This window comes from Prionailurus bengalensis, chromosome D1, assembly GCF_016509475.1.
Source record: "Prionailurus bengalensis isolate Pbe53 chromosome D1, Fcat_Pben_1.1_paternal_pri, whole genome shotgun sequence".
Taxonomy (NCBI): domain Eukaryota; kingdom Metazoa; phylum Chordata; class Mammalia; order Carnivora; family Felidae; genus Prionailurus; species Prionailurus bengalensis.
This window is the reverse complement of record NC_057346.1, coordinates 101,614,358-101,686,446: the sequence shown is the minus strand read 5'-3', so window position 1 is coordinate 101,686,446 and position 72,089 is coordinate 101,614,358. Positions and strand designations below refer to the sequence as shown.

General features: G+C 36.5%; 6 protein-coding genes across 6 annotated transcripts; 5 read left to right on the top strand and 1 right to left on the bottom strand.

Moving 5' to 3' along the window:
- Positions 1-9,981: 9,981 nt before the first annotated feature.
- On the top strand, positions 9,982-10,822 carry LOC122482767 (olfactory receptor 5F1-like). The gene is given in 2 exon segments (XM_043579064.1): positions 9,982-10,785; positions 10,787-10,822. Coding segments are annotated over 2 exon segments (840 nt in total).
- A 12,201-nt stretch (positions 10,823-23,023) lies between these two features.
- Positions 23,024-23,980, top strand: LOC122482766 (olfactory receptor 10AG1-like). The gene has a single exon (XM_043579062.1). It carries the CDS (start codon positions 23,024-23,026, stop codon positions 23,978-23,980), a length of 957 nt encoding a protein of 318 aa, XP_043434997.1.
- A 5,070-nt stretch (positions 23,981-29,050) lies between these two features.
- On the bottom strand, positions 29,051-31,432 carry LOC122484332 (olfactory receptor 1102-like). The gene is made up of 2 exons (XM_043582293.1): positions 30,486-31,432; positions 29,051-29,153 (listed from the first exon to the last, which is right to left on the bottom strand). The coding sequence occupies exons 1-2, from the start codon at positions 31,430-31,432 to the stop codon at positions 29,051-29,053; spliced, it is 1,050 nt and encodes a 349-aa protein (XP_043438228.1).
- Positions 31,433-46,265: 14,833 nt separating this feature from the next.
- On the top strand, positions 46,266-47,207 carry LOC122482765 (olfactory receptor 10AG1-like). Its single transcript, XM_043579061.1, has one exon. It carries the CDS (start codon positions 46,275-46,277, stop codon positions 47,205-47,207), a length of 933 nt encoding a protein of 310 aa, XP_043434996.1. The 5' UTR covers positions 46,266-46,274.
- An 8,354-nt stretch (positions 47,208-55,561) lies between these two features.
- On the top strand, positions 55,562-56,530 carry LOC122482764 (olfactory receptor 10AG1-like). Its single transcript, XM_043579060.1, has one exon. The coding sequence runs from the start codon at positions 55,580-55,582 to the stop codon at positions 56,528-56,530; it is 951 nt and encodes a 316-aa protein (XP_043434995.1). The 5' UTR covers positions 55,562-55,579.
- A 13,927-nt stretch (positions 56,531-70,457) lies between these two features.
- On the top strand, positions 70,458-71,466 carry LOC122482762 (olfactory receptor 10AG1-like). Its single transcript, XM_043579059.1, has one exon. It carries the CDS (start codon positions 70,476-70,478, stop codon positions 71,424-71,426), a length of 951 nt encoding a protein of 316 aa, XP_043434994.1. The 5' UTR covers positions 70,458-70,475; the 3' UTR covers positions 71,427-71,466.
- Positions 71,467-72,089: the final 623 nt, after the last annotated feature.

The window sequence follows — 72,089 nt, the reverse complement described above, 5'->3', positions numbered from 1 at the left end:
TTCTGATTGGCAAGACTTCATACCAGTCATCAGACAACATTTGCTGGGAAAACCAAGTGCAGTCTGTGTGACATCACCGAGAGTGGACAAGAGGAGGCTATGCCTGGTTTCCTCTGGACACTGCCTCGCACACTTTTTCCTTTGCCAATTTTAATCCCAATCTGTAGCTACAATGAACCATAACCATAATTGTGATCCTGAATTTTTGGGGTCCTTCTAGTAAATCACCAAGCCCGATGGCCATCTTGGGCACCTCTGACCTAAGTACTATACTCAAAAAAATTTCCTCAAGTGGTTTTCTTTTTCTTTTTTTTTTCTTTTAATTAAGATTTTAAACTTCATTGTTCTTTCACACGTAAAAGATGAAACTTGATCGACTTCAAAAATATAAAACAAATATTAGAAAACAAAAATAAATGAATACATATACACTCACCTCCCGAGTTAAATAAAGAAGACAAGGAACTTTGATAATTGCCCAGATTGGAAGGTCTCTGTGATCACCCCTATAATCCTGCTTCTGTGACAGTGACAACCACCCTCCTGTATTTTTCATTCCCTAGCTTTCAGTTTTAAAAATCGATTCATCCATATTCTTTAAAGATATTTTCAACAAATCTACTTTTTTTTTATTTTGAATATTATGAACGTGCTGGCATCCAGTTTGTCTGCTAGATTGCTTGTGCTTTTCTTCAATATTATGTTTCTAGTGTTCTTATGTATTCCTGCCTTATTTATTTGCTTGTTTGTTTGTTTATTTTTATTTATTTATTTTGAGAGAGAGAGAGAGAGAGAGAGAGAGAGAGAGCAAGCCAGAGAAAGGCAGAAAGAGAAGAGAAAGAATCCCAAGCAGGCTCCACACTGTCAGCACAGAGCCCGACACGGGGCTTAATCCCCCCGAACCATGAGATTTTGACCTGAGCAGAAATCAAGAGTCAGTGGCTTAACCGACCAAGCCACCCAGGCATCCCGCTGCACTCTTTAATTTTACAGCTTTGTAGTATTATTTTTCCTTAACTTGTCACATTAAATTGTCACTGACGTGCTATCACAACTAATGCTGCTATGAATGTTGCTTTATATGTCACTGGGTGCACAGTATGAGTTTTATCCAGGTGCATCCCTAGATGTGGCATTGATTAGATACAGAGTATATATATGTTCAACTTTAAAATATAACAAAATGTTTTCTAAATTTCTTGCTCATATTTTTACTCCCCAAAACAGCACAAAATACCTCAGGTTCCATATACTTCCTAACACTTGTTATAGTCAAGCATTTAACATTGTTTTTGCCAACATAGTGGGGGAGTCAGATATTTAAATCTTTAGCACATATCTGGAATTATTATTATTATTATTATTATTATTATTATTTGCCTATTATATTAAGTAGGAATCTTTTCTTTTTTGAATGAAGGCAATATATTTTCCTCACTGCTTTTTAAAAAATATATGTTTTCCATTCATTTGCAGTGATATCCTGGACTGTATTAAAGTTTTATTTACGTGTAGATCTGTTTCTTCTAATTATCACATGTGGATCTGACTCTTCTAATCATCGGCCTATATTAAACTTTCTTCATTGGTAAGTTTTTCTTCATGTAATAGCATTGCTCTCTGTTAGATTCTTCTTTAGGAATCTAAAGAATAGATTCTAAAGAATAAAACCCCCCTTTATTCTAAAGAATAAAAACCCCCCTTTTTTGGGGGGGTTATTCAACATATTTTTAAATTAACTTGTTACTTTCAGAATATTTTTGAAATTTTGTTTGGAATCAGGCTGTGTTTAAGATCAACTTTGTAACACATGTATCTTTAAAATATGAAGCCATCTTTATAAACATGGTGTCACAATTCATAATTATTTAAAATCTTTTAATAATGTTTTATAATTTTCTTTACAAATGTTTTGAGTATCCATTGCTCGATTATTTTTTTAAGGACATTTAATATTACAAATGTTAACCTTCAAAAAATTACATCCAAGTATTTTCTGAAGTTGTCAGAAAATACAACTAAGTTTTTGATCAGATATGCATCCTAAATTCAACAACTCAGACAAATGTTTTTATTTATTCTCATAAATTTCTATTTTACCTTTTCCAAGAATATATTCCATATACATTTTAAAATTTTGTTTTGTTTTTGTTTTTGTTTTTTTCTGCTACCTGCACCTTCCATTGAATTGTTACTTAGAATTGACAACATTGAATGTCAGTTTTGTATTTAATTTTAAAGTGAATATAACTAACTTTGTTTATTAGTTTTGATAACAGTATGTCAATTTAATTTTAAATCTTAATCAAAATTATGTTTGAGCCTCCAAATGCAATTTATCTGGCTTGTCTTGTACCATTGTTACAATAAAGGAAGATACAAAAAAAAAAAGGAAAGAAAAAAAAAACCTTTTCAATGATAAATCTTTTGGAACAAAACTTCAAGGAACTAATCATACACTTTTAGCCATTAAATTGCAAAGGAAGACATGCCATTAAAGGTGGTTGTCCACTATTTTCAAAAGCATTATCATTTCACCTTTTTAAGCCACAAATTTGCAGCGCTGATGTTATTACCTTTTGAGAAAGATCAACCTTTCAAAATTAATGCCCAATGGATCTCATCAACAATAACCTTTGGTGCATTTTTTAGCTTAAATTTAAGGAGCATACAGTTCAATTACTACTGAAGGGATAAGTACCATGGTGGTGAATACCGTGAGAGAAAAATAATTACTATAGGATAAGAAAATGAAGACTCCTTACTAACGGTTTTTACTATAATGTAATAAATCCCTTTGAAAATTGTGAATTACTACCTTTTGCATTGGGAAAAATATAAGGCTCAACATCAGAATGCTTCCTAATTATGTTATTTCTTATTGAATCTCAAGAGAAATTAATAGACATCACAGTTACTTAACGAATCAACATATTTTTCATTCTTCTAAGTATAAAAAAATCCACTCATGAATTTCAGCAACAGAAATGACTAAATTAATAACCAATTTCCCTACAATATTAATGCACAATTTATTACGTGTATTTGCTTTATTAATTTGAATAAAACTATTATAATAAAATATTAACATTTTGATCCTTAAATTGCACAGATAAACATGTTTACAATCTAGGTAGTGATGAATTACGATTCTAATTATGTATAAAATGACTTAAAGATTTATAATTTTACAGTTTAAAATATAATCAAGTCTATTCATACTTTTTTTTTTATTTCTCTAAAATACTTGTTGAATGTCTACTATATGACAGACACTGTTCTATTAACCTGTCAATATTATAAAGCTTTGTGCTCCAAAAAAAATGTTAGAAAAGTAAAAAAGAAAAAATACATAAACCAGTAACTGAAAATGATAAATTTTGTTATTAATATGTCCTGAGACTATAATTGAATGAACTTTAATAATTAAGGGCTTTATTCTACCTTCGATGTTGAAGTTTTAAAAACTATATAAATATCACAACAATCTTATGTAATAACATCAAGATATATAGAAATCTGAATCAACATAAATGAATATCCTCTTCATCATGTAACTCAATGAATAACAAAAATATTTAGCTTACTTAAAATTATCCTTTCAAGCTCCATTTTTATGTCAACGTTTTTGTTTGGTCATAACTGAGTAAACGACATGTGAAAACACAGGACTTACCCTACATCTCATAAACTATAATGGCCCTTTGATGAGTCCAATGTATACCGAGTCAAGAGACTGCAATTATCAAAACACTAGAGTTTATTTCCTAGACACTTTCTGTGAAAGTCTGTAAGAGAATCAGAAGGAATCACATACAAGTGAATATATCCACACACTGAAAGTTTTCACAGATGTGTAGAATTCTTCAGAGACATTATTAAGTTAAAAAGTAAAAAAAATCCATTGGATGTAGCAAAAAGCAAGTCACTGATGGCATTGAAAAGAAGGCCACAGTAGCAAAGATACAATATGCAATGTAAGGGTCTCAAACTCTATGACGTCTCTGCTCAAGGATATATTACCCAATCCTCCCTACTTATGGGAAGTAATTCCAACAAACTCAATATTTTAGCCCTTAATTATTTATGTGTATGTAATGGAAATGAGTACATTATAAAAGAAATAACCAAGAACATCATCAGGATTCTAAGCCTGCCTGAGCAGCTCTAGTGTTTTCTGTTTTTCCTGTATTATTACAAGAGGAGTCATCTGTGGCAGGACAGAAAAGTTTCAACATTAAACCCTGTTAAGAAAATGATGCCATGAGATGTTCCCTTTAGGTCTGACCAGGTCATAAAAGTCATGGCTACTTTGACTAGTTACTGTGCAAAAGCAGGCGAATGCAAGCACCACACCACTTACATCAGATTAAAGATCAGGATTTTGGCAAAGTTTATAACACAGAGGTCTTCAGAAAGTAGACCAGACCTATCCCTATCATCTCCTTATTATTCTATAGGGACATGGAAAGCCTGCTAGATATATAGTGAGCTTGACTTCGGGAAGACAGCCCTATCCCTGTGGCTTCCTCTTTGTACGGATTCAGTGTGTGTGTGTGTGTGTGTGTGTGGCCTTACCCCTGAGTGACAAATATTATCAACTCAGGTGCCAAAGCCTGGATTTGAGTCAGCTGTTCAGAGGAGTGTTGAGAAACACCAGTTTCCCAGAACTTGATGAACTTGGAACCCAGGGAAAGATTCAACCCACTGGTTGATCAACTGGACATTAATTCACAGAAAAAAAAATACAAAAAGAAAAGAAAAAGAAAAAGCAATAAAAGAAGGAGAGGAAATGAGAGAGAGAAGGAAGGAAGAAAGGAGGGAGGGAGAAAGGAAAATTATGTCAAACCATATACCCAAGTCAAGGGAAAAGTGATAGACCTGAAGTAAAATTTAATTTAAAAATTCTGGAATAAAACACAGGAGGAAATAATTTCACCTTGAGTTAGGAACATTTCTCTTAAATATTGCACAAAAAGCACAAACACATAAATAAAATTAATAAGCGCTACTTAAAAGCATAATTTGTTTTCAAAAAGACACTATAAAATATAATTTATTTTAATAAAAAATATATATTATACACTATGTAAAAATAATATATATAATATATTTTAAGTGACATTTTATATTTTTATAAAAATATAAAGAGTCAAGCTACAAACTAGAAAACAAGTATTGGCAAGTGCATATCCGTTTAAAGACTTGTATCCAGAATATATAAGGAATTATTATAACTCAGTAGCAATAAAACAAGCAACCAAATAACAGACTAAGCAAGAGATTTTCACAGATTTTTCACCAAAGTAAAATAAAGGTAGAAATATGCCCATGAAAATGTTCAAGATGATTAGTCATTAAGGAAACAAATTAAAATCACAATAAGAAACACATTTATAACTATTAAAATGGCTAAAACTTTAAAAAAGAAAAGAAAAAAGAAAAGAAAAGAAAGAACATGCCAGGTGCTGGAGATTATTTAAAGCAAAAGAACTTCTCAGACGTTGTTGGTGGCAATAAAAAGCAACACGATAATTTTGTTAAATTTGTCAGTCTTTTAAACAGCTTACACTTACTATGGATTCTAGCAATTTTATTATTTACTCAGGATAAAAACATAGGTCCACAGGAAGAGGAGCTTTATACATAATTGCTCTAAACTGGAAACAGACTCAATTGCCATCAATGGATGATGCATATATAGAAGGGACTAGCTTAGTAATATAAGGGGGAACATGGATAAAAGTAACAACATTGTTGAATCTCAAAAGTTACAATGAAGGACAGAAGCCACACTCAAAAGGCTACATTGCTATGGTTGGTTTGCAAATTGGCCCCAAGCATGGATGGCAAAGAGAAACCTAAGAAAGAGGTAGACCACTCCAGATTGGTGGCAGGTTTAATAAGCAAGACAAGTAGGTTGCTACACCTGCTCACCGGAAATTTAAAAGTTTATACAGAGGCCTTACCTGGATTTAGTCATGTTTTCAGTCCAGAAGATCTCAACATCACCTTAACTCTCTCAAGGCTACGTCCTTGTCATGGCTGCTAACATTGGAATAATGGGTAGAACATGCATTTCAAGGACAGGAGAGGAGTAAGGAGCCTCTGATTGCCTAGGTTCAGATCACAACTCAACTAAAGGTCACATCCTCTCAATGACCTCCTCCAGCATGATTCCATTTAGATCATAGCCTGCAGAGGACAAAAAGCATGAGATAAATCACATCAATGGTTTCCCCTTGGTTGTCAGAGATTGGAGAAAGGGATGGAATTGTCTATAAAGGGGTATAATGGAATTTGTTAGGCTAGCAGCAATATTCTGTCTTGATTTTGCTGGTGTTTGCAAGACTTTCTTGGTCAAAAATCATGAAACTGTGTACTTAAACATGGTGATAATTTCCTGTAGGAAAACTGTGGTACAGTAAACCTGACTTTAAAAATCTGACAGCTTCCAGAGACGTCTGGGTGGTTCAGCCGGTTAAGCATCTGACTTCAGCTCAGGTCATGATCTCACGGTTCATGGGTTTAAGCCTCACACTGGGCTCTATGCTGAGAGTTCAGAGCCTGGATCCTGCTTTGGATTCTGTGTCTCCCTCTCTCTCTGGCCCTTCCCCCTTCACACTCTGTCTCTCTCGCGCGCGCGCTCTCTCAAAAATAAATAAAACACTAAAAAACAAATTTAAAAGGTCACAGCTTCCAACTCATTATTTTACCATTTTTAACCGTGTTTTAAATGGAAACATTTTTTAAATTTATTGTCCTTTCTGCTATTTCTCCAATGAAACTCAAGATTTTCTGTTATGATCTCTTGTTCAATAAATGTAATATATTTTTTTAATTTTTTTAACATTTATTCATTTTTGACAAACAGAGGGAGACAGAGTGTGAGCGGGGAAGGGGCAGAGAGAGAGGGAGACACAGAATCCAAAGCAGGCTCCAGGCTCCTAGCTGTCAGCACAGAACCCGATGCAGGACTGGAGCTCACAAACCGTGAGGTCATGACCTGAGCTGAAGTCGAACTTTTAACTGACTGAGCCACCCTGGTGCCCCATTTTAATATTGGTTTTTGGTCTTTGTTTTAAGTTTGGTTTAATAATATTGATCTCTTCTTTGTTCATAACATTATCTCCTTCCCTTGCTCCCATGATAACTCATATACATTTTAAATAAATATTATGGCCTCACCTGGGTGGTTCAGTTGATTAAGCATCTGACTTTAGCTAGGTTAATGATCTCATGTTTCAAGCCCTACATCGGGCTTTCTGCTTTCAGCATGGAGACTGCTTCAGATCCTCTGTCTCCTTCTCTCTCTTCCCCTGCCCTGTTCTCTCTCTCTCAAAAATAAATAAACATTACATATATATATACATATATATATACATATATACATATACATACATATATACATATATATACATATACACACATATATATACATATATACACATATATACATACATATATACACATATATACATACATATATACACATATATATGTATATATACACATATACACATATACACATACATATGTATATATATGTATATATATCCATATACATATATACATATATACATATATATACTACTTTTATATATACTATATATATACATATATACATATATACTATATATGTATACATATATATATACATATATACATATATATACTACTTTTGTATATACTATATATATATACATATATACATATATATACTACTTTTAGAAGTAGTCTCCCTGGTCTAATGATTGGAAGATTCTATATACTGGAAGATACATGCAACATATGTGTGCAGTATATATGTGTGTGTATGTGTACATATATGTGCATTTATTTATTTATTTATTTATTTATTTATAATGTTCTAAGTGACTATGATAAAAAGGAACAAGATAAGAAGGTTAGGTAGCTGAATATTCTTTCTGTTGAAAATTGTGATCAAATTGATCCCCCCACTTTCTAACCATTTGTCTACTGAAAAGTCATTTAATAGCTTGAAACCTCAGCTACAAAATGTGTAAAATAATAAAATGAACCTCAAAGACTGGTGTGGAGGATTAATTGGGAATTTAAGTGGACAAATGTAATATATTTCAAGTTCTATATGCAAATAGACTCTGTGCATACGGATGCCCCATGTATTTGTTGGCCATCTTGTTTTCTTTATACTTAGATATGGAAAGTTGTTTTTTTAACCCCCATCTAGGGACAGAATCACAGACAATAATTGCAAAAAGCCAACACAACTCTAAAATCATAAAAAAGAAGTTAAGTTTTCTCATCTACTGCCTCATTTGCTCAGGGCGTAGTAATTCTTTAAATATGGTACAATGGATTTAGTTTCTCATTGTTATGAAATTCACTCAGGACTCGGGTTGGGTTGAAGGATAAAACTTGCCCAAAGGGAAAAAGTGTGTGTGCTTGTACACATGCACACACACGTACACACACATCACAAACATGTACACACAAAGAGAAAGGAAAAGAATAATTCTTTCAATTTTTAAAAAGACAAAGGGAGAATAATAAATTGGCGGTTGACCATGTACCCATTTGGGATAAACTACCAATACATAGAGAGAGGAAACAAATAACCAATTAATTTTTTTTTTTTTGGCAAATGGCAATTTTTCAATTTCTTTAAATTCCAGTGTAGTCAACATACAGTGTATAATACAGTGATTCATCAATTATTTTGGCAAGCCCTTAAAGTAACATAGAGATCAAGAAGTACTCTGTGGTGAAGGGTCCCACATAATGTTTGAGCCCATAGATCTGCATGTGATCATATTGTGTTCTCCTTTGAGACGGGAGTTTCTGCCTTTAGGGGATTGACTAACAATGAAAACTCATAAATTGGTTCCAATGGTTCCATTTCTCTTTATGAAAAACAAAATAAAAGCATGGAAATGTGTATTTTTCCAGGTGTCTTAAATTTTAACAAAGAGTTAATTCAAATTTGGATTGCATTGCATTGCATTTTAAAAATGAAAATGTTCTTCTTTTCATTCGGAGCTTCAGCTGAGAACTCCTAATAAAAAAGAAAATACTACACTACACAGGTAAGACATGAGGAAGGAATTTATCAGGCTTTGGCACCGTAATGCACTGAGGTGGACAAACAGCATGCCTGCTACTAGAAGATGCTAACGGAGAGTGTACTTTGTCACAAGAACAATTGTTTGATTCACTTTTATTTTTTCTTTTATTTTTTAAGGTTTATTTATTTTTGAGCGAGCGAGAGAGAGAGAGAGAGAGAGAGAGCAGGGGAGGGGCAGAGAGAGCTGAAGACACAGAATCGGAAGCAGGCTCCAGGCTCTAAGGTGTCAGCACAGCCCTATGAAGGGCTCAAACCCACAAACCATGAAATCACGACCTGAGCCAAAGTAGGAAGGACACTTAACTGACTGAGCCACCCAGACGTCCCTCGATTCACTTTGAAAACACCACAAAATCGTTCTTAAACTTTTATGAGAGGTGACAACCTATTGGTTGTTTGAAATGGTCAATATAGTTGCTCCTCGGGTAGACAAGAATGATTTCTGGCAGGCAATGAATGAATTTTGGTATTGAAGAATATCCAGAGTGAGCCTGAGTGAGAAAAAATACATCTGAGTTAAACTCCCATAAACGTTCACAAATTTAGAGAGTTTTCAGCAAGGATATATTTATCAATTGAATTCAGCTATTAGCTGGAATGAAAGAATAGACAAACACAGATGGCTTTTACAGAAATTGAGTGACATGTCTGTGGCCTTGCACTAGTGACATCACACAGACAATTGCTTATAAAGCTCACCTCTTTGTCCCCCAATTTTCCACTTCCTGTGTCACTCTATTTACTGTGTTGTACTACCCTAGGTTGTTTTTTCCTTTCTGATGCATGAATAACCCCATTCACATTTCTATTTCCCATAAGCAATATTGGCAATATTGACACCTAATGCAAGTTTCAGCAAAGTGTATTTGTAACACATGAGGGGCAAGAACGACACTTCGCTGGAGGGGTTCATCCTGTTGGGATTAGCAGACACCATGGAGCTACAGATCATCCTCTTTCTGCTTTTCTTTGGGATTTACGCCCTTACAGTTTTGGGGAATGTTGGGATGATCCTCTTAATCGGCACTGATTCCCGACTTCACACACCCATGTATTTCTTCCTGGCTAACCTGTCCTTTGTGGATGTTTGTTATTCCTCCGCCATCACCCCAAAGATGCTGGCAGACTTACTGTCAGAGACGAAAACCATCTCCTTCGCAGGCTGCTTCCTGCAATTGTACTTCTTTATCGCCTTGGCCACAACCGAAGCCATCCTCTTTGGCTTAATGGCCTATGACCGTTACGTGGCCATATGCAACCCCCTCCTTTACTCCTTGATCATGTCCAGGACAGTCTGCCTCAAAATGGCAGCAGGGGCTTTCACGGCAGGATTGTTGAACTCCATAGTTAACACGAGTTATGTAGGCAGCTTGCCATTCTGTGGTTCCAATGTCATTCACCACTTCTTCTGTGACAGCCCTCCACTCTTTAGACTCTCCTGTGCTGACACACACGTGAATGAAAGTATCTTTTCCGCATTTGCTGGTGCGAATCTGGCCGGGACTCTGCTGATCATCCTCACCTCCTACTCCTACATTCTCTTCTCTGTCTTCCACATGCATTCAGGGCAGGGGAGGCACAAAGCCGTCTCCACGTGTGCCTCTCACTTGACAGCGATAACTCTGTTCTATGCCACCGCCATCTATACCTATCTGAGACCTAGTTCCAGCTACTCCTTGGGTCAGGACAAAGTGGCTTCTGTGTTCTACACAGTAGTGATCCCCATGTTAAATCCTCTGATCTATAGCCTCAGGAATGAGGAAGTAAAGAAGGCTTTATGGAATTTCACTACCAGGAGGAGGATCCCTCCATTTGTCTGATATGCTTTGTAAATTTTTTGAACTAATTTTTCTGCGGGTTGATTGAAGTCTACACTTTTCATGAAGATATTTCTAAGTAATTGCTTTCTGTTAATACTGAAATACATGTCCCCAAATTGGCATAATGTAAATAGTCCATCTTCTCTCTGGACTCAGGACTTTGATCTAATTATTCTCTAATTTTGCTGGGTCCTCAAACATAGGTCTTATTTCTGATAAAATCTTTGTTACAGAAGAAAGAGATTCAGTATTTAGAGTCAAAAGTTACCAAAGTTACAATATCACATGAAATTAGCCACATACAATATTTGTAATTGTTCTCTTGTTTTTTTCCTATGCATTTTTATTCCACCATTTGTGATTTTTAAGATATCTTTTATATCACTTGTTTAAGATGCTTTAAATTTTAAGTAGATTTTCATTGTAATTTATTGGATTATCTTCCAGTAAGATGTTTAAATCAAATTTCAAGGCTACAATTTTAATTCCAGTATAAACTCTCCACCTCTTTGTGTTCTGTATCCATCTCCGTGTGCACATATGCATTCACAAATAAAATAAAGTGAGCTTGAGCAACAGCACGCTATCAGAAAAGTGCCATGTCATTAGACTGCACCAGTTACAGCTCTCATATTCCATTCTCTTGTCTTCCAAATTTCTAACCATCCTCTCCTTTTCTGTCTCTTGGACTGCCACATACCAGAAAGTCACACACACACGTCCACATGTTGCAGAGTGTAACCAGTGCATCGTTCCAAAGGAGGTGGATCAGTTGTTCAGCACGTGAATCTCACATATACTCTTTATGATATGCTCATGAATTTCCTGCTTCTAGGTATTTAGAGGTATCTATCATTTGTTCAGTAAAAATCAATGGCAATTACTCTAGAGCTAAGCTTTGCTGATATGGAGGTAAACGGGGAGTTGGCTTAGTAGAACTCAGCGGAGACTGAGTGGGGGCTAGCATTTTCTAAAGAATCAACCACACTTAGAGTTTTGGGGGAGAAATTGCCCATGGGCCTTGCTCTTGCAGCTGACTTTGCTCCTAATAGAAGCGATGTCCGTGTCATCTGAGATACATCTTCATACATTGTGTCCTGTCACAAAGAAGTCATCCAGCTGGTACATTTAATGTCTCCAGTGGTGTCTGTAGATTACCCCACCCAGACAGGTGTTCATGAAGTGATTGGTGCTGTGTATGCACCTGTGGGTTGTATCCTCACTCCCCTGGTCCCACGATGGTTACCTGGCCTAGATCCCTTACAGCAAAATGATGGTTTGTTCTCTGAGATAGTTTATTCTTTCACTGAGTGCCTTGCCTACCGGCCCACTGGTTGTATCCTTTTTCCTTTCTTTGTCCCTACTATTCAGCGGAATCATATATGGGACCATGATATTTCACAGCGAAATTGTAATAATGTGTCCCGTCCATTAAAAGTTTTATTTCCTAGTAAAATTTAGCAAAAATGTTTGGGAGATGAGTCCAGTTATTCTGAGATTTGGGTTTGAGATGTATCTTATTTGAGGCCATGTTCTCTGCACCCTAATCAACCTTCCTACATTTACTTAATCTTGTTTACAGGGACTACAAATACTTCCAACTTTGGGAGTGATTATCATCTAATTATCTTGTGCACTTTTTTAATTCCTTAAATGTGTATTTCCTATATAAATTTTGATTCTTTCTTTAACCTATGAACTTGTAAAAAACATTTTTTAAATTATCATAATTTCTTGTTTAATATACAATTCACTTATGTGAAAAATGTCCCAGAAATTATTTATCTTCTTTAACTCAAAATAAATTTTATCTGTGAAGCCATTTATGTTTCTAATTATTATATTGAGTGAACAAACAAGTTGGAAATAATGAATCAATATTCAAGAATCACAGAGCTCCAAATAAACAACAAAAATATTAATATTGAAATTCTGAATTTAGGGAGAAATAAATTGATATTATACATTAAAATAATTTTGGGGGGCACCTGGGTGGCGCAGTCGGTTGAGCGTCCGGCTTCAGCCAGGTCACGATCTTGCGGTCCGTGAGTTCGAGCCCCGCGTCAGGCTCTGGGCTGATGGCTCAGAGCCTGGAGCCTGTTTCCAATTCTGTGTCTCCCTCTCTCTCTGCCCCTCCCCCATTCATGCTCTGTCTCTCTCTGTCCCAAAAATAAATAAACGTTAAAAAAAATTTTAAATAATTTTGGATTTAGTTTGTTAAGTGGAAGTTTAACAACAGAAACATGTAATTTCCATTGGTCTATTAAAAATGGCAGGTATACCTTTATCAACAATAATTAAGTAAAGACTAGGTGCTGAGAGTACATGAAGTTATCATCACTCTTAGTTTCACACTGCTCAAATGAAAGAAAAGATAGTATGTTAACTCATAATAAGCATCTTTCAAAGAATATAGACAAGCAAAATTTTGTCAAGAAGATGATACCCAAGTGGTTGGCTGTATGGGAAAAAAAGGAGATACACATTAGTTGAGTTGATGTGAAAATGTGTAATCTGTAGAAAAGGAATGTACAAAGAACTGTATGGAATGAAAATATAGCTTTATTAAAATATATAGCTTTATAGAAAGAATCTTAAATAGCTCTATGGAAAAATATGTAACACACGTTAAATAGGATTGGTGGCAACACAAAGCAGAAATTGCATTGTTGCTAAACTTAGATATAATTTACTACTTTGGCTGGGAAATTGGTGCATATTGTCTTTAAGGTTCTCTTTAAATTTTGTGATTTGAATATTAACGCGAAAACATTGCATGCGTTCCTGTACCATTCCAAAGTATCAGAAGAATTTTTGGTATATTCTCAGCCACTTAATCAAAATTTTTACCCTCAGATCTGCTACTAAAAAGGAAGTTGCTGAATATTGGCTAAGTAATTTTGAGGTTTTGAAAACGGGAGATCAACCAGATGAATATCTATGTCAAAAACCGAGTTCCTGAATTGTGCTCTGAACCCTCAACCTCCTGACATCTTATGATCATTTTAACCATGTGTTGTAACCAGATAAAATCAATAAAATATACTGTATTTGTTAAGTTTGTGTTGAAGGTGTGTCAGATTCACTTATACACTGATGAGAGAAACAGAAAGATGAAAAGAAGGTACAGACTTGGAAAGGGTATGGAAACAGAAGTTTTATTTAGCTGGGAAAAAATAAGCAGTGTTAAAACCATGTGAAATAAAGGTTGAGGTTTGATCTTCCAAGTCATAAAATTATCATGCCCAAATTGTGCGTTACAGAAGTGAACTGTGTTAGAATGACCTGAAATGCTAGATTCGGTGAAAGTGGTCAACGGGAACCACACATTTAAGGAGCACATGCTAATGATATTATCTATGGCTGATTGCAGGGACATAGTTTTATTCTCCAATGGCCGGGGTCAATACAGATGACAAACAGAGTTAAGACTGTGGCAACAGAGATCAGAAGCAGAGTGACAAGAAACAAGTTTTATCTTTAAATGGCTACTGCCAGTAACTTTTTTTCTAAAATGTAAACAAAATTGCAAAATATACTGTTTTCTTATTTCTTAATTTTTTTTAAATTTTTCCCCTTTAAAAATTGCATGTGTTTTAAATTATCCCATGAGGATTGGCTGATAACCTCATATGAGACCCATATGAAGTCGATATCTACTATTGATCTGTTTAGGTGAACAGATCGTGACAGATTTGAAGTGAAAAAAATCCCTAATTCCTACCGTGATTCTTCAATGGAAAAAAATTAATATTTCACCACTTAAAAAGCAATGTTTTAAACCATCACCAAATAAACGAATAGAAAATCTTACATCCCAATAATACAAATATTGAGACACTTTTAGGGATGATTACTGAGTTGTCCATGGCTTCAAAGCTATAAGGATCTATGTGATAATGAATGATATTAGTAAGGAATCAGGGGTGTCTGGGTGGCCCAGTCAGTTAAGCATCCAGCTCTTGATTGCAGCTCAGGCCATGATCTAATGGTTTGTGAGTGTGATCCCTGTGTTGGGCTTTGTGGTGAGTGTGGAGCCTGTTTGGGATTTTCTCTCTCCATCTCTCTCTGTAATAAATAAACATTTAAAACTGTTTATTAAACACAAAAAAAAGTCCTTCCCTCCCCCACTTGAGCTCTCTCTCTCTCTCTCTGTCTCAAAATAAACAAACACTTTAAAAAAATAAGTAATCAGGATATGTTTTAATGAAAAAAAATGAGAAATGGAAGAAATGTGAAGGACTTCTGTAATGGGAGGACCTCTATGAATCTGTCTTCAATAAATCAAGGTAAATACTTTGAAATGATTAAATCAACTTTTTTCAGAGCTCAGGATATCAACCAAAGGTTTGATACAATGCGAAGAGCATTTACCCAATAAGAATTGATGAATTTTGGTAAGAAAAACAGAATTTATGGTGTTGTAACTTGACCTAATCCCATCACAGTTCCCACAGCTATGCAGTAGCCATGAAAACCAGCAGCTTGACAACAATGTCAACAGTTGTGTAGACACTGTATTGTGTAGAGTGAATTTGGACTCCTAAGGATGTCCCAACCTCAGATCAATCAATACATCCTATGAAGCATAAGGAAATACAGGCTTTTATATTGCATTATAATTAGGTGAAAAGACATTACTAACAATGAAAAATCCCATCTATGTGGATATTAGAAAGTTATCAAAATAATGAACCCCCAATGACAAATTAAACTGTAAATACTGGATCATGCAACCTAAAAAATAAATAGATAAGAGAAATAAATAAACAAATATATAAATAAATATTAAAAGTGATCTAATGGCTGCAAAAGTCTTCATTCCTCTCCCGAAACCATTATTCCACTGTATAACTAACTTGGATTTAAATTTTAGTCCCTGCAAACAATTGGAGAGAACACTATCTATGGTTAGTGACTTGGGAAGGTTAAATGATACAGGTGTGAAATGCTGAGTCCCTAAAAAGCCCCAGAGGGTTATATGCAGCTGGCTCCATACTTGGAGCTGGAGGTGTACCAGTGAGCAACACTAATGTCCTGAATCAAGGAGCTACCGATAAGAAGAGAAGGTCAAATTATGGAATAAAAATTAAAGCATAACATCATAAGGGGTGAGCTAGAAGTTTATGGAGGAGGGATGTGAGAGCCTTACAGTAGAAATAGTTAGCTTCACCTGCAGGAATAATGGGTCACTTGTCATGGGATGTGAAACACCAGCTCAGTTCAACAGAGAAACCAATATATGCAGAACAATCTATAGAGTACAAAGTTTTCTGTGCCTCCTGTAGTATATAGCACAACACCTTATATAGTTAGATGCTTGTTGAATGCCTTAATAGAGAAAAGATGAATGCATTAATTAATTAATTATTTTGCAGAATTTACCAAAGATTTACAGCCGCAATAAAAATTCACTCTACCTTCCTCTCCTAATAGTGTTAAAGCCCTCATAATGTCATTTTCCCATCTTCAACTTCACAATGCAGAAAACTTGAAATTCAGTGTACTCTATCTTCTTGTCCAAATTCTTTTTTGTTCCTTATGTAAGTGTGTGTAACTACAAAAACCCCAGATGATGATGCATGAGCTCTAGACAGTTTCAAAATTGCATTGTTTGAGGCTAAGAAATGGTGTTTTAATACTTTCAAATTTGGTATCCTCCGCTTTCAGACATACATACAGAGCAAATTTAACACTGTGAATGTCCTAGCAGGGGAATTGTTCTATTCTCCAAAGATGGACAGAATGGGGAGAAAGGTAAAGAGGGGTATCCAGAAGGCTCCTGTTCCTCGGACCATACTCCACAGGGAGAGAATCTTCAAGGCAGCGCTGATCCAACCAGAGACAGCCTTAGTTAGTTTCTTAGTTACCACCCGGTAAACAGATTATTGAGTTTAAAAACGCAACATCACAGAGAGAAGATGCCCCTGCAACGAATAAGGGGCTCTTTTTCAACCAAAGGCGCACTGATCAATATAAGTAAAGTACAAGTTTCACAGAAAAATAAGAATGGCTGGAATCTGTGCCTTGAGTAATTCAAAACCAAAATTTATATTACATAAGACCACAGTCTTTATAAAAGAGTGACCCACAGCGCTTTCTCCATAATATAAAAAGGTAAGCAGTAATTATTTTACCCTGCTTATTTTATTGTACTGTATTTGTGTAATTTAAGATTCAAAAGTCATTGGGGCGCCTGGGTGGCTCGGTTGGTTAAGTGTCTGACTTTGGCTCAGGTCACGATCTAACGGTTGGTGGGTTCAAGCCCTGCATCAGGCTCTGTGCAGACAGCTCTGAGCCAGGAGGCTGATTCAGATTTTGTGTGTCTTTCCCTTTGTCTTACCCTACTCATGCTCTGTCTTTCTCTTTCTCAAAAATAAATAAACATTAAAAAAATTTTAAATAAAAAGAATCAAAAGTCATAAAGCAAAACACTTTCTTCTAATCAGATCCCTTTATGAGATAAATCTTCTGAATTTGAAATACAATGACAAGAAGAAGAGTTCTAATTATGGAATAAAAATTAAAGCATAGTATCATAAGCGTCAAATTAGTTTATGTAGGAACTATACAATCTATAACTACAAGTAATCAATCCTTCATTTTCATAACAGAAAGTGAGATATAAAATGGACACAAAATCCTCTCACCACTGTAAAAAGTTTTCTATTTCTTAGTTGTATTTATATTATTAGAATATTAAATTCAAAACTGTTTCCTAAAGAATGTTGTATGAATCCCATTGAGGGCTTTTTTTCTTTTTTTGAGTATAGTTGCCATACAAATGTACAATGTTGCATTAGTTTCAAGTGTACAACATAGTGATTCAACAACTCTATACCTTATGCTCTGCTCACCACAAGTGTAGCCACCATCTGTCACAAGACAATGCTGCAAAGCCCATTCGTTTTGATTAAGAGAATGGACTCTGGCATTATATGGGTGAATTTGAAGTCTGGTTGCATCCTACCTTCCTGATATTGGGCAAGTTACTTAACCCCTCTATGCCTCTGCCTCTTTAAGCAACATGTGAACAGTAACAGTTCCTATTTCATTTAGAATGCAATAAAATGAGAGGCACCTGGGTGGCTCAGTCAGTTAAGCATCCCACTTTGACTTAGATCTCACCATTGGCAAGTTCGAGCCCCACCTCAGGATCTCTTCTGTCAGCTCAGAGTCTGCTTTGGATCCTCTGTCTCCCTCTCTCTCTGCACCTCCCCCCCCCAGCATTCTCATGCACTCGCTTGCTCTCTCTCTCTCTCTTGCAAAAATAATCGTTAAAAAATTTATAGAATGCAATAAAATGAAATTACGTGGGGAAAGCCATTAACAGGGTGGTTCGCACATAGTAAATGTTCCAAACTTGTTAACAGTAAATATACTTTCAAATAATCAGGACTCTCCACTCTGCATAGCTATGCTCATTCCTGCTAAAATAGAAACGTTGGTAAAGGAAGAACTGAACTTCCCATAATAAGATTGCAAAATACCATTACTTGTGTTTTTTTTTAATTTTTTGCTTTATTTATTTTTCAGAAGAGGGAGAGAGAGAGAGCATGAGCTGGAGTGGGTGGGGGCAGTGCAGAGAAAGAGGGAGGCACGGAATTGGAAGCAGGCTCCAGGCTCTGAGCCATCAGCACAGAGTCCGACCAGGGCCTGAACTCACGAACTATAAGATCATGACCTGAGCTGAAGTCGGACACTTAACTGACTGAGCTACCCAGGCGCCCCTACCATTAATTGTTAATAGAGAGAACATATCAGTTTCAGAAAGGAAAATAATCAAAGGAAGTTATCTCTGAGGATGCTTTCATATATTAAATAGAATTTGAGTTAGGCTTTCACATTTAATTTTTCTCCTGTATTTACATACACAAGTCTACTTCTCTTATTTGCTTAAAGTACAGAACGCTGGCACAGATGGGGGAAAAAACTAAAAATGAAAGCCCATTAAATTAGAATGTTTTTAAAAAATTTTTTCCATAGGTTTTGCTGCTGGTTTAGATCTATACAGCAGGAAGAGTTCACTAATTTCAAACTCAGTTTTTCTGCCAGAACACTACCTTGTACATTCATTCTCTCCCCCATTAGATTAAGAAAAGATTATTTCAGGGCAGGACAGAAGATGAGCAAAGTTCAAAAGAAAGAAAAAAGATGTATGTTAAAATCATGATAATGAATACAATAAGTATGATCATTATCATAAAAATGCTTAATCAAACTATCACTTATTTTAAGTACAGTGATTAAACTATGTTACTTACTCCACAAACAACCCTTCAAACTACATGATATCATTACAGCCTATATTTCCAACCAAGGAAAGTTGAGCTCTGATCCTTTAAATAAAGACATATCACCAGACTATATCAAATTTGAATTGTAGGGCACTCAATATCAAGTTCTGTTTTCAGTGCACTTGAATCTAGTTGATTACAGCTTGCTGAAATCAATGGGAAATCATTTTTGCCATTACCTGTGAGGAAGTATTTAAAAACCGTTCACCCATGTAAGCCCTTGACTAGCTACTGGAATATGAAACTGAATAAGTACACGAGGGCATTTTGTTCCTAGAGTGTTTTATTTATTTTTTTCTTAAAAGTGAAAATAATGCAATGATTCTATGATACCTTAAAATCTGATGAGCTCTCAAATTGGATGTCGCTTCCTTAAGAAATTGTTGGGGCACCTGGGTGCCTCGGTCGGTTAAGCATCCTACTTCGGCTCAGGTCATGATCTCACGGTTCGTGAGATCGAGCCCCTCATCAGGCTCTGTGCTGACAGCTCAGAGCCTGGAGCCTGCTTTGGATTCTGTGTCTCCCTCCCTCTCTGCCCCTCCCCTGCTCATGCTCTGTCTCTCTCTGTCTCAAAAATAAAAACATGGGCACCTGGGTGTCTCAGTCGGCTGAGCGTCCAACTTTGGCTCAGGTCATGATCTCACAGTTCGTGAGATCAAGCCCTGCATCAGGCTCTGGTGCTGACAGCTTGGGGCCTGGAGCCTGCTTCAGATTCTGTGTCTCCCTTTCTCTCTGCCCCACCCCTGCTTGTGCTCTGTCTCTGTCTTTCAAAAATGAATAAACATAATTTTTTTTATTTAAAAAATATAAATAAACAAAAACATTAAAACCATTTTTAAGAAATTGTCTTACACTCTCCTAACACCTCGTACTTCTGTCTACATAGATTGCACATTCCCAGGAACACCTGACTGCTGACTTCTGTAGGCTCTGTACAGACGGAAACTGAGCTCATGTTATTTACCATTAGTATCCTCAGTATACTTTGTATTGAATACACTCAGGATTTATTCATAATAAACCACACACACACACACACACACACACACTATATATATGTGTATATATATATATATATATATATATATATATTTGTTCCTGTATATATTTGTTCCTGTATATATCTGTTCCTATATAATGTATGTTCATCAAACATATCTGGGTCACTGAAAATTCAATTCTTTTTCCATTGCAATTTTTTCTGAGGAACTTCTGAAGAAAGAAATATATAGGAAAGATGATATAAAATCATGAAACTTTTGACAAGATATAAAACGGGGGAGATAACTGCCAAAGTGTGAAAAGAGGAGAAAACAAAGAAAGAGAGATCAGCAGAACAAAGGTAGAGATGATGGCAAGAGAGGATGTGGGGAGCATGCGCGCAGTCCCAGTTTATAGAACATATTATTTGAACCTGAAACGTCCAGGTCCTTGTCCCTCCTCTTGACCGCTCTGAGCCATAAACAGAGAGGAACCAGGAGAGGGCTTTTATCTTCAGGGTATGCTGTGAAAATTAAAGTCAGAATAGAGGATTCACTGAACTAAGGAGGGAGGCACTGAGGATGTGTGAAAAGTCAGATAGGCCAAGTATAAATTGTAAATTGCTTCAGTCTTGTGGGATCTGTCCGAGGTGGGAGGAGCCGGGTCTTAAAAGAAGAAAGGGGGGTTGTATTGGAGGAAAAGGAAGGCAAATTTGGAGTCTGAGAAACTGAGAAAGAGACTCAAAACTCATGGCAATATGGGTCTCGGAGTCTGTGACCATCTACATAAAAGGTCACAGTTTGGCATTAATGAAGGCTAGCTGAAAATCACAAAAAGTGATGCGGTGTCTCTGGATGCAGGGTGGTGGCAGAGAGAGCAAACTTAGGTGGTCTAAAAATGCTTACTTACTGAAGAAGCGGGGTAGAATCCATCTACAGCGCATTTAGTGCTGTGCTTCCCGGTGGTTAGTCAGCTGTAGATATTTAGAAGACAGCTGACCCTTGAAAAACAGTTTGAACCGCATGGGTCCACTCGTTCACTGTATGTGGGGTTTTTTGGCAGTAGATGCTATAAATGTGTTTTCTTTTTCTTCTGATTTTATTTCTCTAGCTTACCTTATTTTTTAAAATATTTATTTATTTTTGAGAGACAGACAGAGAGTATGCACGAGGGGGAGAGGCAGAGTTACAGGATGACATAGACTATGATGCAGGCTCCAGGATCTGAGATGTCAGCACAGAGCCCGACGCAGGGCTTGAACTCACAAACATGAAACCATGGCCTGAGCCAAAGTCAGACGCTCAACCAACTGAGCCACCCAGGCGTCCCTCTCTAGCTTACTGTATTGTATGACTACCTATAAGTATATAATACCTATAACATACAAAACATGAGCTAATTGACTGTTTATGTTAGTAACTAAGTTTTGAGGGAGTCAAAAGTTATACCCAGATTTTTGGCTGCCTGGGATGGGCTTGGTGCATTTTTCAAGGGTCAACTGTATATATTCATAATACACAGTATTTATTCAAAGTAAGCTATAATATATATTAAAAATATGTATCGATTGATATGTTTATAATTTATATGAAAAGTATATCGTGTATTAATTATATATTCAGAAACGCATACTTAGAGGTAAAAGTAAGGTATACAAAAACAGATTTCACATTTTGTCTGGCATCAGATGTGTCAACCCTAAGATCAAATTCCCTCACACCTTTTATTTCCCATTTTCCTTGTTTAATTACTCCATAAAAGCCCTAAACTTATCTGATTATTCCTAAAGTCCTAACATTTGGAATATAAACAGAATTATTAAGATTTTGGAGAGAGGCATGGTAGGGTTAAGGACGTATTACATCAAAATCTTATATAATTTATTTTACATTCCGAACATATGACAGTTACTATGTATGGTACATGATTTCTAACACAACAGTATATGGTATGTTAAATGAAGTCTTTTTCTCTGATGGAATCTGGGCAATATACCCTATTTTCCTGATCAGATTCTAAGTCTCTTTCCCAGTTAGCGAGCAGCCAAGACTGACCTGAGGCAGGGCCTGGCTATGCAGTCCTACTGACCACCTTGCCCTGTGGTTATCTGAGATGGAGTTCACAGAGGAAACGTCAAACCAAACATGAAAAAATCATACAAATTGATTGGAAATTAGGAGGTGCTAGGCAGGGACACCTGGGTGGCTCAGTTGGTTAAGCATCCAACTACAGCTCAGGTCATGATCTCGTGGTTTGCAGGTTCTAGCCCCACATTGGGCCCTCTGCTTTCAACATGGAGACCACTTCAGATTTTCTGTCCCCCTTGCTCTCTGCCCCTCCCCCGTTTATGTGTGTTCTCTCTCTCTCACTCTCTCTCTCTCAATAATAAACATTAAAAAAAGGTGTTACGCAGAAAAAAAACAAATAAAGTACTGTAGATACCAGATCAATCAGGAAAGAGACACATTCCTCATTAGAGAACGTCCTGTATTAATTAGTGCAGTTCTTATCCTAAGAATAGGCTACCTGATGCGTTTTGTTTTTATTTTATTGTTGTTTGTTTTGCTGTGTTATCCATTTATATATGTTATTAATAGCAGCAGGAAGATTAGTGTTTAAGATTACTTTCTGTTTTTGTGTACTGGAATTTGGAGATGTTGGATTTGAAATATATCACCAACAATAGAAAACAAAAAACAGAAAAACTGGATATCTATCCTGTGTCAGTGGATTTGAAATCATCTATTTAATATGTCCCATTCCGCAATGGGCCCAGCAGTTGAAGAGAATTCTAAGCCTTGAAATCATTTTCTTTGTAGATGGAATCTAAAGGACAATATCCTCCACGAGGGAATCACACTACATTAATGGATTTCATCCTGCTTGGCTTTTCTGATGTTCCTGACCTCCAAGAGTTTCTTTTTGGGGTGTTTTTGATAATTTATGTGATTATTCTGATGGGAAATAGCCTCATTATCATAATAACCCAGATTGATCCCTCCCTCCGGACTCCCATGTATTTTTTCCTTGGGAACTTTTCTTCCTTGGAAATATGTTATGTGTCAGTCACAGTCCCCAGATTATTAACAGATCTTTGTAGACAAAGTAGAAGTATTTCCTTTCTGGCCTGTGCTACACAAATGTATTTCTTTCTGGTCTTTGGAGCCACCGAGTGCTTTATTTTGACTGCAATGGCTTACGACAGGTATGTCGCCATTTGCAACCCCTTACTCTACCCTCTCATCATGAACAGTAGGCTGTGTATCCAATTGGCAGCTGGCTGTTGGATCACTGGAATTCCAGTACACATAGGGTTCACCTACCTAATCTTCTCTCTGCCCTTCTGTGGATCCAATCAGTTGAATCACTTTTTCTGTGACATACCTCCAATACTTAAGCTTGCCTGTGGGGATACTTTTACGATTGAGATAGTGGTTTATACAGTTGCTGTTCTAGTTGTCACTATTCCTTTTATGTTGATTCTTGGATCTTATGTGAAAATAATCTCAACCATCCTGAAGCTGCCATCAGCCGCTGGGCGAGCCAAGGCATTCTCTACATGTTCTTCCCACCTTGTGGTTGTGGCTTTATTCTTTGGATCAGGCATCATTTCGTATTTGAGACCAAAGTCCAGCCATTCAACAGGAATGGACAAATTTCTTTCTCTCTTTTACAGTGTTGTGACACCAATGTTTAATCCCATAATATATTGTCTGAGAAACAAAGATGTTTTGGTGGCACTCAAAAAATTCTTACCAAAATGGATTGTAATATGACTCAAAAACATAGCTTTGTAAAAGCTATTTTCTTATTTATCACAGTCTCCATCCATTCATGTTGGTTCGTCTCCAATTTTTTAAGGACTCTTATTTATTCTATTGAAGTGTTGCCATATTCTTATCTCATATTAAATAAACTCAGCAGTTATTTTTTAATGTTTATTTATTTATTTTGAGAGATAGAGAGAGAGACAGCATGAGTGGTGGACAGGCAGAGAGAGAGAGGGAAAGAGAGAATCCCAAACAGGCTCTGTGCTGTCAGTCCCAGAACCTGATGCTGGGTTCAAACTCATGAACCATGAGATCATGACTTGACCCAAAATCGAGAGTCTGACACTTAACCTACTGAGCCAACTAGGTGCCCCACAGTTGTTATTTTTAAACAGTATATTAATCCCACATTTAATCCAAAGTATTGAAATATTTAAAACAACACATAGGAGTTATTAAAGGTGCTGTTACTGCTGCTTTTTGGTAAGATTCCAGAATATGGCCAACATTTTCTGTTTCACAGAAAGATTATTCATTTTTCTATCTCCAGTCCCAACATATTATATGAAAAATATTAGACATCTAGTTAACTTTGTTACATGGAAAGGATGACAAATAATAAAAGTTGAACTACTGATATTTTATCTGCTCTTGATTAGTAATCACCTTCTAATCAGGTGAGGTCATGTAAAGAAAGGAAGGATTTGAATCCAATGGTACTAAGTACAGTTGACATGTTACAGATAATTCACATTCAATCTGTTTTTTATTGGTGAGTCATCAGCTATTCCCTAAAGCTGAATTCACATATGGAAAAGGGGGCCACATTATCTCCTTTCCAGGATCCAGTCTTCCTCCAGAATGTTACCTAATCTACTTTACTTTTGTCATGTTAATTAGAAGACTTGATGGTAATTTGGACATATAGATTTTAAATGTATAGAAATGATGCAAATGTGGGGAGAAAGAGATAACAGTTTTGGGTAATTGAAATGAGTTTTATATAAAACTATCAAAATGTTAGCTCTGGTGGGGCACCTGGGTGGCTCAGTTGGTTAAGCATTCAACTGCAGCTCTTGTCATGATCTCATGGCTCCAGAGTTCGACCCCCACGTTGGGCTCTGTGCTGACAGCTCAGAGCCTGGACCCTGCTTTGGATTCTGTGTCTCCCTCTCTCTCTCTGCCCCTCCCCCACTCGTGCTCTGTCTCTGTCTCTCAAAAATAAATAAACGTTAAAAAAAATGTTAGTTCTGGGCTGTGTGAGTTACATTTCTTATCTCTTCCTCCCTTCTTGAAGTAGAAATCAGCAATTTCCCTTCTTTCTTTTTTTAAAAGAAACTTTCCAGTGTCTTAATGACAAAGAAATAGCTGTGTAGGAAGACAGGAAAGAGTAAATCTGCACATTAAAGAAGCAAAATTTGATAAAACTCCTATTAGTCAATACTGTTCTTCCCATATCTGTTTCCTCCACACCATTCCAGATTCTGTAAACCTCTGGGCACCAACCATTCCAGGCCCTTGGGTATTCCCAGCAGGCCTCCCCTAATATTCCTTTGAAAATAAAGAATACCTTCACTCCCCCCTTCACCTTCTCCATTACCATACTGCATTTATCACCAGAGTTCTTTAGAAGGAATAAAAGAGTATATATAACACAACTTCCCTATGATTCCTCCCTGGCATAAAACTTCAACTTAAAGGAAAAAAAGAAAAGAAAAGAAAGAAAAACAAATGCTAAGAAACAATTATCAAGGTCATCATCGTATAATTTTAACAAAGCTGGGTCACATTTTGGTAACTCTCACAATATTTCAACCTTTTTCATTATTATTACACTTGTTATGGTGATCTGTGGTCAGCGATCTTTGATGTCTTGGGGTTCCATGACTGCACTCATGTAAGAAGGCAAGTTTAACCAATGAATGTACTGTGTGTTCTGAAAGCTCCACCGACTGGTCGTTCACCTGTCTCTCTTCCTCTCCTCAGGCCTCCCTATTCCCTGAGACACAAGAATAGTGAAATTAAGCCAGTTGATAATCCTACAATGACCTCTAAGTGTTCAAGTGAAAAAAAAAATCACACTTTAAATAGAAAGCTTAGAAATGATTCAGCTTAGTGAGGAAGGTGTGCTTAATGCCAAAAATAGGCTGGCAGGTAGGCCTCTTGTACCAAACAGCCAAGTTTGTAAATGCAAAAGAGAAGTTCTTAAAGGAAATTAAAAGTGTTTCTCCATTGAACCCAGAAATGATAAGAAAGTGAAACAGCCTTATTGTTGATGTGGAGAAAGTTTTAGTTGTCTGGATAGAAGATCAAACCAGCCACGACATTCCCTTATCCCAAAGCTTATCCGAGAGCAAGGCTCTGACTCTCTCCAGTTCTATGAAGGCTGAGAGAGGTAAAACTAGAAGAAAAGTCCGAAGCTAGCAGAGGTTGGTTCATGAGGTTAAAGGAAAGAAAATATCTCCATAACATCAAAGGGCAAGATAAAGCAACAGAAGCTATACAGAAGCTTCAGCAAGTTACCAACAAGATCCAGCTAAGATACTAATGAAGGTGGCCTCACTCAACAACAGATTTTTCACCAGAGATGAAACAGCCTTCTACTGGAAGAAGATGCCATATAGGACTTTCACAGCGGGAGAGGAGAAGTCAATACCTGACTTCAAATCTTCAAAGGACAGGCTGACTCTATCTCATTTGGGGCTAGTGCAGCTGCTCGCTTTAAGTTGAAACCAGTCCTCATTTACCATTCTGAAAGTCCTAAGGTCCTTAGGAATTATGCTAATTATGCTAAATCTACTCTGCCTGTGCCTTAGAAATGGGACAACACAGTCTGGATGACAGCACATCTGTTTCCAACGTGGTTTACTGACTATTTTACGCCTACAGTTGAGACCTACCACTCAAAAAAAAAAAAAAAGATTTCGTTCAAGCTACTACTGCCCATTGACCATGCATCTGATCATCTGAGAGTTTTGATGGAGATGGACAAGATTAGTGTGGTTTCCATGCCTGCTAAGACAATTTAGCAGCTCATGGATCAATTAATAATTATAACTTTCAAGTTTTATTATCTAAGAAATGCATTTTGTGAAGTGATAGCTGCCGTAGATAGGGATCTCTTTGATGGACCTGGGAAAAGTAAACTGAAAAACCTTCTGGAAAGGACTCACCATTCTGCCTTTAGTGGAGGAAGTAGTGGGATTCAAGACTTTAGTGTAGGGGCCCACCCAGATGGTTCAGTCGGTTGAGCGTCCAATTTCAGCTCAGGTCATGATCTCATGGTTCATGAGTTCGAGTCTTGATTCAGGCCCTCTGCTGTGAGTGCAGAACCCACTTTGGACCCTCTGTCCCCTCTCTCTCTGCCCCTACTCCATTCATACATGTTGCATGCTCTCTCTTCTTCTCTCTCTCTCTTGCTCTCTCTCTCTAAAATAAATAAACACTTTAAAAATAAAAATTTAGGGGCGCCTGGGTGGCGCAGTTGGTTAAGCATCCGACTTCAGCTCAGGTCATGACCTCGCGGTCCGTGAGTTTGAGCCCCGCGTCGGGCTCTGGGTTGATGGCTCAGAGCCTGGAGCCTGTTTCCGATTCTGTGTCTCCCTCTCTCTCTGCCCCTCCCCTGTTCATGCTCTGTCTCTCTCTGTCTCAAAAATAAATAAACGTTAAAAAAAAAAAAGAAAGAAAAATGTAGGGGCACCTGGGTGGCTCAGTCTGTTAAGCATCTGACTTCAGCTCAGGTCATGATCTCGTGGTTTGTGAGTTCTGGCCCCGTATGGGACTCTGTGCTGACAACTCAGAGCCTGGAGCCTACTTTGCATTCTGTGTCTCCCTCTCTTTCTGCTCCTCCCCCGCTCATGTTCTGTCTCTCAAAAATAAATAAACTTTAAAAAAAATTTAAAAGAAGACTTTGATGAAGGAAGTAACTGCAGATGTGGAGGGAATAGCAAGAGAGCCAGAGTGAGAGGAGGGGCCTGAACAGGTGACTAAATTGCTGCCATCTCATGATCAAACTAACGAATGGGATATGTTCTTCATGGATGAATAAAGAATGTGTTTTGCTTTGTTTTGTTTGAAATGGAAGCTACTCCTGGTGAAGCTTTAAACATTGTTTGATTGACAGCAAAAGATTTAGAACAGTACATAAACATAGGTGATAAAGCTGCAGCAGGTTTTGTGAAGATTGATTCCAATTTGGAAAGTTCTACTGTGGGTAAATGCTAACGAACAGCATCACGTGTGACAGGGAGATCTTTACTGAAAGAAAGAGTCTATCGATGCAGCAAATGTCATTGTTGTCTTAATTTAAGAAATTGCCACAGCCACCCCAGCCTTCAGCCCAGCACCCTGATCAGTCAGAAGCCATGAACACTGAGATAAGAATCCACAAGCAAAAAGATTATGACTTGTTGAAAGTTGAGATGATGGTTAGCATTTTTTAGCAATAAAGTGTTTTTATTATTACTTTTTAATATTCAGTTTATTTTGCTTTATTGCAATATTCAATTCATTACTGTGGTCTGGAACTGCACCCACAATGTCTCTGAGGTGTCCCTATAACTAACTTTGAAGGAGATCTATCCTTGCAATGCAAATAAAGCCTGCTGAAAGCAGGGCTAAACTGGTGCATGGTAGAGACTCTCTTCTGTACCTTGGATCTTGGGCCCGGGCACTGAGAGGTGGCGGCATCTTCAAAGCCATCACAAGGTGGTAGGAAAACAGAGCCAAAGCTGAGTCTGAACCAAGCCTCTAGGGAAACCTATTAGGATGGGTTGAGGCTTAGTGGTGTAAACAGCCAAATCTGCCAGCTGGCTGTATCTTATCCTGAATGGTGCCTGTCTTTTGTCATTCTTGAGTTTAGGTATAATTTTGATTAATGCTAGTGTCTGCTCTCCGTGTTCCATAAGGAAGCAAAAGTAGATTTATGTCCATGCTCTGCATGATGTACTAAAAGGGGGAGAAATACATCCTCACACACAGCATGGTAGTGCCACCAGGGATTTGAACACATTAGCTGTGGTCCTGGAATCATAGTCTGGGATTAGATTGCCGCCAATGGACAGATTTAAGGTTAGATCAGTGTGCTTGCTCTGGACTCAGATGCAAATGAATCCTTGAAAAGCAGATTGGGATTACGCGAGCCATGGTTTTGCTATGAATGAGGCGGCATTTTCTCAAGCTTGTCAGACAGAAGTATGATGTTTGCTTATAACTGAAACTATGACAGATTATCCAATTTGCATTATAGGGAGAAGGAAGATAATATTATACAATTTAGTGTAAAGATACACATACATGGGATTCCATGAGTGTGCACGCATATGTATGTGTGTAAATAAATCCAATATTTGTATGTTGAAATCTTATCTCCTCTAATACTTCAGAAGGTAACTGTACGTGGAGACAGGATCTTTGAGGAGGTAATTAACTTAAAATGACGTTGTATTGCCTATGACTGTTAATCTTACAGAAATAGATTAAGACACTGACATGAGAAAAAAAAATCACGGAGACAATGAATGAATGAAAACTGTCCACCTACAAATGTAGGAGGGAGGCTTCAGGAGAAGTCAACCCTGGCATCACCTTGACCTTAGGCTTCTCATGTCTGGAGCTGTGAGAAAATAATATATATACATTTTTTGTTTAAGCAACCTGTCTGTGGTACTTTGCTATGGCATCCCTAGCAAAACAATACAACCAATATGGCATATATACATGTGTTTACATGCACGTATGTGTTTTCCTGTGGATATATATGTTTAAACATAGTGTAATATATATATATATATATATATATGTATGTATGTATAATTTTATTAAGAAGTGCTAAACTTAAAAATAAAACAGTCAATTATTTTAGTTGCAAAATGGGTTTATTCAATGTAGCAGAGAATTGTACTTTGGGCCATGCAAGCTATGGTAAAAAAACATTAGCAAGTCCAGAGAAAGAGGAGAAGGACAGCTCTTTTATAAAAGACAGAGAGAGTTGGGAAGGGCTCTTGTAAACAAAAGTCTTTAGGAGTAAGTTGAGAGTTCAAGTATAGTGGTTTTGCATTGCGTGGGTTGTGACAGTCCTTGGCTGGCTGGGCTGTAGTCAGGGGAGAAGGAAACCTTTCTTCCTCTTGCTGGGGTAGTAAAGTCTAGAATTCATCCTTTTGGGAATACAAGATACATCTCTTCCTTTTGGTTCTGTTGACCACAAGTGGAAGGACGCAAGTGCTCTCCCTGCTGGCCCCTTGATTCCCATCTTAAATGAGTTTCCCTTTATTCAATTTCACAGAAGCAAATGGATGACAGTTTCTGCTTGTGTAAAAACTGCTTTGGTGGTGAGTTGACTATGATCTTTATTTAAAAATTCCCCAAAATAACAGAAATACACCAATTAATGAAAACAAATCACTTGAATCATAGCTTTTTGTCTGAAGACAGTTCCATTAATTTTCATTTCTTTCAATTTAACGTTTAGTGTGAAAAGTATACTTTATTGGCAAACCAGCTTTTACCAAACACTCTTTTCATTGCATCTTTCACATCTTTGTTCCTCAAACTATAGATGATGGGATTCAGCATAGGAATCACAATCGTGTAAAATACTGACACTATCATATCATGATCCAAAGCATAGCTGGAATTAGGTCTCACATACATGAAAAGAACCGTACCGTGAAAAATCGATACTCCAGTTAGGTGAGAGCCACACGTGGAAAAGACCTTCCGCCTCCCTTCAGCGGAATGCATCCTCAGAATGGCCAACAGAATGAAACCATAGGAGACCAGGACTATGAGGATAGTGGATATCTCAATAGATCCCGCAAAGTAGAAGACTAGCAGTTGGTTTATGTGAGTGTCAGAACAAGAAATAGCGAGAAGAGGAGGGATGTCACAAAAGACATGTTTAATTTCATTGGATGCACAGAAGGATAGACGAAAAGTAGCCACGGTGTGTAAAGTAGCATGCAGAAAGCCACCAACATAGCAGGAAATTATGAGCGGCACGTAGACTCTGGGTGACATTCTAACTGAATACAGGAGAGGGTTGTAGATTGCTACATAACGATCATAAGCCATTGCAGCTAAGATAAAACATTCCGTGGTTCCGAAAGTAACAAAGAGAAACATCTGTGCTGCACATCCAAGGAATGAAATGGCTTTATTCTCTGACAAGAAATTGACTAACATTTTTGGGGTGACAGCTGAAGAGTAGCAGGCGTCCAGGAATGATAAGACACTCAGAAAATAGTACATAGGGTTGTGGAGCCGAGAATCCCCAATGACCAATAAAACCATTCCCAAGTTTCCCATCATCGTAAAAAGATAGATTGCTAGAAATAGGAAAAATAGGAAAACTTGCAGCTTAAAATCATTTGTGAAGCCCATCAATATAAATGTTGTGACTTCAGTCACATTTTCCATCTGAATCCTGTATAAATCTAAATCTGATGGCACTGCTGACATTTCAGATTTTATTTATAGGTTTTAAAGACAATACGTCTTTTTTTTTTTCTTCTTGGAAAATGCAATCTACTCAATCACGGCCTCATGTCTATTTCTTAGAAGGACATATTGATACCTTTGGCAGTCAAGGAATAGGCAGCAATGAAGAAGTTGAGTCCAAGTGGATGCATCACCCTGTTCAAACAAATTAAATAAATTATTTCATTTCATTGTTGGCTACACTTGCCATGTGAAAAATAGTGGCACTTCTTGTGCTTCGATTCCTAGTTTATTTTCTGCTAAATTTAATGCCCCTTAGTTTCATATTACATCATCTTAAAATTCAGAAAGATAAATAAATATAGGAATTTTGAATACAAAAAATATTATAAGACGAAGCACAGAGCTGAGTACTCTGAGTACTGATCCCAGATATTCTACGACATGCATGGAATGCCTTTCCTTAACGTGCACATCTTGTGATGTAAGTGTATTTGCTCCCATTTTACCAACAGTGCACGTTAAGGAAAGGCATTCCATGCATGTCGTAGAATGACAAAACCAATGACAAAATGTTTCCAGATTACCAGAAAATAGAATAAGTTGGACTTATCCAATTTGTTAGATGAGGCAGCCTTTTCCAAATAACTATTTGATGTTCTGTTTTCTAATTGTTATCCATTTCATTAGTATTTCTAGAATAGTAGTGAACAGAATGGAAGATCTAATGGAGCTACATGCACTTTGTTTGCAAACAAAACCAGAGTCATGTTGTTGTTGTTGTTTCCTTGTTTGTTTACAGTTTTGTTTCTTGAAACACCTGACAGGAAGTTGCCCAGGTTTGGCTTCCATAGTTTATTTTACTGTTATTGTTTTTCAAATTTTAACTTAATATCAATTCAAGACTTTTCTCGACACGTATAGTTATTATCCCTGCAAAGTCCTGGAGTTGTGTTTTGAGACACATTCCTATGAAAACTAATTCATGACCATTCCTTTACCATGACCAGTTGCTTACCTGGAGTCTCTATATTTACTCTAAAATAAATATCAACTGATAATAGATAATAAAATTGTTTATTGAAGCTATTGCTGAAAGAATACAATCACTATGTAAGCCAAAATCTTGTGTTTTATTCCTGCTCTACTTTTCTATGCTGTCAAACTGTTTCTCATTCAGTGAAGTATGAAGAAAGGAAAGTGTAGAACAAACAAAATGTTGAAGAGTCATCAGTATCTGGACTGAAAACCTCCATCTCTGAAGCAAAATGAAATAGTGCATCTACCATATTTAGGAGCAAGATTTTAGGATGGTGACTGTTGTTTTTCCTCAGCAAAATTGATAAAGGAGTGAAAAATCTGTAGTGCAAAGGACTAGGTTGAATTCAGTGACCTACAAATGATCTATATTTCTAACATAAAACACACTATATTTTTGTTATGTTGAGACTATATTATATATTATTATATATTATATCAAGAATATATACTGTATAGTATATACAATATACTATATTATATCAAGTAGAGAATGATAAAATTAAAAGTATCATCAGAAGGTAAAGAAATCTAGATTTCTTTATTTTCCCTAAAGAAATTCCTCCCAGATTCATGTGGAAAAATTGCTTAGTACATAGAGTGAACAGCTTTTTAAGTGTGGAATTACCAGGGCTGCCTGGGCAGTTCAGTTGATTAAGTATCCGACTTCGGCTCAGGTCATGATCTCATGGTTCATGGGTTCAAGCCCCACATCAGGTTCTGTGCTGACAGCTCAGAGTCTGGAGCCTGCTTCTCTCTCTGCCCCTCCCCTGTTCATGCTCTGTCTCTCTCTCAAAACAAAATATTAAAAAAATTAATAAATGTGGGTTTACCAGACCAAATATATATACACACATATATATATACACACATATATATGCATATATATACTTGATATATATATATACATATATATGTATATATGTGTATATATATGTGTGTGTGTGTGTGTGTGTGTGTGTGTATATATATATATACACTTGATCCTTAGAGAAATAAAGAGCAAAACAATGTAATTAAGTTAAATATTGACTTCTGTGTTAATTCATACAACTCATATATTACTCATAAAAACACACATGTAGGAATTAAGCATATAGAAAGAAGCATGGTGAAAAGAAATTAAAATACGCAACCAAATTTTGAAAAATGTACGAATAGGTGGTCTAGTAAAAGAATCTATTAAAAAATACACGTTGACTGACGTACATATGGGAAATTCTAACTTCACTACAATTCTAACCTTTACCTATGTGTCTGAAATACAACACTTATGGAAGATAGAGAACATTATATTTGCTTGGACTCTAAAACCCTGAATTAAAATCTCAGATTTAACACCTAGTAAGACCTTAGACAAGTAACTTTATCCTCCTGACCGAAGAATAACTAAGATTGACCAAAATTTCTGTGGCTGTCTTGTTCAACTACATGAACATGATGTGATTACAGAGTGTTTATGTATGAGATGCACTAAGGTATATTTTATTAAATTCAAGTGTTTGTTATATGTGAGAGATGCATACATATGAAATATGACTTCTAAATTTTATTTAACTACAGAAAAATAGAGAGTTATAAAACCATTTTTTTTTACCTTTAGTTTTGAGAAACAAAGTGAGACAAAGAGTGAGTGGGGGAGGGAGAGAGAGAGAGAGTAGAGACACAGAATCTGAAGCAGGCTCCAGGCTCCGATCTGTCAGTATAGAGCCCGATGTGGGGCTCGAACTCACAGACCGTGAGATCATGACCTGAGCCGAAGTTGGACGCTCAACGGACTGAGCCACCCAAGTGCCCCTATAAAATCATTTTTTTATCAAAGCATTGAGCAATGAAAGGATCCTGAGTATTTCTTCTTTTCTTAGGCATATATGTGTTATATGACACTTACATATTAAAATACCATTCTCAAGGACGCCTGGGTGGCTCAGTCGGTTGAGTGTCTGACTTCAGCTCAGGTCATGATCTCACAGTTCGTGGGTTCCAGCACCGCGTCGGGCTCTGTGCTGACAGCTTAGAGACTGGAGCCTCTTCAGATTCTGTGTCTTCTCCTCTCTCTGTCCCTCTCATGCTCTATCTTTCTCTGTCTCTCAATAATAAATAAACGTTAAGAAAAAAAAATTAAATACCATTCTCATAAGTCTAACCCCAATGAATGCCAATATTCTATGGTATCAGACATCTTAAAATGCATCTCTGTCACTACATTGTTTTTGTTTGTTTCTTTTAAAGTTTATTTATTTTTGAGAGACAGAGAGCACAAGCAGGGGAAGGGCAGAGAGAGAGAGGGAGACACAGAATCTGAAGCAGGCTCCCCACTTGGAGCTGTCAGCACAGAGCTCCACATGGGGCTCAAATCCATGAAGAATAAGATCATGACCTGAGCCTAAGTCAGACACTTAACCAACTAAGCCACCCGGGTGCCACTCTGTCACTGCATTCTGACTTTGAGCATATCAGCAAGATAATTGTATGCTGACAATAAATCCCCCTCCTAATTTTGTCCATAATTTTCCATAACTCTTGATATCTGATCACATGTGTAGGACAAGTAGGTAGTTTATGAATGAAGTTATATTTTGCTCCAAATAATCCTCCATTAGAGCAATTATGTACTTCACCGTAGGGATCTGGAAGAATGATGGACAAAAAAATACGAGGTGCATTTACTTCATCCAACATGGCTCTTCATCAAACAGGCCTTCTGTCAACTATTATTTAAGGAAATAAGAACTGATTGTTTTTAGATTTAGCCGATTTCACTTTGAGAGATAGAAGCTTAAAAGATGAAAATATTGATCCCAAATTAAAAAAAAAAGTCAATCTGGGAAACTAAAATCATGCCATGATCTCACTGTTCATGAGATAGAGCCTCAGGTCCAGCTCTACACGAACAACACAGAGCTTGCTTGGGATTCTCTCTCTCCCTCTCCCTCCACCACTCCCCTGCTCATGCTCTTCCTCAATCTTGCTCTCTCAAAGTGAATAAATAAACTTAAATATTGTAGAATCTGGTTTGAGATTTGAGTTCATACCTTCTAAAATATTTTGCAAGTGATGAAAAACTTTTCCTCTTACCTGAGCCGCTCACACAGTTAAGGTATACTATAAATATTAAGCCTTTGGATTTGTGTACCCGGTTCTTGAGCCTTTCTTGAAGTCCACGGTGATGCCCTAAGGACAAAATAATTCTCTTCTGGGACAGAAAAGTAACAAGATGACTTAATTTTTTTCCATAATGAACAAGTGAATACTTTTGGAGTAATTAACTACATGAGAAAGATGATTATATGAATGCACTTTGGCCTCTGGTAAACATCATCCTCAGTGGAAAAAAAAATAGGCCTAGAACTGGAAAGGAAATCAAATACTACAGGATGTAATCCTGGCTCTGATACTAAATAGCGATGTGCCATTGCGTGGATGACTTACATTCTCTGAATTCCAGTTTCCTTTTTCTGGGAATAACACCTGTTTATTTCTCTCAAAATTCTGTAATATGTACACCATGAACTGATAGGAAGGCACAACCTATAAGAGACTTTGAAATCATTTAATAAAGCTTACTATACTTATTTAATTTTAAATGGTATACTTCTAAGTGGTACGAGAGATATACATGAATAGAAAGTAATTACAAAAGATATGGTGGAGTGTGCAGACAGACCATCTTTTACACAGTATAACATTAGAATATTAGAGATCTGACAGAGATACGTGTCGAATTTCTTGCGTTGTTTAATATAATGATCTTGCATTGTATTGGGGATCCCATATACTAATCTATATATTAGTACCTAGTTATTTACTTAAAATTTTCTAATTGTAAACAATATATAGATGCCTGAACTTCACATTCAGAGGTTCTAAATGAGTAGTTAATGAATGTTGGCCATGGAATCTGGGTGAGAGAAGGAAAGAAAGAAAGAAAGAAAGAAAGAAAGAAAGAAAGAAAGAAAGGGAAAGATGAAGAAAGAAAAGAAGGGAGGGAGGGAGGAAGGAAGGGGGGGAGGAAGGAGGAAGAATTTGTAGGCATTCCAATTGAAAAGATGGTATTTGTAGCCAGCCCAGTTATGAACAAAGGATCTATTAAGTAAATGCAATTCCAAAATATCCACACATTCAATGTAACTTTAATTAAAATGAAAAAGGCATTTTTGCAGAAATTTACAGGGTAATTCTACAATTTACACAAAAAGGCCAAGGAAATCAGGTAGTCGAAACAATTTTGAAAAAGAACAATAGTGTTGGATAGATCAAGATTTATCAGAAGCCAAACTAATAGACGGTGGCGCTGGTGAAAAGAGAGACATACCCTTGTCTCAAAATAGGTCTTAGACCATAATCTAAAATCTAATACTACAACATTTGTAGAGAGAGCATAAGACATTTGCGTGACCTGTGTTAGTCACCAATCTGTATATAAAACACGAAATTCATGAACTATAAGAGCGAAAAATGATAAACCGTTCATTACAATTAAAATTTTCTGCTTAATGGAAGACACTGTTGAGGGAATGAACTAGCCACAGACGTGTACAAAATATTCACTAGACAGCTATCCAAGAAAGGACGTATATCCAGAATATGTAAAGAAGCCTAAAAAGCCAATAATTTGAAAACAAAAGAAAAATAAACAATAAAAAAGGATATAAACTTAAACACATCATCATAGAAGATATATAGATGTCAACTGAGTGTATGAAAAACTGTTCAACAGCATTTGAGATTAGGGAAATATAATTTAAAACCACAATGTCATCTCATACACCTACTAAAATGACTCTAAGTTTTTATAATGATTAGAATTTTTAAAGTGTGAAAAGAAATGACAAGGGCAAGTACTTACAAGGATACAGAGAAAATGGAGCTCTCATCCATTGCTAGTAAGAAACAAAATGGAAACAATCTTACAATTTCTAATGAAGTGAAATATACACTTATCATATACCCTGGAAATCTCACTCTGTGTTATTCACCCAAGACCAAAGAAAACATATGGACACACAAAGCCTTACTGCAATATTTATAACAGGTTTATTCACTCTATTCCAATAGTAGAAATAATCCAAATGTCCATCAGCTAGTGAATGGATAAACTGTGTACATCCATTATCCTTATTCATTTCTGAGTTTCTTGTTTTATGCTGGAATTTCTGATATATCCACAGTGGTTCTGTTGCCAATAAAAAATGAATTTTTTTATCAAATCTCATATTTAGTGAACTAGTCTACTTCCCCCAACAAATTCACTGGTGAGTAGGGACTGTTGTACTGAACAATAAAGTCTCTCGTTTGATAGTTAAGGTCCCCATACTATTTCCCTAAAAAATTCTTGTGAATATCCATGTTCCTTTCCCCCTTGACTTAGCTATCATGTACTTTTTATTCGTTTCAAAAAGACATCAGCTATTAAAGAACATTGTATGGTACGCCTTTGGAGAGTAACTCTGAATGATTCTAGCTTATATTTTTACAAGTTCTACCATTCCATAAATGGATGTTGCCTCTTTCTGCAGTCAAATGCTGTCTCCCTGAACTATACCCCCAGGAAGATGTTACCTCTTTTTGATTTAAAATTTAACTTGTAATTAATCTAAGAATAGATTAACAATAGAATCTTCACAAAAAGCTATTGTAGAGGTTTTTCAGTGTGGTGATGTATTTTTTAAGTTTTCCACCCCCTAAGACTTTAAAGTAGCTGAGATGGATGGCCCATAGCAAAAATTGGGACTAGTTACCTGAGCAAGTTCAGGATTTTTTTTTTTGCATCTCTTTCTTCTGTTTCTGCTTCTCTTTAGCCTTGTTTTCTGTTTATAGAAATGGTTTGACTATACGGCTGAGTCATATTAGTGACATACCCAGAGATTTATACCTTATTCTGTACTAATGCAAAAAAATATGGGTGCATCCTTGCTTTTGCAGAGAAATAATATGAAGAGAATCTAGTTATATTGCTCAAATATGGAATCACCTGTTCTCTAAGATTTCTTGATTTAACTATTAATTCTTTTGGTGCAGGATATTAATAGAAATTCAAATGAATGTGCTAGAAACTTCCATTGCATTCATTTTGCCAGGTCTTCCGGGTTAAGAAAGATGATACTTGAAAAGAGAATCATTATGGTGTCTAAGCAAATAGCAAGACATTACCATTAAGAAAACCAAGTTTAGTTTGTTTCTTTGATTGATTGTATTCCTTCAAATGTTTCCCAGTAAATACCAGCAACTCATTTTGATCCATTTTCAATAGTACTGGATTAAGTGATGAGTACTTATTTGAACTAGTTATTTTTGACACACCTTAACTTATCCATCTAGGTCTTTTAAAATTGAAATAGGTATGATTATAGAAATACCATCTTACAAAAACAACATAAATGAGTGAAGACAATAATTTAAGAGCTCAGAATGTTAAAAGATAGTAACTGATTGTCAAATGTCTATACATGGTGCCAACCTAGAGAAATAATGGAAGAAAAGCTACCAAGAAAGTGGGTTGGGCATCCAGCTCTTTATTTCTGCTCAGGTCGATTCCAGAGTCCTCAGATCGAGCCCCACACATGGCTCCATGCTGAGCATGGGAGTACTTGGGATTCTCTCTCTCTCTCTCTCTCTCTCTCTTTCTCTCTCTCTCTCTCTCTCTCTCTCTGCCCCTCTCTTGCTCATGCACTCTTATGCATGTACACTCTCTCTTCTCTCAAAATAAATAAACTTAAAAAAAAGAAAGTGGGTTTTGTAACAATTATGAAATGCCTCTGTTCCAGTATTCCAGTGCTACATAAAAAATTACTCCAGACTTTTTAACTTGGAATAACATAACTCTATGGTTTCTCATAAATGTATTGTGTCAAGAATTCAGGTAGGTCCTATCTAGGTGATTATTTTGTTTCATGAGGTATTGACTGTGGCCACTCAGGGATATTCAGAGGGTTATAAGCCTAACCTAGAATGCATAAAATGACTTGACAAAAATCCAGCTTTGTGTAGCTTTTATTCTATTGTAGAAAAAAAGTTAAAATTAGAAAAACACATTTGTTAAGATATTTAAGATAAAGTCATGAAATACATCAAATGCAATCATGTGTGCAAGATTGTACTTGCAATATTGGGCTGGTCTTTAATTGGATAATCAGAAGTTAAAAAATATTTTTCATCAGAACTGGCACTTTGCATGTCATTTATCTCACCAATGAAACTTTTACCTAGAGAACAGAATTTTACATGTAACTACATTTTTTAAAAGGAAAAGAAAAAAAAAGATAATTAAAAGAGGGGAAGCAACATTCTATTTTTGACATGAGAAATTGATCCCAAGCCAGGATTTTTTTTGAGAGAGAGAGAGAGAGTGAGTGAGTGGTAGAAAGAGAGGGAGAGAAAGAAAATCCCAAAGTGGGGCTCAAGTTCATCTGATGTGGGGCTTGAAGTCACCAACCGAGAGACCACAACCAGAGCCAAAGTCAGATGCTTAACCAATTGAGTCACCCACGCACACCTCAAGCCAGGATTCTTAAACAACCTCAGTTTTGGAAACTATTGTCTTTTCCAGAATGAAAGCCTAAAAGACACCAACTCTCTTCCTGGCATCTTTCCCACTCCCTCAGTTAGAAAATTTAAATAATTTATTATCCTACAACATGTTTGGTAGTGTTTCCACTTAAAAGTGGGTTCGCACTTGAAAATAAATTAGGGAAAGATGTCAAAATGTTGTACTAAAAAGATATTCCCCCTATCAATACTCATATTGGTTCCAAAATTAATTTTTTAAACCAGGTGTAATACAGCCAACATCTAGCTCTCAGCCTGCCTTGGTGCTCGTGAAAAAAAGTCAATAAATTATCAGTGTTATATGTTAAAATATTATTTGTCATCAGGACATTTATGATTATTACATAGGCAGAACGCTGAATATAGATGAAAGGATCTACTATAGCCAAGAGTCTTAAAAAATGGTTCAAAAAAAGAGTGATGGGAGCTAGTTTAATAGAAACAGAAGCTCAGGATGGAGTGTTCCTAGTAGAGTAGGAGTTGGCTGTGTGTCAATTTTGGATGATCCCAAATGATATTGCTCAGCACCATGTTCATAGGTAAGAAATAAGATGTGTTACACACTCTATTCCATAGAGAGGTTGAAGAGAAAGCGTTTTGGGCAGGGTGAGAGTTTTTGGAAAAAAAAATAAATGTAATAAATCACATAATGCCAAAATGATGCTTTTAACTAAAACTTTAGAAGTGTCTGCTTGGAGAGATCCAACAGGGTAAACACAACTTTTATTTAAGGAGCATTTTATTTCAGAAAGAACAGAACAACTGAAAGGTAGTTGAATGTCTTTGATGGAATAAGTGATTTCACCTAAAGTAATATAAACATTGAAAACCCTCTACAGTGAGAAAACAAATCAGCATCATCCTAAATGAGAAAGGTAAATATGTGCTATTTCATATTTTTATAAGTTTTAGTTCATCATATACTCAAATTTAAAACCTAATATTTAATATATGATAGCAAATGTGTCATATTAAAACAACTATTATATAGATTATATAGTTCTGATATTAAATATAATTTACAGTTGAATAATAATATTAAATAGTAATATTAAATCTCTTTGAAATACTGAAAACTTCAATAACTAATATATAAGTATGGTAAATAAATAATAGAGAAAACTTCATTTTGAACCAAGAGCTAGTAAGGAGTACACATTTATTCTATAAGTTTGGTCTTGGGAATATTTTAATAAGACTTAAAATAAAACAATCCAGGGGCATCTGGGTAGCTAAGTCAATTTCCATACTGACAGCATGGAGCCTGCTTGGGATTCTCTCTCTCCCTCTCTCTCTCTCTGCCCTTCCCCTACTTATGCACACATTCTCTCAACCCCACAAAATAAAATAACCATTTAAAATAAATAAATAAATTGGGGCATCCAGGTGGCTCAGTCGGTTAAGCGTCCGTCTTCGGTTCAAGTCATGATCTCGCGGTTCGTGAGTTCGAGCGCCGCATCGGGCTCTGTGTTGACAGCCTGGAGCCTGGAGCCTGCTTCGGATTCTGTGTCTCCCTCTCTCTCTGCCACACCGAGCTTGAGCTCTGTCTCTGTCTCTCAAAAATGAATAAATGTTAAAAAAAATGTAAATAGATAAATAAGTAAAACAATCCAGTTAATAAAATTACAACTTTAGAGGAATCCATAAAATAAAGAAACATAAATGTTTTTAAAATTAATTACAAGGTTTAAGCTGCTAATTAATATTAAATATACAAACATAACTGAGGAAGGTATGAAAATGTTGATATGACCAATATCAAACTGATTTAGAATAATATCACCCAGTCTCTCAATCATTTGGATTTTTCCAGGGAACAGAGGCTTGAGTTTTTAAAAAATAGCTGTATTAGAACATTTTTATTTTTCTTGTGTAAATACTTAAATATTTACAAGAAAGAAGAATAATATAGATAATTTTGTGAGAGCACACACAGTGAAAATTTGCTCTTTCTACTTTGTTCCTTTATGAGAATAACATGAGCAAATCCTACATGTTTCATCTTTTACCTTGATGACTGTCAAAAAGTTGGGTTTGTTCAACTAGAAATTATGTTTTATTCAGCACTGGAGGGTGTGACATTAAAGTCATTAGAGTGAAATTATTTACACTAAATACTGTCATTCTTAAAAGTGATACATAAACCTCAGACTCATTTGTTCTTTCTTGTACTAATTCTCCCTACCGCCCCCCCACCTTTGAAACTGATTGTTCCATTTAGAATCAGTTCATTGTCGAATCAAATGATGAGCCCTATGTTAGGTATATTGTATTTTTGTTAGATCGATATGGATCCCAAGAAAGAAAATAATTACAGCCCTTACTGCTCACATAATTTAGTGTCAGTGAAGGAAAGAAAATGAAAGGAATTTAGCAAATTACATAAGAGAGACATTAAGTCTTGAACAGTGATGTGTCCTGTAGGTAAAAATAATAGTACAAAAAAATATATATTGGCAGAGAATTCACGGAGCGTTTACAACTTGAGTGTTGAATGGTTTGGGATTTTTATATGTGATGACTGCTTTAAAATCTCATCGTGTTTGTATAATAATTGTGTGATAATAGAGAAGGTATTCACAAGGTATTTCTTCAAGTTGTGCAGAACTCGGAGTAAAATTCAGTAGAATAAAACTTTGTTTTTAATTATAAAAATCATCACTAGCACTTGTGTAAACTTGTAAAAATACCCAAAACTTGTATAAATGTATAAATGTGTAAACTTGTATAAAACTGCTTAAAGTTTTTGCATATATGAAATGATTTGATTCGCATAACCTGAAGCATTGGGACAGCAACTGCCTCACTTTTAGCTGAGAGAACTGAGTAACTGGCCTGAGGTCACACGAGTAACTGTGGTGCGGCCATGATTCAATCCCCTCCATCTGCGGAGGACTGTACTCCTTACCTACATAATTGCCCTGATGCTAAATTTGGTAGGTAATGTCCAGTCCCATTAGGATGGAGACATGAGAACGGGCTGGGTGGGACTCATCGTGAGCCAACAGACACGGGGGTATGATACCCAAGGAGACACTCACATGACATATATCTATACAAGCTCAGGGTCATACCTGAGTATGATGGATCCCCTCTTAAATTCACTCTCTAGAGCCTCCTTCTCTTCACTAGTCCTGGCTCCAATGAAAGAGAAGAATGGACAAAAGTGACCACCAACGAAGGGACACAATAACACTATTACATATCATTTTGCTAGGCAATGCACTATAACCCTGGAGAGTACAAATAACAAAATATAATCATAATTGTAATCATTTAATCCTAGCTAATAAGTGATCAGTGTGAGTTGATAGGTAATAACGTTATCAATATTGTCCCATTCATTTCTTTAAAAATGAAGCAGCAAAAATTAGAAAGTTTAAATAATTGTTTAATATCACGCAGATAATAAGTCATGGAGGGCACCTGGGTGGCTCAGTTGGTTAAGCATCTGACTCTTGATTTGTGCTCTGGTCAAGATCTCAGTCCCTGAGATGAAGCACCATGTCAGGCTCTGTACTGAAAGCATGGATCCTGCTTGTGATTCTCTCTCTCTCTCTCTCTCTCTCTCTCTCTCTCTCTCTCTCTCTCCTGCTCTCAAATAAATAAATAAACTTTAAAAAGTTTCATGAAAATAGCATTCAGACATAAAAAAAAATTGCTAGCTTGCAATCACAAACATTTGTGCAATTGGTCAACTATCTACCTTTTCTGAGATTTGATAGCCTTATCGTTAAAGAATGGTGAGTTTAAAAACAGTGATTGAAGAGTATGTTTTGGAGGAACAACAAAGAGAGTGGAGGGTAAAACTAGACAGCCAACATCTTTTCTCTCTGCACCCACACACCTTGCATACTACGGGTAATGAACACACTCTTGGTTGTCCCGATTTCCCAGGGTCAACCTGCTTTAAAGTTTTGTTTTGTTTTGTTTTGTTAATCTGAATCAATTTTCTCAAGTTAATTTTTCTGAATAAAATCCTCTCACGTTTTCCACGTAGTAGCCTTCTAAAGGATATTCTTATGGGCACGATAACAATTCTAACATATCTTTAAAAACCATTTAGTGATTTGGACTGAATAATAGGGACATTTATGCTCAAAATCAGCAAATAAGGACAGAGGAGTGAAAACCTGAAAAAGGTAGCTGAAAATATATGTGAAAAGATGCTTTAAGATAAAGTGCTACTGCATGGAGAATTCATGGAATATACAATAGGGTTGTGAAGAAGTGCAGTTAAGTAGAAAACCAAATGTCAAAGTAATAGGTCTGTCCTCAGTGTAGTCAATGTTCCAGAGCCTCTGCTGAGTGGGGTATAATTTTTTTATCCTGGGCTGTGTTCAGAAAGTATCATGGAATGACCCTGAAGCAAATTTCAAGGGAGTTTGACAGTGATAAGCCACAGGATCTAAACTGGAAGAATGGGACACACATAAATGGTAGCATCCTTAAATTGATAACAATGGCAATGATCACGAAAGCCCATCTGGACATTTTGAGTCAGCCTAAAGAACAAGCAATGTCAAGGCAGGTACAGTAAAAAGCACAGGCTAGATTTCTCCTTCCACAGGTGAAACACCAGGAAAAATGCCCAGACAAAAAATTTAACCAAATTAACGGAATGTGTTCTCTTGGATTCTGCAGCTATCCCCATCTCCAGTGGTTTCTATTTGGATTGTACTTGGTTGTCTACATCATTATGCTGATGGGCAATGTCACCTTAGTTCTGACAGAATTGGATCCTGATCTCAACTCCCATGTAGCATTATATTTGCTTGGCAGTTTTTCCTTCTTGGAAATCTGCTATACAGTGTTATCTATTACCTTCCCCGAATGCTTGTGAATCTTAGGACCCAAATAGAACTTTTTTTTTATAGTTTAGTCATGCAAATCTTTGATCCTAAGTACCTCCGTCTATAATATACCATGAAGAAATCAACACTCAATTCAAGAAGATTATTTTAGACTAAATGGGAAATCTTATTGCAAGCACTTGATCAACACAATGATAACTTAGTCAAAATCATTTTTGTCTTTTGTTTTTCCAGACATTATGTAATGGTATAATTGCCTTTTTTGTTTAAATTTCTATATTGTCCACCTATATCTCAATACATGAATAGATAATTGAGTCTCTGTAGGTCTCATTAATTCCTCATGATCACAATGTACTTGCTCACTTGCTAGCTAAAATATATATTCTCTGCATTTGATGTTTCTGGAAACTGTCTCACAATGGTATTTTATAATAATCTATAGTGTTCTATTATGATTTTTGTTTTTCAGTTCTGATATGTTATTAAAATGAGAATTTGTCAATGAAAGTGACCAATGGCAGTGAGCAAGTCATTTGAAGATATATTTGCTAGGCAGAGTTTCAGAAATCATATTATCCATGTAATTCCTTCAATATTGCCATTATTAATAAGGAATAGTTCAGAAAGCATTTATCAAATATCTACTACATGTTTGGACAAGATAAAGAAAAGATCTTGCATTATAACATCTGATGACCATGTTGTTTATTTTATATTGATAAATAAATGAAACCAGAATGGTTTCAAATAAAGTGCATACACAAACAGTAAGAGCTACAGCTGTGAGGTATGGGATGGAAGGCAAGCTTGTACTTATAAAAAGCCACATGGGGGCATCTAAGTGGCTCAGTTAGTTAAGCGACTTACTCTTCACTTTGCCTCTGGTCATGATCTCACAGTCTTGAGATAGAGCCCTGCCTGGGTCTCCACGTTGGGGCATGGAGCCCACTTAAGATTCTTTTTCTTTTTCCCTTGGTCCCTCCCTGCTCATGCTCTCTCTCTCTCTCTCTGTCTCTCTCTCCCTCTCTCTCTCTCTAAAAAAAATTTAAAAAAGGCTTCCTGGAAGAATTGAGAAGTAACAAAAAAATATATCTCAAAATTTGGTGGTAACATACCACAAGGAAAAAGTGATGTAAAGGTTTTTGTCTCAGGATTCTGTTTGTCAACATATAAGGGATAAAATGGATTAATTTGCTCTGGACACAAACATACAAAAATTGAAAATTAACAATTCTACAACACATCATTTTCAGTCAAATTCTAACCTTGTATTACATATTAACTATGTTGATATATTTCGAATTTCTCCATTAGTTGTGTTCTTTATGCCCAGGATATGAAAAGCTGGAAATTAGTAAACAATAGAAATTTTATGTACTAATTTCCCCTAAGTTCCTTTGGTCCATAAAATTAGAAAACAGCCCCCAAAAGATAAATAACTAATTTCACTATTTTCACAGATGGAGAAAAAAACAGCAGAAGTAAATCTCACTTCAGTGATGGAATTTGTTCTTTTGGGATTTTCTGATATTCCCAATCTTCAAATGTTTCTTTTTGTAATATTTTTCTTTGTCTATGTGATAATTCTGATGGGAAATAGCATCATTGTTCTCATAGTCAGGGTTGACCAGGCTCTTCAGACGCCCATGTATTTTTTCCTTAGTAATTTTTCCTTCTTGGAAATCTGTTTTGTATCTGTCACTCTTCCCAGAATGCTCACAAACCTTTGGACTCAGAAAAGAAATATTTCTTTGTTTGCCTGTGCAACACAAATGAGTTTTGTCCTTACGCTTGGAAACATAGAGTGCCTCCTTCTGACAGTGATGGCCTATGACCGCTACGTGGCCATTTGTAACCCTCTGCACTATCCTTTAGTTATGAACCACAAGGTCTGTGTCCAGATGGTAGTGGCCTGCTGGATCACTGGAGTTCCAGTGGAGACAGGGCAGACATACCAAATTTTCTCTCTGCCATTTTGTGGGTCTAACCAAATCAATCACTTCTTCTGTGACATCCCTCCACTACTCAAGTTGGCCTGTGGGGACACATTCCTGAATGAGATGTTAGTCTTTACAGTTGCTGTGATGTTTGTTACGATCCCCTTTCTGTTGATACTTGGATCCTACATCAAAATCATCTCCACCATTCTGAGGTTGCCATCAGCAACAGGACGAACCAAAGCTTTCTCCACCTGCTCGTCTCATATCACAGTTGTGGCGATGTTCTTTGGATCTGCAATCATCACATATTTACGGCCCAAGTCTAAACATTCTTCCAGAGCAGACAAGTTTCTCTCTCTTTTCTATACCATTGTCACCCCAATGTTTAATCCTATGATATACACTCTGAGAAATAAGGATGCCATGATGGCCTTGAGAAAATTGTTACCTTAATGTTTAATGTATTAGCTTCCGATTTGAGCTCATTTTCTGTTTTCTTATTTAAGTCTGCCATATTGTAATCAAAAATTAATGTTCAGTTTGCTTTCCTACATTACTATACATTGATTATGTTTACTCATTGCTGAGTTTGTTTTATGCTGGACTCTCTGATATCAGGATTGTATCCACATGGTTGCCCTGCTGATAAGAAATTAAGAAGCTAAGTATCCATCCAGCCAATCCCACCAGGCACCACTTTACTTCTCCCCCAAAGTTACTAGTGATGGCACTTTATATTTTTCTATAGCTGACTTGAGCAGTAGTTATAGGATGTTTGCTTTGTAAGGACTCACATGGCTGATAATTTATAAATTTTTCTGCAGGCATAGGATTTAAATCAAACACAACTATGTTTAAAAAGATGGAAGAAATACATCAAAATGTTCACACATGAGAGACAGTTTTGTTGTTTTAGTTTTTTTCCTCTTTTGTCTAAATTTTCTTTAGTGAACACATTTTGCTGGTAATTAAAGCAAAAAAAAAAAATACTGCTCTTTATTCTTTTAATGTCATCCTTCTGTTTTAACCTGAAAGCAAGCCAGTAAAATCAATCGCCCTTTGCTTCAAAAAATCATAATTGACCAAAAATCGTGTGATCCAACACTGGAGATACCACTGAATTGTTTTGGATAAATGACTCAAACAAGTATAATGGACATACTTAAAACACAGTCACATATGATTTCCAACATTTAAAACAAATAAAAAATAATCTCCATTTCTGGTGATAATGTACATGTTCACAGCAAGCCCATTTTTCCTGATGAAACAACTAAAAAAATTTGGGTAAACTATAAAAGTCCTCTTTGGAATGCATCAGATAGCTGTGGAAGGAAAAAAGAATAGATGAGCCTTAAGTCAGAGTGAGATAACCCACATGATCCCATTTAGTTGGCTTTCTTTTGCAAGTACAATGGTGTTATCAAATTCAAAACTGCCTAAACTCAGGGCATCTGGGTGGCTCAGTCAGTTAGGTGTCTGCCCTGTCCCAGTTTATGATCTCAGAGTTGGTGGGTTTGAGCCCCACATTGGGCTCTGTGCAGAAAGCTGGAAGCCTGCCTGGGATTCTCTGTCTCTCTGTCTCTGTCTCTCTCTCTCTCTGCCCCTCCCCTGCTTGCACTCTGTCTCTCTCTGTCTCTCTCTCTCAAAACTAAAATAAACATTATTATTTTTTAAACTGCATAAACTCATACACATGCAAGCTGGTTTGATTCACCACGAACACAACTGAGTTAGGGGTCAATGGCTGGTTCCTGTCCACAGGACTTGTGCATTTCACCTGTACAATCAGTGTAAATAATGTGTTGTCCTAATTGACTGCATAAAACTGTCAAAAAATTTTTTTAATAAACTGAATCTCTACAGTTTAGTTTTTTTTTTTTCCTTTTTCATAAACAAATTTGACCACCTTCTTATACGGTTAGAAGACGTTTCTTCATCTAGTTGGCCCATTTTTTCTTTTCTGCTGTTTTTTTTTTTTTTTTTACTTCTTGATATTTGAAATACTGAAAACTTGAATACTTGATGAATTTTTGTCAAATAGTAAATAATGAAAGAGGAAAACCTCATTCGGGGCCAAGATTGTAACAAATAAGCATGATATTTATTCATTTTCCTCTTAATGATATTTCAAGAAGAGACCTAAAATAAAACCATCCAGGGGTGCCTCGGTGGCTCAGTCGGTCTGGCTCTTGGTTTTGACTCAGATCATAATCCCAGGGTCATGGGTTCAAGCCCCATGATGGACTCTGCACTGAGCATGGAGTCTGCTTAAGATTCTCTCTCTCCCTCTGCCCCTCTCCTTTGCCTGGGATCTTTCTCTGTCTCTCTCTAAAATAAAAAATAAATTAATCAAAATAAAATAAAATAAAACAATCCAGCTAATAAAATCACCAACCCTTAAGAAATCCAAGAAGCATTTATAAAAAGAAAATAAAATATTTTATGAAGTTAAAGTTGTGTAAAATAGTGAAAGTGAGTTTTCAGTGTAATGTTGGTTTTGAAATAAATTCCGAGGTTTCAGTAGCTAATTTATATTAAGTATACATCTTCATGGCTGAAGATTAGGTCCAGATGTGGATAGTGACTAGTATCTAACTGATTTAGAATATTGTTACACATTCTGTTAATTATTTGAGTTTTCCCAGTAATTGATGCTTGAATTTAAAATAGAAATATTAGCTTACTAAATTTTATTTTCCTAGATTAATAAGGACTTCAACATTCAAAAGAAAGAATAGTAATATGGAAAACTTTGTGGCAGCACTCAGGATAAGTTTGCTTTTTCCACCTCATCTTCATGTGGAGAAAAAAATACACAAATCTTATGTATTTCATGTCATACATTAATAATTTGATTACCAAAAGCTGGATACAATTACATTTCATTTAAAGATTTTTTTCTCTCTCTCTTAGAGAGAGTGAGAGAGAGAGCAAGCAGGCAGAGGGGCAGAGGGAGAGGGGGAGATAGAATCTCAAGCAGGCTTCATGCTATCACCAGAGCCCAAAGTGGGGCTCAATCCCACGAACCGTGAGATCATGACCTGAGCTGAAATTAAGAGCCAGATGGTTAGCTGACTAAGCCACCCAGACACCCCACAATTACATATTATTTAGCATCAAGCACTATTTTATTTAATTAATGAGTGAAACTATTTATCTTAAATGCTACCATTCCTAAACGTGATCCATCAAGACGATTTTTTCTTTTGAATATTAATTTTTTTCCCTTTTAAGTACCAGGATTATCAATTTAAGAGACTTTTATTTTAACTCACTTCAGAATCAACCTGAGCATTGTATTAGGTGAAAACATTCACCATATGTACTTTTGACAAGGAATTTGTATCCATAATACGTAAAGAATACTTGCTATCCAATAATACTGACAACCAAGGAGCGGGGAGAAGAGCAAATGGACTGAATGAGCACTTCATCAAAGAAAACATACAGTCAATAAGAACATAAAAATAGGCACATACTTAGTCACAAGAGAAATGCAAATCAAAACCATCACGAAAGACCACAACCCATCCATTAGTATGGCAAAAAGTGAAAACTTTAATGATGCCAAATGTTGGGGAAGGTCAAGCTATTATCCTTCCCCCACACTGCTGGTGGAAGTGCAAAATGTTGTAACCATTTTGGAAAATATCTTTACAGTTTCTTAAAAGACAACATCACACCTACAACCCAACGCAACCATTTCACTCCCATTTACCCCAAATGGAAATATAAGCCCTACTCCAAACTTGTTCAGAAATATGCACAACTCTCTATGTGATAGAAACAACTAAAATCCCATCCCCAGATGAATGGATGAACACACTGAAGTGTATTTATCCAAGGGGAATTCAATTCTGCAGTGAAAATCAATGTGATATATACAACACAGATGAATTGAATCTTAAAGTTTTACACTAAGCAAAGACTCCAGTAAAAAACAGAGGACATTCGAATTGATTATGAATGATCTAAAGCTACAGAAATCTGATCAGTGGTTCCCTGGAGTTGGAGGCGAAAGGAAAACAGAGTGTGAAGCTGCACAATGGAATGTTTCAAGATGATGTGAATGTTCTGTATCTTGATTGTGGTAAGAGTTTCACAAGAGTATATGCTCATCAGATTTCATCAAATTTCAAATTTCATTGAATGTATTTTAGAAGTTGTACTTTATTTTATGTAAACTATGCCCCAATAATGCTGCTAATTTAAGAATGAAATTGGGGTGCTAGGGTAGATCAGTTGATTAAGCATCTGACTTATGATTTCGGCTCTGATCATGATCCCATGGTTCCTGAGATTGAACATTGAGTCTGCTTGGGATTCTTTCCCTCCCTCTTCCTCTAACCCTCCTCCACACTTTCTCTCTCTTTCTCTAACTCACTCATTATCAAAATAAATGAATAAACGTTGGAAACAAAGAATAAAATAATATTACATTGGATTAGACATAAAATATATCTTTTTAAAAAGGTAAAATATAGATATGTACCACCAATAATTACTGTTATGTAAATGTCATGCTAGAACTTCAGTCTAAAGGCTTACATATGGAGGTATCTGGGTGGTTCAGTTGGTTAAGCATCAGACTCTTGATTTTTAGCTCATGTCATGATCTCAGGGTTGTGAGATCAAGCCACACTTTGGGCTCCACACTGAGTGTGGAACCTGTTTAAAATTCTGTCCCTCTCCCTCTGCCTCTACCCCCTGACTTGCATGTGTGCACTCTCTCTCTCTCCCTAAAATAAAAAAAAAAAAGATTAAAGGTTTACAAGTTATAGCATGATACAGCACATTGTTACTGTGAACACTGTGGCAGAGCCTGGCTTATTGCTTTCCAAATATATTCCCATTTCTTTGATATATGATAAACAGTATTCCCTAGCCCTCTCATATCTACATTAGACCATGTGATTAGTTTCTACAATAGCACAAGGAGAGAAGTGATGCAATTATTCTGTGTTGAGACTCTTAAGAGTTTGTTTCCTTATTTTCTGTATATCTTTAATTCTCAGCTGTGTGAATACTGAAGATCCAATAGGGAACTCCAAAGATAAACAAATTAGGGGGAAATGGGATTCTTAGATAAAAGGAACCAGCTTCTTCTTTTTATTTTAAGTGTATTTATTTTGAGGGAAAGAGAGAGAGAGAGAGAGAGAGAGCAAGTACATGAACAGGGGAGGGGCAGAGAGAGAGGGAGAGAGAAAATCTCAAGCAGACTCCATGCTGTCAGTACAGATCCCAATGTGGGGCTCAACCTCAGGAACCATGAGATCATGACATGAGCTGAAATCAAGAATCACATGATTAACCAATTGAGCCACCCAGGTTCCCTGAGGAACCAGAGTTCCTTAATTCCTGACCACAAAATTGTACTGTGGTAAGAGTGGAAGATACTTCTTTATGTTGTTAAGCCACTGACATATCTAAGGCATTGTTTCAGTTTTAAATTAATTTTTTTGTGTGTGTGTGATGATGATATTTAGTTGAATAAAAAAGCCCTCAATTCTCTGTTTTAAGAATAAGACAGGATAGGGATTAAATTGGTCTACTCCAATAGGAGACACAGATTCAATTTGTCCCAGCCTATAAGTAACTGACATCTTATTTGAGGCAAATCATGAATGGACGTCCTATTTGTATATAAACATGAAGTCCCTCAGCTATACCAAATCAGTTACAATAATAGGTACAGAGGGCTACTGTATAAGAAGCATGCCATAGTGAAGATAAGCAGGCTTAAAATACAGAAACGAAATGCAGTTTTGGAAATGTACTATTTTGACAAATAGAAAAGCACTATTTTGACACGTAGCACTATTTTGACAAAAAGCTCCGAAAAGGAAGAAACAAACGTAATTGCAAGTACAAGTAGATGTTGGATTTGCAACTTTATGCATGATAATTGTATTGTCATACCTACCTAGAAGTAGGTGAAATAAGAAAACAATTTTGACAGGAAATTTTGATTTTTTTTCCCTTTCTTTCCTAAATAATTTAGTTGAAAATGATTATTTTTGAGGTGGATCCCATTTGGAAGTAGCTAGATACTTTCCCTGAGGTCTGAGTGGACACCATAATATGAATTGAACCATCTAGATTTTTGTCAGCAGACAGGACACGCTTCAGTTTCCACAAAACTTAATCCAGGAACCGAGCTCTCCACTCCTGAAAAGGGATCGCACCACCTAATGTATTTAAAAACCAAGCATACCATGGTCATGTGATAAAATATATGACAGATTTTTCTAAGGCTGTGGATGATCCAGATTTGAGTGAGTTATGGGAATAAAGGTAAGAAAAGAAAATCCACACCAATTATGAAGGATCTGAAATGCAATAGATAGAAAGATTTTTTAACTTTTTTTTTCCTGAAAGTAATACTAAACAAGTAAGTGGAATTTTTCCACAGGGGACTCCCCCTTAGCGAGGGAGCTTTGTGCCAAGAAGGGTTATCTACAGAGAAGGAAAGAGAAGAAAGGGTTATCTACAGAGAAAGTAAAAAAAAAAAAAAAAACTATAATGACCACAAAGCAGAAGCAGTCTCCTAGAAATCAAAATGATACACGAGAGATGTCCCCCAGGACGAGCATGACTGCTTCCTATTTAAAAGCACCTAATGTTGGAAGGTAGCAAGAGTACTGGAGAATTACAGCCACTTACTGGCACAAAAGAAGAGCTGAAAACATTTACAGTTTACAAAACACCTAGAGTCACACAAATAGCTTCATGAAAATCCATAAAGGTAAGCTATAATTGTGCTACTAGACTCTTTTATTTAAGGATACTTCTATTTTTTTTTGACATTTATTTATTATTGAGAGACAGAGTGTGAGCAGGGGAAGGGCTGAGAGAGAGGAAGACACAGAATGTGAAGCAGGCTCCAGGCTCTGAGCTGTCAGCACAGAGCCAATGTGGGGCTTGAACTCACAAACCACGAGATCATGACCTCAACGGAAGTGGGAGGCTTAACCGACTGAGCCACCCAGGTGCCCCATTAAGGATCCTTCTAAAGTTGAGGCTCAAGATACAACGAACAAAAATAGAAAAGCATAAAATTCTGAGATTTTTATCTGAAAATCAGCTAACTGCTCTTGGAGAGGAAATATCTTCCGCACCCTTCAAGATTCTCCTGGCTGGTCTAAGCATTAAATTAACACGACACAGATTGAAAGAAGAAAATTAAGTTTAATTATGTGTGCACAGAGGCCCGATAAAAAAAATTAAGACCCCCCAAAAAAAACATAGTCACGTTACTTTTATACATTTTTAAAAATGTTTTACTTTTATTTATTTTAAGAGAGAGAGTGCACACAAGTTGGGGAGGGAGAGAGAGAAAGAGAGGGAGAGAGAGAATCCAAAGCAGGCTCCATGCTGTCAATGTGGACCTGGATACGGGTCTTGATCCCACAAAGTATGAGATCATGATTGGAGCTATAATCAAGAGTCAGTCACTTAACAAACTGAGCCACTCAGTTGCCCCATTTTTATACATTTTAGACAAAGGAATCCCAAACAGTATTTGGGCTGGGGTAGTGAATTGCCAAGTGTAACAAGGTTTGTTCACATAGATTCACTGCGCCCTGAATTTCCTATTTCTGAAGATAGGAATGTCTCTCTAACTTTTTGTGCAAGGAGGGTAGCTTTCACGTCAGAAATGTATTTCCTGATGTCTAGAGACAAAAATAGGGGATTTCAGCCAAACTATTAAGGCAAAACATCAGCCGACAAGGATATAAGATGGAGATGGGAGTAGTAGATTTGATGAAGTAGGAAAACACATCATATTTGTTTTCAAAAGTTGGAGAACAAATATCAATAATATGTAACACAATTGTTAAGCAATGTTGACTGCCTGATGTTAGATGACATATTAAGTGAAGTAAGGCTGTGTGTGCATATGTGGTGTGTGTGTGTGTGTGTGTGTGTGTGTGCACGCCTCATTATTGTACTCTAGCCATTTGCATGCCCTGAATAAAAAATAATTAGGTTTAACCAAGGTTGCACTTTAATATGTAAAATTAAGAAAATAATATAAAGAAAGGGAATTGCAATTGACTGCAATGAAATTAATGACAGTGGATCATAGACTCTTACTTAGATAAAAAGGAATATATGGAAAATACTGTGAGGAATGGGGGTTATTTTTCTTGATTGAATTAAAGGTTAAGTGATACTTATCATGCATTGCATAGGATGTCTTAATAGGGAAAGTTATGGATGGGATGGGATTAATGCTTTCAGTATTTAGCAGTATTTAATGGGAAAGGTACATAAAGTAGAACAGTAACCTCACATATATTTGTTCCCACAGGAACAAAGGATTGGTTTAACTAATTGATTCTCATTAGAATAAAAATGGGAAGACTTAATACTCATTTTGAATAAGAATTAAACAACCTTTTAAGGGGAAAGGCTTGAATTGAAAGAAGATGGTACAACCCAACCAACACAGGGGAAAAAAAAATGAATCCAGCCAAAAACAATAGAAAAAGCCTGTATCATAATTCTGCTCATAATAGGGGTGCAATAATACATATTATTTCTGCAGGATATACTAAAGAATCAATGCATATTTCTCATTATCTCTATTATTACATGCAAGTATAAAACATATACATTAGGATTTTCATTCTTGAATTGATTTTAAGTGCACATCAATTTATTTTTGAGATTTCACATCTCATTTTCTGGAAACAGAGTCAAGAAATAATTTAAGAGATTGCATAAATACATTAATGCATCTACTGCAGTTAACAGGAAGGAAAATGTGGTTGGAAAATGTTAATGGACTAACCCTCTTTCATTTACTATGTCTGCAGATGGAGAATCGATTAAAAACAGGAATTTCAAATGTTACTAAACTGGTGGAATTTGTTCTCTTGGGGTTTTCTGATATTCCCAATCTCCACTGGACTCTTTTTGGGATATTTTTAGTCATCTACCTAACTATCCTGATGTGCAATAGCATCATAATATTGGTAACAAGAATTGACTCTGCTCTCCAGACCCCGATGTATTTTTTTCTTGGCAATCTCTCCTTCTTAGAAATCTGTTATGTAACAGTCACTATCCCCAGAATGCTCATGGACTTATTGACTCAGAAAGGAAATATTTCTTTCTTTGCCTGTGCTGCACAAATGTGTTTTGTCCTTATGTTTGGAGGCTCAGAGTGTCTTCTCCTGACAGTGATGGCCTATGACCGCTACGTGGCCATTTGTAACCCTCTGCACTATTCTCTAATCATGAACCACAAGGTCTGTGTCCAACTGGTGACTGTCTCCTGGATCAGTGGAGTCCCAGTTGTAATTGGGCAAACATGCCAGATTTTCTCTCTGCCCTTTTGTGGGTCTAACACAATTAATCATTTCTTCTGTGACCTCCCCCCAGTACTCAAGCTAGCTTGTGGGGACACATTTGTGAATGAGATAGCAGTCTACGTAGTTGCAGTGATATTTGTCATGGTTCCATTTCTGTTGATTGTTGTCTCCTATGGCAAAATTATCTCCAGCATTCTGAAATTGTCGTCAGCCAAAGGGAGGGCTAAAGCCTTCTCCACCTGTTCTTCTCACCTGATAGTTGTCATCTTATTCTATGGAACGGCTACCATCACGTATTTACAACCCAAACCAAATCAATCTGAAGGAGTTGGGAAATTGATCTCTCTTTTCTACACCGTTTTGATCCCAACTTTGAATCCCATTATATATACTCTGAGGAACAAAGACATCATGGTGGCACTGAGAAAATTACTAACGAAGATTTTAATATGACTCAAACACTTGAAATTGTGGAAAGAACTTGCTTATATGCTTGTCATGCAGAGACAACAGAAACATGTCTTCTAGTTTTATTCCTCAATAATGTTCATTAATAACATCAATGTAACCTCACACTATGTCAAGGAATCTTAGTTTCATAGGATTAACTTAAGGACTTTTGTAAAAAGTACAAATTATTCCAACTGCAGCAATCCAATCTGAAGATCCATCTTTCCTCTACTGTGAACTAGTGAATTAAGAGATTGCCTGAGCAATACGATGATAGTTTAACTCGGTATATCTTATAAACAGGGATTAGAGCCATGTGTTGCGATCAGTTTTTTAACCTTCCCATTTCTCCAGATATATTTGCCACCCTTCTTTGTACCTATGTTTGAATTTAGCCAATGACAAACACCAACAGCAGGCAAGATGGTGGAAGCAGGAGTATCTTCATGTTTTCTTTGCATTACTGTTTCTTTCTATCATTTGTCACTGGTCATGCTGCTTTAAGACTACAAGTCCTGAGAATCTCCCCTTTACCATTCCAGTACCCACTGTTTTCTGGTGACATCATTCCCTCCCCTGGTAGCTTCAGGTTTTGCTCTGTTAATATCCATTCAGTATTACATTTGTCTGGAATTTTCACTGTAAACTATCAACATTAATGTGTAGCAGGTTGAATGTGGGTCCATCTAAAACATATGGCCATTTAGAATCTGCAAATGTGTGTTCTTTGGAAAAAAAAAAGACTTCGTAGATGTAATTAAATTAAGGAAATGAGATCATCCTGGTGTAATGTGGGCACTATATCCTCTGAGCAGTGTCCTTATGAGACAGAATGCTAAGAGGACGTTTAAAAAATAGATAAAGACACTGAAAATAACATCTTTTAAAGGTGGGACAGAGGGGCGCCTGGGTGGCTCAGTTGGTTGAGCTTCCAACTTCGGCTCAGGTCATGATCTCACTGTCTATGAATTCGAGCCCCGCATCGGGCTCTGTGCTGACAGCTCAGAGCCTGGAGCCTGTTTCATATTCTGTGTCTCCCTCTCTCTCTGACCCTCTCCCGTTCATGCTCTGTCTCTCTCTGTCTCAAAAATAAATAAACATTAAAAAAAAAAGGTGGAGACAGAGACGGGAATGATACAACCAAGAACAAAGAAAGGTCAAGAGCCATTCAACACTGGAAGAAGCAAAGAATGATTCTCAGAGGCGGGAGTGAAGAGAGGCTGACAACATTGTGACTTTAGACTCTGGATTCTAGAGCTGCGAGAGATTCTGTTTCTGTTGTTTTAAGCCACTCAACTTGTGCTATTTTGTCACAGCTGATCGAGGAAGATAATGCACCAGTAAATAGTCTTTTCATTGAAGTGCTTCTATTTGAATCCTCTGAAAGAAATTGTCCTTCTCAGGCAGTAATTTGGCATTTTTTTTCTTTTGATAGAAAATTCATAACGCTTTCCCTTTTATTTTAAAAACTGTATCAATGAAAACTCATCTCGTAGAAATATTTGTCCAAGAATGATTATTGCCTGTGTTTGTTTAAGAATTTTTATTAACTATGTTTGCACAAGAGTGTTCTTTTCACGGTGCAAAAGAAAGCAGGAAGCAAAGGGAAGGCGCTGTCAGTCGGCACATATTAAGACAACGGAGCGCATCAACACCATATAATGCAGCACAGCCACTCAAGACGATGTTTTAGAGCCCCTTCACTGAAGAAATTCCAAGCTTTCCAGACATGTGAGAGAGAAAGTAAATCTATGTATAAAATGTAGCTAGGCTTAGAAAAGAAATATTGGCTTCCTGACGGTGTTAGGATTTCAAATGATTTCAGATTTTTAATTATTTTTTTGTAGTTTGGATTTATTACAAAAAGAATGTATCACGTAAATTACAAGAAATAATAACTTCTTAGGCAGAAAACATAAATGTTCCCAGTAAAGAACATTCTTGAATCACTCCCTTTCTTATTGTTACCGGATGTCAAATAGAATATGTATCAGCCAGCAGAGAAATTTCAATATCTGCCAAATCATCTTTTATTTTTGATATGTACGTGATGCATCACTAAATTCTATTGCTGAAACTAATAGTACACTGTACGTTAACTAACTGGAATTTAAATGAAACATGAAACAAAAAAGAAAAAGAAAGAAAGAAAGAAAGAAAGAAAGAAAGAAAGAAAGAAAGAAAGAAAAGATTTTTGTTATGAACTAAAAGGAATAGGGAGGGGCGCTTGGGTGGCTCAATTGTTTGAAGGTCTGACTTGGGCTCAGGTCATGATCTCAGTGCTCCTGGGTTTGGGGTCTGTGCTCACAGCTCAGATCCTTTGGCCTGCTTAGGATTGTGTCTTCATCTCTCTCTACCCCTCCCCCTGCTCATGGTCTGTCTCTCTCTACCTCAAAATTAAATAAACATTAAAAAGAATAAAAATAAAAGGATTCAGGATATATAATATTTAGAGTAATTTCTTTATAAGACTAACTAAAAGGCCGTGGGACACCTGGGTGGATCACTGGGTTATTTCCGATTCTATATTTTGGCTCAGGTCAGGATCTCATGGTTTCTGAGTTTGAGTCCCATGTTGGTCTCCATGCTGATAGTGTGGAGCCTGCTTGGGAGTGTCTCTCTCTCTCTCTCTCTCTCTCTCTCTCTCTCTCTCTCACCCTCCCCTGCTGTCTCTTTTTCTCAAAGTAAATAAATACACTTAAAAAAAACTTATTAAAAATAACTAAAAGGCCTTCAACAATAGACACAAAAATGGATAAATTTAAGATTATAAAAGTGGACATAGTTAAAATGAATGCCTGTCAGTGATTATTGAATGATGATAATCTTCAAAAGCAAAAAGGAAGGAAAGAGAAAAATGTCAATGAGTGTAGAATTAATGAATGGATTCTAGGATTTGACAAATCAGAAAGATAATATAGAATATAAAAAATATACAAATATTGATGAATAGGATTTTTTTTGGATTTTTACAAATTAAATTAAAAAAAGAATGTGCATGATTATCAGATATATGTAAATGGTAAATTTATAAATTGGGCATGTCTCTCTTTCAATTCCAAAAAATATGTATAAAGGTGCTTTTACTTACTTGCTGACAATACTGATCTACAAATTAAAAATTAACAGAATAAAAAAGCAAAAATTTAAATACTTTAAAAACACAGAAATTTAAAAACACAGAAAATGTTGGAAATTAAATCCCATTAAGTAAGGCTTACATGAAATAAATGAAGATAAATCCAAAGTTAACTGTACTAAAATAAATAAGTTAATATTCGAAATTTCACCATATTGATCCAATTATGAAAATATATATGTCTGAATAGGCCAAATCATTAATCAAATATTTTCTACCTATTAAAAATGTTATTATTAACCCTAAAATAAAATAAACACATTTGCATTGTTTTCTCCAGTTTCATTTTGGAAAAATTGATCAGACGCCACAGAATGTGCTTCCACAAGGATTTTATTTAAGGCAACTTAACATAAGTTTATTATTTCACAGTCTTTATTTTTTGTTTATTTATTTATTTTTGAGAGACACAGAGAGAGAGAGAGAGAGAGAGAGAGTTGAGGAAGGGAAGAGAGAGAGGGAGAGACAGAAAATACCAAGTGGGCTCCACACTGTCAGCATGGAGCCCATCGTGGGGCTCAAACTCACAAACCCTGAGATCATGACCTGAGCTGAAATCAAGAGTCAGAAGCTTAACCGACTAAGCCACCCAGGCGCCCCTATCTCCCAGTTTCTCTAGGTCAGAAGCCCAGCATGGTGTGGCTTGTTTTCTCTGCTGAGAGTCTCAGAGGCTGAAATTCAGGTACTACCTGGGTGACATTCTTGTCTGGAGCCTCCAGAGAAAAATATTTGATTCTAAACTCTATTAGGTTACTGGAAAAATCCAGCTTTTGGACATTGTGAGTCTCAGGTCCATCTTTCCTTACAGCGTGTCAGCTAGGAACAACTGTCAGTTTCCAGAAGCCAAAGGCAGCCCACACTCTTTGCCTTCTTCCACTTCACTCACCTCGAATCTCTGATATTTTTTTCTGTCTCTGGCTGCTCTACATACATGTATATGTACATGATTTATGTCATTAGGTCAGGCCCAGCTGAGCAACCTCCCTAATTTAAGGTCAAGTAATAGTCAACCCCTAATTATATCTGCAAAATGCCTTTACAGTTATTTTAGGGTCTTAATGATTAGTTTCTTGCAATAATAACACAAAGAAATAGGCAAAAGATTTTATTGAAAAATATTGAAAGTCGGTTGAAACTATATCTTACTTTCATTTCAAATCTTAGAAACTAGGGGCACCTGAGTGGCTCAGTCGGTTAAGCGACCGTCTTCGGCTCAGGTCATGATCTCAGGGTTTGTGAGTTCGAGCCCCGCGTTGGGCTCTGTGCTGACAGCTCAGAGCCTGGAGCCTGGAGCTTGCTTTGGATTCTGTGTCTCCCTCTCTCTCTACCCCTCCCTGCTCACACTCTATCCCTGTCCCTCAATAACAAATAAACGTTAAAAAAACATATTAAAGTCTTAGAAACTGAGGCAAGCCTGGGGAGTTAGAGAGAGAGTAAGCAATGGGGAAAAAAAAGAAAAGAAAAGGATCAGTGAACCAGACATTTCATTGCAAATCAGAGTGTGATACAGGGGTAAGTTTGCACATCTCAGTTATTGCTACCAAACAATTTTCACAGGGATTAGGGAAGTAGACTGGAAACAATAGCAGGCACTGTAGGGTTTTCTAATTCCAGTCTGATATATTTTCCTTGTAAAATATTTATTTTGAACGTAGATTTGAGGTATTACTTGCAATCGATCCCATTTTGTCTGATGGCAATTTAAAAAATTAATTAATATTCCTTTCAGGATTGTGTTAGTGTTAAAAATTAAAAAAGAAAAAGGAAAATAAGCAGATCACAATAAAGAAAGTCTGCACGTGTAATGATGATAGAAGTCTAGGGTTGCTACATTCAAAGTCCCAGGTGGAAGATAGGAGAGAAATCTTAAGGAAAGTGGACATAGGAAAGGGTCCCACGTGCACTATTTTCTGTTTGGATTTTCTCCAGTAATATTGGTAGACAACTATTGCTGCTTTCTCAAGAGCATTCTTGCTTCCTGTCCAGATCTGATGTGGGAGGGGGGTGAGGTGGATGACCAGGGGACTTGAATTCCATAGGGTGATTGTCCTCAAAGATGTTCCAGAATGTCTGGAAAAACACATAAGAATGAGTGGCAAACAGAAGCATAAAGTTGAGGTGATACATGGAAAAGAAATAAAACCAGTAGAATTGGGGGGATATTTTCATTTGAAGGGAGCTTGCTATTTTTAAAGCATATATTTTGAAATAAATATGATTTTCCATTATGAAAAAATATCAACTTATTTTCTTTTCTTGATGTTTATTTATTCTCAGAGAGAGAAACAGAGACAGAACATGAGTGGGGGAGGGGCAGAGAGAGAGGGAGACACAGAATTGGAAACAGGTTACAGGCTCTAAGCTGTCAGCACAGAGCCCAACGCGGGGCTCGAACCCACGAACATGAGATCATGACTCGAGCAGAAGTCGGATGTTTAATCGACCTGAGCCACCCAGCCCCTCAATCTCTTATTAAAACAAAAGTTTCTTGCACATATGATTATATAATCATTGTATATAGAAATATATGCATATTTATTGTACATAAGCACTTGTACTTACACTGTTCTACTGAGGGAGGAAAAACAGCTATAACAGAACCCAGAAGAGAACGCATGAATTATTTTATGTTAATATGATTTGGTGTTAAAATTCTTCACTTATTTTAGAACACTGTAAAATTCTGAGAACCAAGATTTGAGCAATAGTCAACATGTACTGAAGAATTTTTTAAGCACAAAATTTGCACTCCTGTCAAAGCCTAGAATTTGTATTTGTCACTTTCATCATGATAGAGAAAATTGAAGCAAAATTGATAGTAAAATACTTTGGAGATCACAGAACACTACATAAGTACAGCATGTTTATGATAATAATCCATGAGGTAAATAACTGAAGTATATTGAAAATAAATCCTTTTTAATAAGCAAAGTACTGGTTTATCTTAATATATATGCTTCTATGACTCACTGTAGAAAAAGATGTATGCTCTGTTAAGGGAGATTAAATTTATAATTTTTCCTTAAAGCATCTAATTTCTTAGAACTGATTTTCTCATTAAGAACAGTAGAATTAAAATAATAATCTTCAAACATGAGACTTCCCACATTTAGTTATTAAAAAAATATTTTTCTCCTCATAAGATGGTTCTTTACATCTAAAAAGGAGAACTAAACCTTTTTTTTAATTTTTATTATTTATTTATTTTTGAGAGAGAGAGAATAGTGTGAACTGGGGCAGGTCAGAGAAAGGGACAGAGGATCCCAAGTGGGCTCTGTGCTAACAGAAGAGACCCTGATGCAGAGCTGGAACTCACAAACCGTGAGATCATGACCTGAGCAGAAGTCAAACACTCAATCAGCTGAGCCACCCAGGCACCCCAGAGAACTAACAACTTTAAGATAACACCTCACCATCTGCTATTTTGGGTCAGTGTCTAATAGTTATATTACAATAATTTAGGCTATGAAATTTCCATAAGCTTCATTCCAGATATATTATTAAAATAAGAATTTTTAAATGAGAACAACAAATCACAAATCACAGATAGCAAGACACTTTGAGTTATATGAGGTAGACAGAGTTCCAGAGAGCATATTATCTATACAATTTATTTCATAAAGACATCTTTAATTAACCAACCAATGGTTTGGAAAACATGAATCATGTATCTGTTGTATGGTGGGTTATGGTAAATGAAAGATCTTGAAAGATCTGGTAATAATGATTTTGATTTTGATAGATCAATTAAACAGGAATAAATTTCAAAGCAATGGAACACACACACGTACTCAACCAGAAGCAAATTTCACTTCAATGATGAAATTGAAAGTTTCAGAATTTTCTCATATTTCCAATATCTGAATGGGTTTTTTTGTGATATTTCTCTTGTCTGTGATAGTCTTTACTGGAAATGTCATCATTGCTCTCATAACTAGAGTTGAACAGGCTCTTCAGACACCCATGTGTTTTTTCCTTACTAATTTTTCCTTCCTGAAAATCTGTTATGTATTTGTATTCTTTCTAGCATACTCCTAAACTTTTGGACTCAGAAAAGAAACATTTATTCTTCTACCTGTGCTACAAAAATATTTCTTTCTCTTTATGCTTGCAAACAGAGACGATTTTCTCCTGACAGTGATGGCCTATGATCACCACATGGCCATTTGTCATGTTCTGCATTGTCCTCTAGTTATGATACTTGGATCCTACAGTAAAATTGTCTCTGCCATCTTGAAGTTGCCATTGGCAACAGGACCAGGCAAAGCTGTATCCACCTGCTCATCTCACATCATAGTTGAAGCTTGATTCTGCAGATCCAAAATCATTACGTATTTTTCACCCAAATCCAAACATACTTTTCAGAACAAATTTATTTCTTTTCCTTTACCAGTGTCATTCTGATGTTTAACCCCATGATATACAATCTGAAGAATAAGGATATCATGATGATCTTGAGAAACTGGCTACCTGAAAGTTTACTGCATTAGCCACTGATTTGAACTCATCTCTTTTTCCACTTAATTCTGCTGTTGTCTAATCTGAGGTTGTTTTGCAGTTTACTTTCCTGCTTGAATATGAATTGATTATCTTTACTTATTCATTAACTTGCCATTTTATGCTGGACTTTCTGGTATCAGGATTATATCCTGAGTGACTGTATTTAAAACAAGAGAGTGGAGTACCTGGGTGGCACAATCAGTTGAGTATCAAACTCTTGATTTCAACTCAGGTCATGATCTCAGTGTTTGCGATATTGAGCACAGAGTTTACTTCAGATCCTCTCCCACTCTCTCTGCCCCTCCCCACCTCTCTGAATAAATAAATAAAATTTTTAAACAAACAAACAAAAAACAAAATAATATATTCCACCAGACATAAATGTATCTTTTTTAAAAAGCTAAAATATAGACATGTACCACAAATAATTACTGTTATGTAAATGTCATGCTACATCTCCAGTCTAAAGGTTTACATGTTGGGGCATCTGGGTGGTTCAGTCCTTTAGTGTCAGGCTCTCGATTTTGTCTCAGATCATGACATCAGGGTCATGAGATCAAGCCCCAAGTTGGGCTCCACATGGGCATGTGGCCTGTGGCCTGTTTAAGATTCTCTCTCTCTCTCTCTCTCTGTCTCTCTCTCTCTCTCTCTCTCCCTCTGAAATCAAAAAGAAGATAAAGATTTACATGTTATAGCATGCTATAAAACACTCTAGTGACTGAAAATGAACTCTGTGGCAGAGTCTGGCTAGTTGCTCTCTGAATATATTTCCATTTCTTAGACATACGGTAAACAAAATTCCCTAGCACTCTCATATCCACATTAAACCATGTGATTAGTTTCTACAATAGCACAAGGATTGAAGTGATGGGCCTATTCTGTGTTGAGGCTCTTAAGATTGATTTTTTGCCCTTATTTTCTATCTCTCATTCTCAGCTGTCTGAATACTGAAGGTCTGATAGGGAACTAGAAAGATGAACAAACTAGGGGAAAATGGAATTCTTAGATGAAAGGAACCAGTTTCTTCTTCTTTTTCTTTAAGTTTATTTTCAGAGAAAGAGAGAGAAAGCATGAGCAGGGGAGGGGAAGAGAGAAGGGGAGAAAAGAAATCCCAAGAAGGCTCCATGCTGTCAGTGCAGAGCCCAATGTGGGGCTCAGTCTCAGGAACCGTGAGATCATGACCTGAGCTGAAATCAAGAGTTAGATGGTAAACCAACTGACCCACCCAGGTGCCCTGAGGAACCAGAGTTCCTTAATTCCTGACCATAAAATTGTACTGTAGTAAGAGTTGAAGATGCTTCTTTATTTTGTTAAGCCACTTATATATCTAGGGTATTGTTTCATTTTAAAATTAAATTTGGTTGGGGGGAGGGGGGCCCTGGTGGCTCAGTCAGTTAATTGTCAGACTTCAGCTCAGGTCATGATCTCACAGTTTGTGGGTTCGAGCCCTGAGTTGGGCTCTGTACTGACAGCTCAGAGCCTGAAGCCTGCTTCAAATTCTGTGTAGCCGTCTCTCTCTGCCCCTACCCCACTTGTGCTCTGTCTCTGTCCCTCTCTCTCTCTCTTTCTCTCTCTCTCTCTCTGTCTCCAAAAATAAATAAATGTAAAAAAAAATTAATTAAATTTGGTTTGGTGATGGTGATATTTAATTAAATAAAGAAGCACTCAATTCTCTGAATTAAGGAGAGGATAGCGTTTCAATCAGTCTACTCCAACGGGGGGTGGACATTCAATTTGTCCCAGCCTATAAGTAACCGACATCTTATTTGAGGCAAATCATGAGTAAAGTTCTTATTTGTATATAAACATGAAGGAAGTCCCTCAGCAATACCAAATCAGTTACAATAACGATTAGAGGGCCAATTTATAAGAAGCATGTGATAGTGAAGATAAGCAGCCTTAAAATACAGAAATGAAATGCAGTTTTGGACACATACTATTTTGACAAATAGAAAAGCACTATTCTGACAAATGGTCAAAGAACTCCAAAGAGAAAGAAGCAAATGTTATTGTAAGTACAAGTAGATACTGGGTTGGCAACTTTATGCCTGATAATTTTATCGCCATACCTACCTAGCAGTAGTTGAAATAGGAAAAAGGATTTCGACAGGAAACCTTCCTTTTCCTTTCTTTCCTAAATAATTTTGTGGCAAATGCTTATTGTTTGAGGTGGTTTACATTTGGAATCAGCTGGATACTTGCCTTGATGCCTGAGTGGAGACCATAACATGAAAAAAACCATCTAGATACTTGTCAGCACACAGGACATGCTTCAGTTTCCACAAAATTTAATCTAGGAACCCAGCTCTCCACTTCTGAAAAGGGATCTCACCACCTAATGGGTTAAGAACAAAGCATACCATGTTCATGTGATAAAATATAGGGCAGATTTTTCTAAGGCTGTGGATGATCTAGATTTGAGTGAGTTATGAGAATAAAAATAAGAAAAGCAAATTGACGCTAATTATGAAGGATCGGGAATGCAATAGAAAGATTTTTTTAACTTTTTTTTTTCCTGGTAGTAATACGGAACAACTAAGTGTGATTTCTCCACCAGAGGACACCCTCCCACCCCAAGTGCCAAGAAAGGCCTAAAGAGAGGGAACGTTTACCTACAGAGAAAGTTTTTGAAAAAAAGAACTGTAATGAATGCACAGCAGAAGCAGTCTCTTAGAAATCAAAATGATGCATGAGAGATGTCCCCCAGGACGAGCATGACTACTTCCTATTTAAAAACAGCTAATGTTGGAAGCTAGCAAGAGTACTGGAGAATTACAGTCAATTACTGGCACAGAAGAAGAGCTTAAAACATTTACGGTTTACAAAACATCTACAGTCCCATAAATAGCCTCAGGCAAATCCATAAAGGTAAGCTATAATTGTGCTACTAGACTCTTCTATGTAAGGATACTATAAATTTGGGGCTCAAGATGCAAAGGACAAAATAGAAAAACATAGAATTCTGAGATCTTTATCTGAAAACCCATTAACTACTCTTGGAGAGGAAATATTTTCTCTACCCTTCGAGATTCTTCTGGCTGGTCTAAGCATTAAATTAACATGAGACAGACTAAGGGTAGAAAATAAAGTTTAATTTTATGTGCACAGAGGTCCGATAAAAAAAACAAACAAATTTGAGACTCAAAGAAAACATGGTCATGTTGCTTTTACATATTTTTAATTGTTTTATTTTTATATATTTTGAAAGAGAGAGAGTGAGAGAGAGGGAGCACACACACACAAGCATCAGAGGAACCAAACAGAGAGAGAGAGAGAGAAAGAGAGAGAATCCCAAGCAGGCTCCACACAGAAAGAAGTTCACAACAAAACATGAGATCATGACCTGAGCTGAAACCAAGAGCTGGTTGCTTAACCAACTGAGCAACACAGGCACCCTGCTTTTACACATTTTGGGCAGAGGAATTCCAAATAGAATTTGAGCTGGGGTAGTAAAATAGCAAAAGGTACAAGGTTTGTTCAAACAGGTTTATTCCACCCCGAATTCTCTATTTCTGAAGATAAGAATGTCTCTCTATCTTCTGGTACAGGGAGGGTCACTTTCCCACTGGTAATTTATGTCCTGTTTCTGGAGACAAAAGGAGGAAATGTCAGAGGGTTCTTCTTGCACTGGCTGGTTCTTTTTTTTTTTTTAATATAACTTATTGTTAAGTTGTCAAACATACAGTGTACACAGGGTGCTCTTGGTTTTGGGGGAGATTACTGTGATTCATCACGTAAATGCAATACCCAAAGCTCATCCCAACAAGTGCCCTCCTCAATACCCATCACCCATTTTCCCTTCTCCCCCGCCCCACCCCCACCACCATCAAGCTTAAGTTCCTTCTCTGCACTGAATAGTCTCTTATGGTTTGCCTCCTTCCCTCTCTGTTTGTAACTATTTTTCCCCTTCCCTTCCCTTCCCGTGGTCTTTCTGTTAAGTTTCTCAAGTTGCACATACGAGTGAAAATATATGATATCTTTCTCTGACTGACTTATTTCATTTAGCATAATACCCTCCAGTTCCGTGCACGTTGCTGCAAATGGCCAGATTTCATTCTTTCTCATAGCCAATTAGTATTTCATTGTATATATAAACCATATCTTTATCCATTCATCAGTTGATAGACATTTAGGTTCTTTCCGTAATTTGGCTATTGTTGAAAGCACTGCTGTAAACATTGGGAAACATGTGACCCTACGTGTCAACACTCCTGTGGCCTTTGGATAAATTCCTAGTAGTGCTATTGCTGGGTCATAAGGTAGTTCTATTTTTTGTTTTTGAGGAAGCTCTACACTGTTTTCCAGAGTGGCTGCATCAGTTTGCATTCCCACCAGTAGTGCAAGAGAGTTCCTGTTTTTCCACATCCTCACCAACATCTGTTGTTTCCTGAGTTGTTAATTTTAACCACTCTGACCAGTGTGAGGTGGCATCTCAATGTGGTTTTGATTTGTATTTCCTTAACGATGAGTGATATTGAGCATCTTTTCATGTGTCTGTTGGCCATCTGGATGTCTTCTTTGGAAACGTGTCTATTCATGCCTTCTGCCCATTTCTTCACTGGATTATTTGTTTTTCATGTGTTGAGTTTGGTAAGTTCTTTATAGATTTTGGATACTAACCTGTATCCAATATATCATTTGCAAATATCTTTTCCCATTCCATCAGTTGACCTTTAGTTTTGTCGATTGTTTCCTTTGCAGTGCAGAAGCTTTGTATTTTCATGCGGTCCCAACAGTTCATTTTTGCTTTTATTTCCCTTTCCTTTGGAGAAGTGTCGAGTAAGAAGTTGCTGTGGCTGAGGTCAAAGAGTTGTTACCTGTTTTCTCCTCAAGGTTTTTGATGGTTTTCTGTCTCACATTTAAGTCTTTCACCATTTTGAGTTTATTTTTGTGTATGGTTTAAGAAAGTAGTCCAGTTTCATTCTTCTGCATGTTGCTGTCCAGTTCTCCCATTTGCTAAAGAGACTGTCTTTTTTCCATTGGAGACTCTTTCTTGCTTTGTCAAAGATTAGTTGGCCATACATTTGTGGGTCTAATTCTGGGTTCTCTATTCTATCCCATTGGTCTGTTTGTCTGTTTCTGTGCCAATACCATACTGTCTTGATGACTATAGCTTTGTAGTAGAGGCTAAAGTCTGGGGTTGTGATGCCTCCCACTTTGGTTTTCTTTTTCAACATTACTTTGGCTATTCCAGGTCTTTTGTGGTTCCATACAAATCATTCTTTAGGAACTTTAATACAAAATAATCATTTTACCACTGTGGCATGTTTTGAGGCAGCCTGCCCTGAACCCTTGCCCTACTGAACATAATCCATATAGTTTTTGCCTTTCTTAATGATAAAGTAAAGTAAAATTAGACATATGTCAAATAACAATAATATTGATAATTATAATAAAATGATTCATTTAATGTCATTTTGAAAACTATTTATATTATTAGATTTGATGAAGTAGGAAAACATAATATTTTGGGGGGAAATCTGGAGACCAAACATCTATAAAGTATAGTAGAATTGTTAAACATTGTTAACTGCCTGATGTTAGACAACAATATTAAATTATATGACAGTGGATCATAAAATCTTACATAGATAAAAAGGATTATATGGAAAGCAGTGTGATGAATGGTTTATTTTTCTAGATTGAATTAAAGGTTAATTGATATTTATCATGCATTGCATAAGATGTGTTAATAGGGAACGTTATGGATGGGATAGGATTAATGCTTTCAGTATTTAGCAGGAGTGATGGGAGAGGTACATAAAGTCGAATAATAATAATACATATATTTATTCCCACAGGAACAAAGGGTTGGTTTAAGTAATTGATTCTCATTGAAATATAAATGGGAAGACTTAAAACTCATCTAAATGAGAATTAGACAACATCTTAAAGGAAAAGATTTGATTTGAAACAAGATGGAATACACACACACACAAATGAACCCAGACAGAAACAATAGAAAAAAGCCTGTGTCATAATTCACTCATAAGAGGGGTGCAATAACTACATATTGTTCCTGCACAATATGCTATAAGTCTCAATGCATACTTCTCATTGTCTCTAGGATTCGTACATGCAAGTATAAAATATGTATGTTTGGATTTTCTTTCTTGAATTGATTTTACGAGATTATATGTTCATTTTTGAGATTTCCCATATCATCTCCTAGAAACAGAGCAAAGCAATGGCAGAAATAACTTAAGAGATTACATAAATACATTAATGTATCTACTGAAATTAACAGGAAGGAGAATGTGGTTGGAAAATGTTAATGGACTAACCCTCTTTCATTTACTATGTCTGCAGATGGAGAATCGATTAAAAACAGGAATTTCAAATATTACTACACTGATGGAATTTGTTCTCTTGGGTTTTTCTGATATTCCCAATCTCCATTGGACTCTTTTTGGGATATTTTTAGTCATCTACCTAACTATCCTGATGTGCAATAGCATCATAATATTGGTAACAAGAATTGACTCTGCTCTCCAGACCCCCATGTATTTTTTTCTTGGCAATCTCTCCTTCTTAGAAATCTGTTATGTAACAGTCACAATGCCCAGAATGCTCATGGACCTATTGACTCAGAAAGGAAATATTTCTTTCTTTGCCTGTGCTGCACAAATGTTTTTTTTCCTCACATTTGGAAGCTCAGAGTGTCTTCTCCTGACAGTGATGGCCTATGACCGCTACATGGCCATTTGTAACCCTCTGTACTACCCTCTAATCATGAACCACAAGGTCTGTGTCCAGCTGGTGACTGTCTCCTGGATCAGTGTATTTCCATTTGTAGTTGGACAAACATGCCAGATTTTCACTCTGCCCTTTTGTGGGTCTAACACAATTAATCATTTCTTCTGTGACATCCCCCCAGTACTCAAGCTAGCTTGTGGGGACACACTTGTGAATGAATTTGTGGTCTATATAATTGCAGTGGCAATTGTCATGGTTCCATTTCTGTTGATTGTTGTCTCCTATGGCAAAATTATCTCCAGCATTCTGAAATTGTCGTCAGCCAAAGGGAGGTCTAAAGCCTTCTCCACCTGTTCTTCTCACCTGATAGTTGTCGTCTTATTCTATGGAACAGCTACTATCAATTATACACAACTGAAATCAAATCAATCTGAAGGAGTTGGGAAATTGATCTCTCTTTTCTTCACCGTTTTGATCCCAACTTTGAATCCTATTATATATACTCTGAGGAACCAAGACATCACGGTAGCACTAAGAAAACTACTAAAGAAGTTTTTAATATGATTCAAATACTTGCAACTGCAGAAAGAATTTGCTTATATGCTTGTCATGCAGAGACAATAGAGAAAAGCGTCTCCTAATTTTATTCCCTAATAACGTTCATTAATATCATCATAGCAACCTCACATCGTGTCAAGGAAACTTCCTTTCCAATGATTAAGTTGAGAGCTTCTGACAAATTGAAGCGCAAATTATTTCAATTGCGACAATCTCATTTATAATATTAATCTAACTTGTAATTTATAATCTGATACCTGTGTTTGTTTACGAATTTTGGGAAAACAGGTTTCTTCAAACGTGTTTCTTAAAGGTGCAAAAGAAAGCAGGAAGCAATGGGAAGGCGCTGTCAGTTAGAACATATTAAGACACCGGAGCGCACCAACACCATACAATACAACACAGCCTTCCTAGACCATGTTTTAGAGCCCCTTCACTGAAGAAATTCCAAGCTTTCCTGACATGTGAGAGAGAAAGTAAATGTATGTATAAAATATAACTATTTTTGAAAAACAGAGAAGGTAAGCATTTCATAACGTCATACAACAGTTTGCATGTGCCAGTGGTAGTGATTGTGATGCCCATTAGCCCACTTAGTATCCAGGAGGCTGTGGAACAGAAAAAATATTGGCTTCCTGACAGTGCTAGGATTTCAAATGATTCCTGAGT

Excerpts from the sequence above, each read along its gene's own strand:
- LOC122482766 (XM_043579062.1), top strand. The coding sequence starts at position 23,024 with ATGGAATCTAAAGGACAATATCCTCCACGAGGGAATCACACTACATTA.
- LOC122484332 (XM_043582293.1), bottom strand. The coding sequence starts at position 31,432 with ATGTCAGCAGTGCCATCAGATTTAGATTTATACAGGATTCAGATGGAA. Across the intron at positions 29,154-30,485 it reads AAAGATGCAATGAAAAGAGT|CTTGAGAAAATGCCGCCTCA; the intron begins GTTTGGTAAAAG and ends CTGTCTGACAAG.
- LOC122482765 (XM_043579061.1), top strand. The coding sequence starts at position 46,275 with ATGGAGAAAAAAACAGCAGAAGTAAATCTCACTTCAGTGATGGAATTT.
- LOC122482764 (XM_043579060.1), top strand. The coding sequence starts at position 55,580 with ATGGAGAATCGATTAAAAACAGGAATTTCAAATGTTACTAAACTGGTG.
- LOC122482762 (XM_043579059.1), top strand. The coding sequence starts at position 70,476 with ATGGAGAATCGATTAAAAACAGGAATTTCAAATATTACTACACTGATG.